Source organism: Mixophyes fleayi, chromosome 11, assembly GCF_038048845.1.
Source record: "Mixophyes fleayi isolate aMixFle1 chromosome 11, aMixFle1.hap1, whole genome shotgun sequence".
In the NCBI taxonomy this organism is placed as follows: Eukaryota; Metazoa; Chordata; class Amphibia; order Anura; family Limnodynastidae; genus Mixophyes; species Mixophyes fleayi.
The window spans coordinates 87,346,799-87,418,887 of NC_134412.1; the positions used below are offsets into that span (position 1 = coordinate 87,346,799).

Sequence of the window (72,089 nt, forward strand, 5' to 3'; positions counted from 1 at the left end):
GGTATGTTGTTGACTCTCGAGGTTTTCAATGAACTGTTTTGGCTTTAATTAAGAGGTTGAAGGGTATTATGAAACTGTTTTAATCAAATGATCTTCAGACACAAACCTATGGAAAACTATAAGCATTTTGAGATTCATCTTTCGCCAATTCCAGGAAAACTAGATTATTTTTAGGTACAGAGCCCATAATAAAATCTTACTGCTTCTGGGAAGAACTATAAAAGAAAAATATTGCATTCTTATTAATGGACTGGAATCCTTCAGCTGTCACCCCAGTTTATGGAAACTTACTTGTCAATACATACTGCAGTTTCACATTCCCTCTAGCACTGTCCTTCATCCCAACTCCGCATGGCTTTATTGCTGGGGTAAAAAAGAATATTTAGTTAAAGAATCAGTCTTATTTTTGGGAAATAATTCTACATTTGAAAAACACATACTATATGTTGTATGTTTTGCTTTTTTCTGAGTGAAACAAGTTTTTCAGTGATGACGTGCAGGATTTATCTGCAATCCTCAATCTCCTAATCTCTAAACAATGACCAACTAGAGGTGCAGTCTTAGCAAATCAGTGGTAGGGTACAGTGGTACGCTGTATGGGGTATAGTGATCCTTTACAGAGTGGTGCAGTAAGCAAATGGGTTCAACACAGAGTTACTGTTCAAGTCCAAACTGTAAACTTACATTTCTATAATTGGTAAACAAGATTGCTGGACACGTGGATGTGTTTTAGTGAGACTCCCAATCTTCTACCATCCAGGGGAATAATCTGTGCTCTAGTCTCCTTCAATAGGCAGAGCTAACACCTCGGATAAGCAGTGGGTAAGAGTCTGGCAATTGGGATTCATGCCCACCTGACCCGCACCTAGTATCTTGCCTTATTCCTGCAGATAACTACACTAGTGGAGGTCTGGTGTGCGAGGAGCTGATAGACGGAGGTCAGTTTATATTTATCCCCTGAAGGTGGTGATAATCCCTTTCCTTAGACTCTCTGACAACCAGCACACTCCAATGTGCAGCCCCCAGAGATTTGAATGTCATCTTTGGAGAGCAGACTTGTTATAGAGAGGGAGAGGAGGAGGGCCAGTCTATGCCCCAGGTTCCACTCTGTGGCCCCCAGCAGCCTCCACGATACAGCTGTTTGCAAGCACAGGCAGCTGACGGACGGCACTTAATTTCATTTAGAAGAATCCTGAGACCAATGGAGGTACAGAGCCTGTACAACTGTATCTATATGATGTCTAGATCACTTTTCATTTTAATACATGGTGAAATCTCTGGAGTAGTAAGATACCTGGGAAAGCGTTAGAGGATTTGTGATCAGAGTAGCAAAGCAGGGCCCTCAGAAGGGTGGTCTGGCACTATCGGGCCCCTCCCACCTCTGGGCCATGTCGCCGCCTCCCATCCTAGTTTTGCTACTGCCACATGCGGAGTTTTGCGTCAAGACGTTGGAAAGTCACTCTGGATAGGCCGTTTCAATGTTATTCTCGTTGCAGGTCCTAGCGGAGGAAGTAGTCGTCGCTCAACGTATTTTTTTTTAAAACCAATGAAATGCTGAGCTGCAAGAAAGAAGAGGTCCCCCCTACCCAGGATATGGGGAGCAATAAAACGGATGTGTGTTGGGGAGATTTTATCTGTAACTTAAATTAACGTGCATGTGTGTTTATTGTACTGTATTTAATTTGTTGTTTTGTTACAGGCGTACCACTGGTCCCAGCGGGTGCCGATATGCTCTGGCAGCCATGGCTATGCTGGTAGTTGTAGTTCTGCAAGCGCCAACATAGAGAAATGCAATCTTTCAAATGACGAAGAATTTATTTGTGTGATGTATCTGATATTTCTGATTAAGTGCCCCTGTGGTCTACTTTATTTTGGTAAGACCACTACGGTGCCTAAAAAAATCAATTTGCAGAACATACATCTATAATTGGTAAGAGGAAAGATCCTACTGTTATACAACATTGCTATCAACGTAAATGTACTTGTTCTTTGTATACTTGTCAATGGGATTGAGCAAGTGCTGCCTCTCTCTAGAGGGGGCAATTGTGATAAAAATTGACTTCAAAATGAAACATTTTGGATATGTACTGCACTTGTGATTAATTCTGCCGCTCCTTTCAGACTGAATGACCGTGTTATTTGTTTATGATTTGTTCCTTCTCTCCTCTTATATATGCTATTTTATTTTTTTAATATTTTTTTGTCTTTGTTTTCGAGTCCCTCTGCTCAGTGGTGTAACTCTGCAGCGGGTACCACCGCGGTGGGGCCAGTCAATTCTAGGCCACCGTGAGATTGCCAGGAACTGTAGTGGCGGTAGTCCTGGGACTGAGGAGGATGAAGATGGGGGCTTCTCTACACATGCAACGGACCAGTGCTGCTCAGAGTATAGCAGGTGCCCAGTGGCGTTGCCGGGCTGTCCCCCACATTTGGCTATGGTGCCGGGCGATGCAGTGTTCTGCCACTGAGTCTATCATGGTTTGGTTTTTTTTGTGTGACTTTTTTCTTATGTTGGCAGATTTGCCGTTTCTGCACTATAAATATCTAGCTTATTTCACACTTTTGTATCGTGACTTGATGAAGGTCATTTGAGTGAAACGTCACTTTTTGTACATTATGTACAAGGAGATTATTATTATTATTATTATCATCATTTACACAGATGTCTGTGTTTCTATTCTACGTCCTGATCTGATGCACAAACTTACTGCTCTCCGAAAAGGCACCGGTACCACCTGTCTGTTATAATCATCATTACCATATAACTTAACCTTGCCAAAACTGAGCTCAAAGTTTTTCCTCCCTCTCATACCTCATCCCCTTCTGACCTCTCTATCACTGTCGACAACTCCTCTATCTCCCCTGTCCCCTAAATTCGCTGCCTTGGTGTCATCCTTGACTCCTCTCTCTCCTTTGGCCCCCACATCCTCTCTCTTGCTAAATCCTGCCGCTTCCAGCTGCGCAACATCGCTCGCATCTGGCCCTTCCTCTACCAAGATGCCACCAAATGCCTTATCCACTCTCTGATCATCTCCCGCCTGGACTACTGCAACCTCCTCCTCACTGGCCTCCCCCACTCTCATCTCGCTCCCCTTCGATCTGTACTTAACGCTGCCGCTAGGCTTATCTTCCTTTCTCGCCGCTCCTCTTCTGTCTCCCCCCTCTACCTAGCCCTTCACTGGCTCCCATTCCCCTTCAGAATCCTCTTTAAGCTCCTCACACTCACCTACAAGGCCCTCGCCAACTCCACTGCGCCCTACATCTCCACCCTCCTCTCTATTCATGCTCCATCCCGTCCTCTCCGTTCTGCCTCTGACCGTCGCCTCTCTTCCCCCCTTATAACCTCCTCCCAAGCGCGTATCCAAGACTTCGCTCGCGCTGCCCCCCTCCACTGGAACAAGCTCCCTCCCTCCATCAGAACTTCCCCTAATCTTTCCAGTTTCAAACGGGCCCTAAAAATCCACCTTTTTCTTAAAGCCTTTCTGTCTCCCACTTAACTTCCTACCTTATCTTCTGCCTCCGTCCCCCTACTCTCCATCTCTCCCCTGCGTCTCTCTGTCTGTCCAACCCTCCCCTTAGATTGTACGCTCCTCTGAGCAGGGCCATCTCTCATCCTGTTTCCAGCACTTCTAACTCTGCTCTCCAGCTACTTAGCCCTCCTCCTCGAGGATCCACTCCACGTCCACTCTCGCTCCCTCCTCCCCCCTGGGGGTCTCCCTGTCTTCCGCGCCCTCCTTCTTGGGCCCCGTCATTTGCGGATCCTACCTCCCCCTTCCCCGCCCTCTCTAGCTGTGCATTGAGCTTATTGAGTTACTGTGCTTACTGTACTGTGTCTCCCATTGTATTGTAATTTGTTTGTCTCTGTACGGCGCTGCGGACGCCTTGTGGCGCCTTATAAATAAAAATTAATAATAATAATAATACCATATATTTATATAGTGCTGTACGATAGAAAAGACACTGATGCAGGTAGTTGGGTAAATGGGCAATGAGGGGACAATGAGGTAAACTGATACTTGGATAAATGTGCAGTGATAGAGGCACTGAGGTACGTGGGCAGTCATGGGAGACGCTGGGGCAAGTTGTCAGAGACGTATAACTAGCCACTGATGGGGGTGGAAGATGAATGGCCAGGCTCTGCAGTATGGGGGCAGTGATGGGGTAAGAGGGCAGTGATGGGGTAAGAGGGCAGTGATGGGGTAAGAGGTCAGTGATGGGGTAAGAGGTCAGTGACGGGGTAAGAGGGCAGTGACGGGGTAAGAGGTCAGTGATGGGGTAGGGGGGCAGTGATGGGGTAAGAGGTCAGTGATGGGGTAAGAGGGCAGTGATGGGGTAAGAGGTCAGTGATGGGGTAAGAGGTCAGTGACGGGGTAAGAGGGCAGTGACGGGGTAAGAGGTCAGTGATGGGGTAGGGGGGCAGTGATGGGGTAAGAGGTCAGTGATGGGGTAAGAGGGCAGTGATGGGGTAAGAGGTCAGTGATGGGGTAAGAGGGCAGTGATGGGGTAAGAGGTCAGTGACGGGGTAAGAGGGCAGTGATGGGGTAGGGAGGTCAGTGACGGGGTAAGAGGGCAGTGATGGGGTAGGGAGGTCAGTGACGGGGTAAGAGGGCAGTGATGGGGTAGGGGGGCAGTGATGGGGTAGGGGGGCAGTGATGGGGTAAGAGGGCAGTGACCGGGTAAGAGGGCAGTGACGGGGTAAGAGGTCAGTGATGGGGTAGGGGGGCAGTGATGGGGTAAGAGGTCAGTGACGGGGTAAGAGGGCAGTGATGGGGTAGGGAGGTCAGTGACGGGGTAAGAGGGCAGTGATGGGGTAGGGAGGTCAGTGACGGGGTAAGAGGGCAGTGATGGGGTAGGGAGGTCAGTGACGGGGTAAGAGGGCAGTGATGGTGTAGGGAGGGCAGTGATGGGGTACAGGGGTAAGAGGGCAGTGATGGGGTAGGGAGGGCAGTGATGGGGTACAGGGGTAAGAGATCAGTGATGGGGTAGGGGCCAGTGACGGGGGGCAGTGATGGGGTAAGAGGTCAGTGACGGGGTAAGAGGGCAGTGATGGGGTAGGGAGGTCAGTGACGGGGTAAGAGGGCAGTGATGGGGTAGGGGGGCAGTGATGGGGTAGGGGGGCAGTGATGGGGTAAGAGGGCAGTGACCGGGTAAGAGGGCAGTGACGGGGTAAGAGGTCAGTGATGGGGTAGGGGGGCAGTGATGGGGTAAGAGGTCAGTGACGGGGTAAGAGGGCAGTGATGGGGTAGGGAGGTCAGTGACGGGGTAAGAGGGCAGTGATGGGGTAGGGAGGTCAGTGACGGGGTAAGAGGGCAGTGATGGGGTAGGGAGGTCAGTGACGGGGTAAGAGGGCAGTGATGGGGTAGGGAGGTCAGTGACGGGGTAAGAGGGCAGTGATGGTGTAGGGAGGGCAGTGATGGGGTACAGGGGTAAGAGGGCAGTGATGGGGTAGGGAGGGCAGTGATGGGGTACAGGGGTAAGAGATCAGTGATGGGGTAGGGGCCAGTGACGGGGGGCAGTGATAGGGTAGGGAGGTCAGTGACGGGGTAAGAGGGCAGTGATGGGGTAGGGAGGTCAGTGACGGGGTAAGAGGGCAGTGATGGGGTAGGGAGGTCAGTGACGGGGTAAGAGGGCAGTGATGGGGTAGGGAGGTCAGTGACGGGGTAAGAGGGCAGTGATGGTGTAGGGAGGGCAGTGATGGGGTACAGGGGTAAGAGGGCAGTGATGGGGTAGGGAGGGCAGTGATGGGGTACAGGGGTAAGAGATCAGTGATGGGGTAGGGGCCAGTGACGGGGGGCAGTGATAGGGTAGGGGCCAGTGACGGGGGGCAGTGATGGGGTAGGGGCCAGTGACGGGGGGCAGTGATGGGGTAGGGGCCAGTGACGGGGGGCAGTGATAGGGTAGGGGCCAGTGACGGGGTAGGGGGGTAGTGACGGGGGGCAGTGATGGGGTAGGGGCCAGTGACGGGGGGCAGTGATGGGATAGGGGGGCAGTGATGGGGTAGGAGCCAGTGACGGGGGCAGGTGACTATTATCTGGCCGTTACACGCGGCTCAGCCGCAGTCACTATTCCGCTGACTACAACGTAAAGTCACTTCTCAGCCGTCACTCAGGCAGGCCGCGCCTATGTAGGCGGTATCTCCCCGCACGGAAGGCGTGTCCCCCTCTTCACCACGCCCCCTATAGTCACTTCTCAGCCGTCACTCAGGCAGACCGCGCCCATGTGGGCGGTATCTCCCCGCACGGAAGGCGTGTCCCCCTCTCTTCGCCACGCCCCCCTACAGCCAGCTCTCGGCTGATGCATAACGTGCCCGGACAGGTGACCGTCAGCCGTCTCCCGGAATTAGCACCAATGGTCGGATTTCACATATCCTCCTGGCCGCGCCTCAGCCAATCAGTCTGCGGCTGGGCGAACCACCCAGCCTATCGGAGCGCAGGGGGCGGGGTCCTGTCACGTTGCACGGGGAATGTGTGTTGTGTGAGTGTGTCCAGGCTGAGAACATGATGGGGAGATAGAGCGGAGAGTGACGGGGAGACCGGCAGCGTGTGCGGTGAGTGGAGGCTGAGCCTGAGTGTGGTGCTGCTGGGATGCACTATATATATATATATATATATATATATATATATATATATATATATCTCTATCTATCTCCTATGTATTGTACTGATGCTGCCTGTCTCTGTATAATGTATAAATACAATGCAATATATATATATATCTATATATATCTATATATATCTATATATAGATATATATATATATCTCTCAGTGCAATAATCAGTGGGTCCTCTCTGATCACTCTTCTCATGCATTCTGCATTTGGGACTCCAGGAGTTACCAGTAGATCACTATGGACACTGGAGCCCATTGGTATTATTGGTGCAGTTACTGTATGTGTGTGTACATGTCTCTGTGATACACTGATCTACTGTGTTATTACACCATTGCTGTGTGACCAGGGTCTGAGTCTCCTGAGCTTTGGAGCTGACTTCTGATTCCTGTTGCACAAATGTTTTTTTTTTTGTTTTTTTTTTAGCAAAGCCCATTTACTTGGGGGAGATGATGGCACCAGGTGCCCCCTGCACAGGGCACATCCAGACTGAGAATGGGTCATTGTATGAGCTGGATTATTTAGTTGTATTATCTGGACGTCAGAGGGGCTGCTGAGCTGTACCTGGGTCATGTGGATTATATGGATGGGACACATGACAATATACCTCAGTCTGTGCCTGGTGACTGAGCTGCTTAGCTGTGTCCCCAAAGCCTGGTGTAATAATAATGTAGTTTATTTTCTTTGCATCCAAATGCACCATCTGCAATGCAGGATAGTAAATATGTGTATTTTTGCAGTGATATCTGACATATTGATGATTGTTTTGCTATACAGTTTGTCAGTACAACGCTAGAGCTGTTGGATTGATGAGTTGTTTGGTTGTTCACAACATGTAAAAATTATAAATACACTCAGTGATATTGGCCAGTAATTATGGTCTGGTCTATTGATTGGAAAATGTTGATGTGTCAATCTGTGCAGCTCAAATATTAGTGGTGCCCCCACCCTGTGTGTGTTGTTTTGTTTGTGGTCATTGATGCAGTTAAAAATAAACATTTAATATATATATATATGTGTATGTATATGTGGTAGGTTATAATTTAGAATTGATCTATCTACATTTGGCTTTAAATTAGGATGAGAGATGGCTTTTCTGTTTCATGCTGAGGTTTGGCATCTGGGTGCTGTGGTGTTCTGTGCCAAACACATGCAGGAGGTTGGCACTCAGCGGAGAGCCAATGAGAGAGGCCGCACGCAGGCAGAGCTCTCTATTGGTTCTTCACTGATTGGAAAGTCTCAGGATTAGCAATTCACGTGAAGCAGACATGCTTTTCTGAGCCACCAGGCTATCTGCTCCGCACATGCTCCAACACCTCCCTTATAGCCCCCATCCCTCCTGTGGTCCTATGCTGCACCAGTAACTAAACGTCTTGTGGCAGAAAAATGTAGTTTGTGAACTTGAATTTATTCACTCTTGTTAAAATGTGTGTATAGAACAACAACAATGTATGTTATAGCAGACTTTGGCTCATGTACTTCTAAACAATTGGAGGAAGAATTTCCCATTTAGAATTTTCTTTACTCTCTTATATACAGGATGGGCCATTGCATCATGGCGGCATCTAGTCGCTTCTGTTCCGACCAGAGCCCTATGTGTGCGGAGTTTGTATGTTCTCCCCGTGTGCACGTGGGTTTCCTCCGTGTCTGCTTGTTTCCTACCACACGTCAAAGACATACTGGGGGGGTAATTGGATTCTGACAAAAATGGACCCTAGTGTGTGTGTGGTAGAGTAATTAATGCACAAGGACTGATGCGAGTTATTACATATCCAATGTACAGCGCTGTGTAACATGATTGGTCTAAAGTACGACTAATTGTCACTCCCATGCATGGCTCGCTGTGTGATCTGCAGCTCGTTAGATAATTAGTCATCTTATTCATTCTGTTCACTTCCCGTGTCAACACCCACCTCTGTTGGGAGTTCACTCCCTGTATCCACCTCCCCTTTAGTAACTTGTTTCATTTCCAGATATAACATGTTTATCTCGCTTATCTTTCAGTCATTGGTGCTTTTATTGTCATCGTAAGCTCTATGAACACTTTCTATCTCCAATTTTTAGTTTTTGTTTTGTAGACCTATATACATTTCTGTTTCTTTCGTCGTTTTGATTCGACGACCACGGGCAAATTGCCTTTACAGCTGATTAAATTGTGGTCTGAAATAATGGTTTAAAAGCAAAAACCCTACATAGAAGGCCTGGTGCATTTTATTGGCTGGCTGAGTTTTAAGTGTGTGACAATGAGTTATTGCTTGGCAGTCGTTCTCTAGGAGTAGAGATGAAAGCAATGTTCCTCGGTACCGGTAATAGTCATTATAATGAATACATCTCCTTTCTCGCACTGTATCTTGGTAAAATATTTGTAATGTTCATTAACCTGGGTGTTTTAAAACAAAACTAACTATCAGATGCAGAAGGGCCCGTCCTTCATTTAATGTGACTTGTACATAGAACCCTACTAGGTAATTACCCATCCAGAGGTAGGTCTCCCTTGATTGGCCATTGGCTATGGCACTACTAGTCCCAGTATGCCCTGATTGCCAGCTAGATGGCTCTATTTTCTCCTCATCTTTTATTTAAGGATCCTTTTCAGTTTCTATCCATATTTATGATCTGCAAAAGTTTGGACTGACCAATAACCTAGTTTATAAGTACAAAGCGCTCCGTGTTCAAGGATTACAGGAGAATTGTCTGTGTGATCTACATGTAAAGGGTTTAATTTCCATGTCATTTTCTCGGTAGCCCTAGATATAATTATTGTTCACACGGCGGAATAATCTGTGTCACCCAGTGGCCAAATTACCTTGAGGTGCACTATGATCCGGTGTGGGTGTGGTGTGGAATAGAGTTTCATAATCAAGTGAAGCTGTTCCAGGATTTCGTTCCATTCTCTGTCTGTTTTGAAGCATAGCTCATATTTTCTATGTATTTCCTCTGTTACCTTTGCGGAGTCACCAAAGATAAAGGTACCTTTAATGTAAATAAACAATTTAGATCCGATGTTCTTTTTGGGTTTTGTTTTTTTTTCACTGCAAACTGACCCTCAATCAGCTGCCGGGCGTCCTATTTGTTTCTTGGTGGGGGGGGGGGGACTGGTTTATATCCTAATTTTTAGGGCATCAATTGGGTAATAAAAATAATGCTTTGTTTACTTTTATTACCAAAGAAGTCACTAATATTAATTGCATTCTTGTTCAGCCCCTGCTATTTAAAACCACCTTATTCCCCCAGTTACCCCTTAGACAAGCCCCCCTCCCCCTTCTCAGCACCCCCGCTGTTATTGGAACCAGCCGGCGGTCGTACAGCGCTGACGGCCAGTACAGAAGAACCAGTTAAGCAGCGAGGATGCGGACTGGGCGCTAGTTACCATGTATTGTCATTGGACCAACGTCTGCTTCTGCATTCACTATATAGAATATAAGCGAGCGCGTTGATCTCCCTCCCAGCTTTCAGTGGATATTATATTTGTGTTGCACTGATTATTGGAGTGATTTAGGGAGAAGTGTTTTATAATAAAAAATTCCTGCATAGAATATCTGCATAAACAGGTCTGATGTCATCACTTAACATCTGCAGGTTTTATTAGGTCAAGTCACAGACTAGCGCCCCCTGCTGTTTGTTAGTGAAAGGTGCACTTTGAAGATTGCATAATATCCATTAACTAAATATTTGTTATTCTATTGGATTTTAATTCCCCTAAATAGCACAGAGTCAATATTATAAGGGGGAACCCAGCCTACATATATGTTTCCGTAACTAAAAAAAAAAATACTTGGCAGGTTGATTTAATAAGTTGGGTTCTTAATAGTCGTCCTTCTTCCAATGCTAAACTCAAGGATGTAACCTGATTTCTTGTGTGTTCCCGAAATACAGCATTTGATGGAGAGGGCTGAAGGAGAGATGTATTGGAAAGTCTTCATTGTATCATGCATAAAACCATAGGTCAGGCTCCTGATTTAATTTAACTATAACAGAATGGGGTCTTCTACGTACACATTTGTGAAAGTTACAAGATAACATTTAATTTTGAATCCGTTTGTATTTAGCATATTGTGCTTCGGGCCATTTAGCAGTTTTAGCAATATCTTCAGGCTTGGTGTTGGTATATATGTTAGTGACTTGCCTCTGAATCCGGTAGGCGTGTATCTCTGCTGTGTAAACCATAGACTTGCTGCCAACTTTGTGTTCTAACCGCTGGTTACGCAACGACACGATCGCTGTGTACACGTGAGGCATTGTACATTCTGTACTAATGTGTGTTCTCTGTTCCGTCCTCCTACAAATATTTCCTGTAGATATTACTCAGAGTAGAAAGCCAAGCATTTGAAAGGTTTTCATGGGGTACATATGGTTTTAATCATCCAGAGACATGGAAGATTCTGTTTTTTTTGGCCACCTTGTAAATTCAGACACTTGAGGGGAGATTTTGGGAAACTTTCAGAGCTTTTAAAGGTAATATTTTATAGTGTCTGTTTATTCTGTTGAGAGTATAGGTTCTACATATTAAGTATTATTATTTTTTTTTTATTATTTTTTTTTAGTGCTTTGTGATGTTTTTATTTATATTTTTACCATTATGATGTTATACCATATTTGCATAAGTAAGTGTTTAAGTGGGCAAAGCGTGACCGGAAACTATATTTCCCATTCACTACTTTACGTTGTCACGTGGGACTATCACAGAACTTCCGCCAGTCTGAACTCCTAATTTTTGGACCTAGCAGATTTCTGACAAAATTCTACATAGCTTTTAATTCTTCTGTGTGTGTGTATTATATTGTCTAATAATTTGATTTTTTTTAAAAGCCCAACCTGTTTTCCCAGCCATCTCTGAGTTGTAAGAACACTATTTTTTTTGTTCACAATTTGTACTCAATGACCGTACTTTGCCGGTGGGCAAATATTTTAGACAGGCTGGACCCTCTATAACGGACCCCTGTTGGGAAAAGGGGATGGTTGTGTTATTATTACTAAGTACACGCTACTATTTGTTTTGTGTTCTATGTCATTGAATCCGTGTACTTGTCCTGTTTATTGCCTAATGTTGGTTAACAGAAGTTGTCTAAATAATACTGTGCAATAACACGCTTCTGCCCTGTGGTTATTTGCAGAGCACAGTAAACTGTTTACTTTCTGGGGAATGTTATAGCTGTTAGGACATGTAAGAAAAATAAATAAAACAATGATACATTTATATTTTGGCTGAGATTAAGAGTGTTTTTGTTTTAAACTAAAATCCACAAATATTGAAAGTTTCATAGAAACCAGTTTTATGTACAGTTAATCTGCTATCTGGTTCCTAGTTAAATTGTGCACATTACACCATTTACTAAATAAGGTCCGGGGCAAAATGTTATTTATTACAGGGGAATTGAATTAGCCGTGAAGTGTCTCCGGAACGTCCGTGAGATACATCGCAACGTAGATTTCTAGACAATCTCAGCTAATTTTTACCGTAGTTGCCCGCAATGTGGGCAATTAAATTCTCCCCTTAGAATGTGGCATTTAATCCTGAAGAAACCTCCTGTCTAGTTTTGCAGACCGCCTGCGGGAATAGTTGCAGTAACCTGCTCAGTAATAAGGGCGGCGATACAGGCGTTGTAGGATGTTGCCGTGTTCTGAAAGGATTGCACGCTTCCATAGTGTGCGTGTACACGGAACGGGGTACACGGAACGTGTAATGTTGCGCTACCAGAGCAGTTTAATCCCCTCGGAACGCTGCAATTTCTTTGAGGTTCAAGTGGTTTCCATCTTCTATTTAGCGCTTTCCTATTGTGATGACCGCTTTGCCCTTTAACGGATGGTGCGTCGCCTTCATAGGGGTTCAGTCTACAAAATGAAGCCTGTACTGTAAGTTTGTACATCCATAAAGAGGTAGCCAAACACATTAATTTGTGTATACAGATTTTTTTTTTTTATTGTTTTTTAAACTGAAGTTTATGAGTTTTTTATCTTTTTTATGAAAGCAGCAAATGTGTTTTCCACCTTTATCCCCAGTACACTCTGACCCTCGCCTGTAGGTCTCAGTAACCGGCTCACGTGGCTCTCTGTGTGTTTGCGGTTCAGGCATTTGTACAGTATGTTCAGCCAGTGGGTGCGTCGTCCTGCAAAGAAATAGGAATTTATTGTTTTTCTGCTCATTCCAGCTTTGCTGGCTTACAGTACGAGCAGATAAAAATATCCTGGTAACAGTGGGGCAGGAGTGAGCCCTGATGTCATGATAATTACACTTTCTCTTTATCTCGCCAGATGCCTACAATGGCTCTGGAAATCGTTCATTTCTCTTTGTTTCTATCAATGATGTGTTTTTACATTTGCATAAAGTCCATTATTCCCGAGCAAGCCTGATAATTAAGTAGTTGCTTTTTCCACTCCCACCCGTTACACTTTGGTTTGTGTTTATTTTGGTAACACGCTGAGCGGTCATCACAACATATTTACAGGGGGGGTATAGAATGGTAATGGGGAGCCTAGTACGGAGTTAAAAATGACTGCAAATTGGTGCTTTCAGTTTGCTAAACAGAGGAGCTTTGAAAACCGGAAGGGTTCAGATTCCTATAGACTGTTTAACAGTCTATTTATAATCATATCTGTTTGAATCACCTCTAATTAACATTGTCACATGATCAATGTAAAAAAGGCAACATTCTACAATGTGTTGCAAAAAAATAAAAAGTTTTAACGCCATACTCAAATATCCAGTGATGCCCACACCTGGCTCCATTCATAATTCATTTCATTTTGTTTCCAAGGGATGGGGGGGAGGTAATACTATTAACTAGTCTATAATGATGGCCAAATCCCATTGATGCAAATTGTACATCTGTGTTTGCTGAATCACCGTAGCTCAGGGATTATTAATCTCTTCTTGCGCAGGTTCGCATTACTATAATTGGCCTATCCTAGCTTTCACTTACATAATAGCTGTGAGGAGAGAGGTGAGACGAGGATCTCCACTATGAGTGACTGTAAGCTGCTAAAACCTCATTTATCCCACAGTAAGGAAATATACACCCAGCATAAAAGAATTAGCAAATATCCTAATGTATGCACAGTTTTATACCAGTTTTTGTGACCACTTCATAGCTCTGGGGGTAAATGTATCAAGCTGAGAGTTTTCCGGTGGGTTTGAAAAACCAATCGGATTCTAGCTATCATTTATTTAGTACATTCTACAGAATGACAGCTAGAATCTGATTGGTTGCTATAGGCAACATCTCCACTTTTCAAACCCGCCGGAAAACTCTCAGCTTGATACATTTACCCCCAGGTCTTTGTATCCCTGCAAAAATACTTTGAATAATGCGTCACAATTCCGCTGTGCTTTTGGATAAAACTCTACACAGAGCAAGTTATGTCCTAACTAAAGGGTCACAAAATAAATACGTGTATGATTATTAAAGGCTTTGTTCAAAATAGAGAAGGAAGCAAGATAAATATTTGGCAACACTTGCAGAACTTCACTGTCACAAAGTACATTGTATTAATATTTCAATTTGTATTTTAAAACCACTAATATTTATTGTGTACGTTCAGACACTTATTCTAACTATTCTTTATTTTTAGGAAGTAATTAATTCTATGAACTCCACTTTTGCATCTGGATCTCTACAGAACCACAAATGCCACAAACGTCGGTGTCTCCATTGAACCGTTTTGCTCCACCCGCCTTTTATGAAAGGTTAGACGTGAATTTACAAACCTGAGCGGTATTCACCAATAGTAGGTCACACCGTACAACTTCCCCGTCGGGCTCTTCATCGGTGTTTAAGGCAATGGTAAGCTGGGTATCTAGCTTATAACACTTTACCGTTACCATGAGTGCTGAGGTACAGAGCGAGGGCTTGATGCGCAATGAGGACTGGTCTGCAGCCCCGAGAGCGGAGGAGGAAAGCCCTTCCCAAAAAATATTTAATTGTGAAACTCCCGAAGAGCAGAACTCTGAGCACCACGAAGACATGGAGATGAACTCGAACGGCAACGACTCCAGTGGCAACGACTGTAATGGCCATGAGTCCAGCGGAACAGATTCCCATGGTAATAAACCAAGCCGGAGATCCTCCTGTGCGTTCCGGAGGCCGAGCAAATCCACGGGCAGTAGCAATATCAGGTAATACTAAAAGAAAATGCCAAAACATGCTGATCATTGAGTGCTACTTACCATCCATGTGCAAGAGTGCGGTAGCCTGTAGCCATCATGACAGTGTTGTCTTCTCTTCTTCCTCCGAAGTGATCAAATGGAGAGGACTCGCTCTCACAAAGAGCTGATGAGTATGGTGCAGGAAATGAAACGGAGGCTCCCACCGGAGAAAATCAACCGCAGCAAGCCCAGCACGGTAGACGCGTTGAACTACGCCTTGAAGTGCGTCCGCCAGGTCCAAGGTGAGAAGCGTTTAAATGCTTAAATAACTGAGCTAGGCAAGTCTGGTCTGGTCTGGTTTACATCTACTTCTAGATGAGTAGTAGGTTAGTCGTTCTGCCTCCCATAACATCTTTCCATCGCTGCCTGTGATGACTTGAGACGGTGCACTATAATCTCACTTCTTCTCCTCCTTCAGCGAACAGTGCGTTTTTCCAAGTCCTCGGTGACAATGGTACCTCCAGGATGGATACAAACGTACATACCATTGAAGATCTGGAGACCATAACATCGGAACAGCCGCCAAAGAACACAGTAAGTCACAAGTCTTACAATCACCTACATAGTAGTACAGTTGCAGAGCTGACGGAAGAAGATTTAAATTAATATGTGTCCATCACGACCAAACCAGTAACTTTGCTGTAGTTTTACCATATTGTTATAATTATATTAATAAATGCCGCAGAGGTGAATGACCTGGATGTCTGCTCACCTTCCAGTCATAACAAAAATAAAGTTAGTGGTGAGCCGGCCAGATCTCATCCAAGTTGGCCACCTGTCGTCGCCAAATTAAATTTCTTCCTTTCCTCCCAACATACTGCTCATTAAGCATCAATTAAGTTATTCTAACATTGTACATTTTTTTTGTTTCTTAATCTTTTTATCACTTTGGCATTTGTGTGCTTTTAAATGTAAATTGAAAATGCATAGTGTAAATGATGATCTTCATTTATTTAGCGTATAACCCTGGGGCAGTCTGCTTCCATAGCTTTGTTTCTAAGTAACTCCTGCAAACAAAGTTATAATACTTTCAACCTCCATATGTACATTAAATACAATTAACATGCGTACCCAAACTTAAATGCTCGCATTACTGCGCTACTTGAATAGTACCATGCTGTAAATAAGATCTATTTATTTTTCCCTAACTGTGTATTTCCCCTTGAAGGACACGTTTGTGATTGTGTTCTCCCTGAGCTCCGGGAAGGTGGTCTACATCTCGGAGCAAGCGGCCTACATTCTGAACTGCAAGAAGAAACTGCTGGACTCCTCGCGGTTTGTGGAGCTCCTGGCCCCTCAGGATGTCAGCGTCTTCTACAAGCACACCACCCAATCCCACCTTCTGCCCTGGAACATCGGGACAGAGACAGGTACAGAGACATAACTAGCCGCTCGCAGTGTACTCTTACTGTACCCGGGACGGATCCTGGTGTTAGTGCTACTGTTACGTTGGACAGATCTGACCAGCCAGTGTACTCCTTCCCCACCACTGCTATGGTGCCAGGCCTTGTAAAAATCACATCTTGAAAATAATACATTCCGAGCTAAGCATGTTCTGGATCAGCTGATAACTTGTTAGTGTCCTCACACTCACCCATTGTGTGGGCGCTGGTCTTGCTCCTGAGTGTTGCAACTGCAGAGGTCTTTCAGAGCCTGATATTGTTGATGTATTCAGGAATAATACAGATAGGACATTAGATGTTTGAAGAGTATTCTATTATATTTATGTTCTTCCATCCAAAACAACTGCTATTTCTGTTCTTTGTGGTAGTTACTTTAGTTCGCTGGCAAACTTATGAGCAATCTGAGATGAGATGACTGGATAAATATTGGTATAATAATATCTATATATCATTTTATTTACACCTACAGCTTCCCTTTACGAATACACTCAAGTCAAGTCCTTTTTCTGCAGAATAAGGTAAGTTTGCATTTGTTTCACGTCGAAAATGTGAATTCTGGCAAAGCTGAAGCCTTAAATTAAAGGAAAAACTGTTGTAAACAGAGAATGTTTTGTCAGATTTAAGGCTTAGCCCAGTAAATGACGGAGTGCGGTGTGTGCCTGAGATTGTGTCTGCACTCTTCTGTCGTCTCTGGCCGGACTTTATTTCCCCCCCTAAGCAAATCTCACATCTCTAGCTAGGAAAATGCTTCAAGGCAATGTTAGATGTATCTAATGTCTCTCTCTGGGAGGAAGCGGGACCGGAGTGTTATCTAGAAACGTGTCTGATAACCTCTTTAGATCTGACATGCAGGACTGCCTCGGACTATAAATAAACTCCCACTCTCTAATTTTATGCTTTCTCCATCTTGGTTGCTTGTTGAGGTTCTAGTATATGACGTGCGTCGGTGTTTCAGATGTGTTGGTATAGATGTATCTACATGGTAGAGCTGCAATTCTCATTTCTGTAGCCTTCCTTAGTCAGAGGCCTGTCACTCTCCCTTTTCAGCACAGATAGGTGCATTATAGTCAGTGAGAGTCCATGACGGACATTTTGAATGAATTGAGCAAAAGATCACATCATGTGTATTTTTTTGGGGTTAATATTAATGAACATGGCTGTTGACACTATTCTGAAACTACAGGAGACGGTGTGGATTAGGCTACCTACCCTCCCTCCTTGCAGAGATTTTTATTCCTTGTGCCTGCGGACTCCACCATATACTACCATTAAGCAGGGTCATGCGGCAAGTGTGTGATTTGTCGGTTTATCGCAATGGCCCTTGTGCTTTGTGACAAGTTTCCATTCCTTCATTACAACCTCTGCTTCCTATTGGTAAATTGGTCTATTCTTGTTTCCCTGTCATTACAAAACGCCTCAGGCGTAGTGAGTCTGAGGCGTTTATAGAGTCACGGCGTATTGTACGGTGCCTCGTTATCACTCGTATTATGCACAATGAGGACCCGATAGATTCCAAGAACTGGGGCAGATTTGCTAATTAGTAGTTTCGATGGAGACGGAGAGTACTGAATGGTGCTCTTATCTGGATGTCAATATACATAGATTATTTTTTCTTCACACTTAATCCATGCATGACATTAATTAAATGCTGCTTATGATGATCATGCTCTGCAGAGTGTGACATTGTTGTGTAAGATCTTCTGCTAATCAATGTGTGCGCTTGTGTCATGGTGATGGGGAATCTTGTTATGTAATCTACAAGAACGTCATTATAAGTTACTGTATATAGCAGCGGTGTGATCATGTCAGGTGACTGGTCTCTGTCTCCAGGTCCTCTGTCTTTTTACTTATTTACCTCCAAAAAAAGTGTGACCCGACCCACCCCTCCTTAGTCCAGAACAGAGCTCGTAAATACAGCACACTCTTTGGTTACGATGCTCCCTGACGATGTGCATTATAGAGAGCTTCCTTTCAGCGCATGTGATTATGTAGCGTGAATGCTGGTACACTATTTGCCTTATGTTGAACAGATTAGAACAGCTGGTAGTCTAAGTACCAGTTAGTCAGTCGCATGGCTGCACATTGGCACAATGACGCTGGTTTTGTGATTGGTGTTTACCAAGAAGATGGGTAGCTCATTACAAATTATCCGCACATCGTACATACAGAGGGGGTAAGAGGCTTAATATTTCAGCGTAGGGGCGGTACGGTTTACCCAAAAAAAACAAAAGAAACTTGTAATTTAAAACTTGTTTTGTTTGGTAAGAATGGGAATTGAAGTGTTTAATGATTAGCAAACAATTTTCAATGAATTCCTATTCGTTCACTACTGGTGGTCGAATAGGAATTTATTTTGTGGTCTATTAGGATTTTGTTTTACCTAGTGTGACAAAGCATCATAGCTCTGATAATCCCGGAACACCTGCGGAATGACCACTACCCATATATTTAAATGAAAATATATTCAAAAAAAGTGGTTTCTTTTGAGAATTAATGGAACTTTCCACCTTCTGTAAAGACCCAGTGTAACTTTATTCCAATTGTTATTAATGTTACAGCCCTGTCCTAGCTATAGTGGGTTAGATATACTGTACTAGTGAGTGTATCTGACACTTAACTGAGATTCCAATGTTTACCATTTGCTTCAGGCTGGACCCCTCTGTCATATCAGCAGCTTTCAGATCTCCAGTGTCATTGTCAAAAATGACCTGTTGGCTATACTGGAGCTTTCTTATAACTATGTGTCTCTACAGTCCCAGAATTCTCATTTTGGGTCTGCAAGGGGGGTGCAAATGTAACCATTTATTTGCACACAGGGTGAATACTGCATGCTGTCCTCACAGCTATATCAGGGTGTACAGTTTACACCCCCTCCAGCAAGTCAGGTGGAAATGTTGCATCTAGTAGATATCAGCCCCTTTTTATCCTTTGATTCATCTACTTAATATTGTTTAAAAAAAATTGTTTTTACCAATCTCGCTATTCAGCCCGTTAAATATCCTTCATCATTACAGGCAGCGAAAATGACAACTAGTTCCTTGTGTTGGGTCTTGGTGACCTCTTTGGGAATGGAGTCATTAATAATGAATCTTCTTAGAAAAACTAAGTTATTTTACTTTCCGTAAACCTATCGCCTCTTCAAGCCAACACCTTATCAACCGGTGACAATTAGCTGTAATGCAGCCAATTTCACAGAACGGCACAGAATAACCCGACGACCTTCTCCTAACACATCTCCGTTACATAATCAAAGCCTGGAAAGTGGAAGGAACATGTTTCACAGTAACGCACTGTCTGATGTAATCATAATTACATGTATAACCTTCTGCTGAATGGAGGTGCGATCTGTAGTGTGTGACCTTGTGCTTACAGAGAAAGAGAATACAGGGAACTCGCTGAATGCGCTACGTCTCGGAGGCTAAACATCATTCTTACTACATAGACACCCACAGATTAAAAATAAATTAGGTCTCCAAATAATCTCATTATTGTCACCATCTTTACAATTTCTGCTGCTAAAAATAAATGTGATACCGGATCGAGACAGATATAACATAACTTGTATAGGGTAATGATTTAATACTTCATTTTGCTGTGAGTTTTAATTCTCTTATTCCAGGGGTGGTAAAGATCGGGATCACGAGGTCCGATACAGTCCCTATCGCATGACGCCGTATTCCGTCAAAGTGCGCACTTCTAATGTGGAGCCTGAAGCCTGCTGCCTGGCTCTGGTAGAGAAGATTCACTCGGGATACGAGGGTAAGACTGATAACGCTGCTTATTGTCTGCTTGTACGGCTGCCTCTCGGAGATAAGAACGCAAATCTCTAAATGGGGCATTTCCACAGCCTGGCTGCACAAACTCCTGTCCCTATTTCTCCGATCACCGGAGTATTACTCTGTACCGGAGAGAGATCAGAATTAGCTGATAAGAGCTGTAATATGCACTAAATATAACGACAAACGTCTCCAGTACGGTCAAGATATATGGTTCATATTGCTTTAGGTAAAGCAGGATTAGTTTAGTATTGTAGGGAACCTAAAGCTACATATAGATGATGCTGTTTAATAGCGGAGTCACTCCTTAGAAGCTTTTAGGGCCACTCGTCACTTTTATGTTTACTGTCGGGTTGTGGTGAGTTGTTTTGTTTTGTTTTTTAATGTTGTTTTTGCTGTCTTTTTTTTGTACATTCCAGCTCCCAGAATCCCCCTGGATAAACGGATATTCACCACAACGCACACGCCTGGCAGCGTTTTTCTTGAAGTGGACGACCGGTGAGTTGTTTTTGGTTTTACTCTAGTAATGTAAACCTGTGGGAAAGTAACTGGCCGGGTCCTTGTCGAGCTCGCCAGATCCGCGACCTCCCTTGTAGTTGTCTGTCCTGTTCAGTGGAGACTTCTTATCAAGGATCTTTATTTGGGGAATGGACAGAGGAAGTAATGTAGAACATGTACTATAGACCATGGGAGAGTTGATGGTTAAGGGGTATATTAAGTTTATTTATTTTGTGTTTATGTTTCTTTCCATTTCAGCGCTGTCCCATTACTGGGCTACTTGCCCCAGGACTTGGTTGGAACCTCTGTATTGATGTATTTGCATCCTGAGGACCGTCCTTTAATGTTGGCCATGCACAGGAAGAGTAAGTCAGGACCGTTGTGATTGCAATGTGTTCCCTCTATTTACAGCCCTTGTAGTAGTTGTTCAGAATCATGCAAAGAAGAGCGAAGAGCAGAGGTTACAGAACCAAAGGACCAATAAATTCCCTAAATTAGCAGGATGCTAAAATACATTGCTCAGTGGGGACTGGTCATTCCACAGTAGAGAATGTCCTAACTTAGATTTTTGACCCATATCAGATCCAAAGTTCAGCCATGCATCACTGGTTCTGCCTCTGTGTATCAATCTCCACAGTGTGCTTCTGCATAGGAAGTCTACAAGCCTGTCAGTCAGACTCTGCTGACTCAGATCATGAAGCAGTCCTAACATAGCAATCTGCTGAAAAGGAATGACCATATTTATGTGCAAACACTTCAACATGTATATTATTCTGCTCAGTAATCCACGGTTTTTATTGTATATTAATATCTGCATGTGAAATATAAGCCATACACTGTTGTTTTGTTACCTAGAAGGACACCTGAGACTTACAACATGGTTGTAATTTGTGCAACACAAACTAAGAACAGTTTCTAGCAAATGATGTGATGCTTTATTCTCTCTCTCCATTTCCTTTAGTCCTAAAATATGCCGGGCAGCCGCCATTTGAGCATTCCCCCATTAGGTTCTGCACACAGAATGGCGACTACATCACGTTGGATACCAGCTGGTCCAGCTTTGTCAACCCCTGGAGCCGAAAAGTGGCATTTATCATTGGTCGACATAAAGTCAGAACGTAAGTGCTGGTAGTGGATGGCGTTTCCTCTGAAATGCGTTGTGTGTTAGTGGTTGTAGATAAATACAAAGGGCTGACTCTACCCCACGCGTTTCATGTGTAACCAAAACTCCTCTGAAATAGCACCTGCATAATTTGATGCATTGAGCAGGACTGGGGCATCATTGGCTCATATGGTGGGTAGGATTTGGAGAACTTTCACCAAGCCTTAGAAACTTATTACAATGGCATTTAGGTACAGTCTGATGTGCTATGGAATTAAAAAAAAATATTAATGAATGATCTTTTACTGTTTGATTGGGAAGTACAAGTTTTGATAAGCGCTCAGCATTTCCTGTACATGCGATGCAATGTCCTGTAATATAAAGAGAGCGCATGTCTGTCGGTTTCAGGGGTCCCCTCAATGAAGACGTCTTTGCCGCCCGAAGCACAGAAATCAGCAATGTTGATAAGGAAATTAAAGAGCTGCAGGGACAGATCTACAAAGTGCTCTTACAGGTACCTCACTGAGAAATGTAGATCTATCGTTTCAGCAAGTGTTTTTGGACTGGTAATGCCGTGCTAAAATCTCGCATCTCATTTTATGACCTCACCACCGGGGGGCGCTCTTGCTGTCTTACGATAATTCATTTCACCTCGACAATTTAAGTGATGAAATATTGTAAAATATGGGACAAAGCTTATACAGCACTTTTAGTACTGCGCTACCACCTATGCAAAAGATTTTCCTAATATGCCTTTTCCTCTAAGTGGAGCTGCCGGGGGCTGCTACATGCATGTGTCTCTCTAAGAGCTCAGCCACTTCTACAAAGCAAATCCTGCATGATCCGTTTAGTTGTCACGTTTGACGCTCCCTCTCAATCCCCTCCCACTACGCCACCATTGCAATCGATAGGCGCAATTGCAGGGTGGTAAGGTCATGTTAATTACACACAAGCGGAGGAATACTAGTAGACCCATGCAAAATGAATATAATGGGAATTACTGCAGTAGTTATTATTGGAAACAATTTGCATTGGATCTATTAGTGCTGAAAATGGAGAAGACCTATTGTTGTCTAAGATGAATAAAATAACCCATTACTGCTTAAGCTATAAAGAGCTCAAACGTTTAGTAAAGTATGTATATCTTTCTACCTATACTTGATACAGCGTTAACATTTTGCAGTAATTTTGTGGTATTGCGATAATTGTGTAACACGATAAGGTTGACAAACAGGAGCAGTGACTACATGCAATGTTTGTCTGTCTCTCTCCCGCTCATATCCACCTGGTCAGTCTATGCCGGATGACATGAGACGTTCTGCAGGACGCAGTCATTCACAGCTATTTGTCTGTGACGTTTCCGGACAGTTGTTATGTAAAAAAAAAAAGAAATAAATGGAAAGAGTGATTTTTCTTATATTTTTTTTTTGGGGTGTATTTAGGCCACAGCAATTTTGCGAGGCAGTCAGTGAAAGGTCCTCCTTTGTTCCCTTCCACCACCGTCATTGTGGCAGATAATTTGCCGCCGCAGGAAAGAATAGGATATTACATCACTGTTCCGTAGCACAATGCAGCTGTAAAGCCCTGTCCTCTAACGCATGTCATAGAAATGCTGAGACCTGGTGGACCAACCGGAGGTGGTCGGCGCCCATCTGTGTCGTGATAGACATTCTTTTTGTTTTGTTATTTTTCTCAGTGAATTGTATTGTCTTCTGCATACAATAGGACATGTGTTGAGCCACATGCCAGCTCATGATTGGAAATAAATATTTTCTAAAGGATACTTTCAGGTGGCGAGAACTGCTCTTGCAGAATAGTTTTCATCTGTCTTAAAGGGGAAGCTCCCATTAAAAGCCTCCCCCATAGTCCTTATAGTTCATTAGTACTGCACTATAATATAGTGTGCTATCGTATTCAGCGCATAATAGAGGCGGGGGCAGGGTCTCGGAGACGTGTGTTCAGATCTGTCTAACGGTTGCGAGGCATAAAAGTGTCAAGAAATTCTGTGCTCTCCCTGTTTCATATCGCGTCTAGCGCTGAATCGGGTCAGTAGGGGGCGCAATTCTATTATAATGAACTGTGCAGACTATAGAAGTGTAATGTGTTATGTTTCCATACAGTAAATCTTTTCACTCTCCCAATGAATGACACATACATGAGAGAACTGATGATCTCTGCATCCCTCACTTTACAAAGTTTTCCTGATAATGAACAGCTTTTGGCATCATGATCAGGGATGAGTACGTATAAGCATAATGGGAAATGCAGCTTGGCGATTATATTACTGCTCATTGCTGCTCTCTGGTGTTAACGCTAGGTAAAAAAAATAAAGGTTTATATTGATAAGAGACATTTCTGTATTTCTGTCCAGTCTGGAAATGCATTCAGCGTAGTTATAACATTGCATTATGACTGTCACTCACAGTAATGTTTCTGCAGTGCAAGGAAGGTTATTAACATCAGGTCTGTAATGACGGCCTCTGGCTTTTTCAGTTCACTAGAAGCCAGTGATATACAAGAGACAAACCGAGAACTGATAGGTTGCATTGTAATGACTACCAGTACAAGCGATACAATGGCGCCTCTACTGACGTCACTGCTTCCTAGTGCGTTGATCGGCTTCCTTGAATATCATTTCAGCCTATAAATGGGTCTCGCTGTTCGTATTCACGCTACTACCAGTTCACCATACAACATTTGGGTTTTTTGCATCGACGTTATCGGTTGTCTTTAGTTCTTTCTTTATTTCTGTCGCATGTATTTTCGGTGGGTCTTCTGTACTAACATTGTTGTCCTCTCTCGCTTCCTACAGCCGGTTCATAACAATGGTTCTAGCGGATACGGCAGTCTGGGCAGCAACGGTTCTTACGAGCATTACATAAGCATCGCCTCGTCTAGTGATTCCAATGGAAACTGCGTGGACGAGACCCACAAAGAACCGGTAACCCATCATTATTATATGGCATCGATGTTTATTGAATTCCACTTAAAACCTAATATCTCAGAACATAAATACTATTTGGGACTATATCTGTCTCTGTTAAAGGAGCACCCATAATAACTTGCTGCCCTCACCCTGACCTATCATGTTTGCCAGTGTATGTCTGAATGGTACTATTTGTATGGGGTTAAATAGAAGGGAGTGGATCACGGAGACAAAGAGAAAGCAATTGAGTTTTGTAAAATACTGACTCCATTTTATTGGTTATTAACAAATAATGTTTGAAAGAAGAAAAATGAAGGAAGTGTTGAGGGCTTTGTAGCTTAGTCCTTTGAATTGGATTCTGGAGGAAGCGGGGAGCCAGTGTAGGGAGTTGCAGACTGGTGGTCAGGGAACAGTACTGCTGGGGCATTTAAGATGGACTGAAGCAGGGACAGGTGGGTGGCGGAAATTTCTGATAGATGGAGGTTGCAGTAGTCAAGGCGGGAGATGGCCTAGGGCAACAACAAAGTTTGCCTGATGGCATAAAGACAAAGCTGGAAGAATGGGAGGAAGGTAAAATAAAATGGCAGCATAGTTAGTAGAAGTGGCAGGAGGGTGTGAACAACCCAGTATGTTACCTGAAGGTGGAAAAGCTGTAAAGTATTTGCTACATGGCTGCTGGGAATCACATGTTTGGTCTTGAACGCCCGTTATCACCATCACTTTACACAACTGTTCTTTTCTCACAGATGACCTTAAAACAAGTCTGCACAGACATCAACCGCATCAAGAACCTCGGGCAGCAGGCCTACATAGATACAAGGAGCAAACCTCTGCCCAAGAAACGGGAGGTGCTGCAGAAAGAGGCTGAGAAAGGTGAGAACATCTCCGGTTCTGCTCCTGGTTGGCCCGTCGTTCCCATGTGCGGCCGTACCCGCAGAATGGGTTATACGCACATCATACACCCAATCAGAGGACACTGGAGTCATGGGGTATAGAGGAGCTAGCGGGAGCAGTCTGATCTCTTCCTCCTCTATACCCCCCTCTATAGCCGTCTAACCCCCACCCCACACAACCCCTCTTCCTACTTCAAACCTGATCCATTGGGGATGGGGGGGGCATTTAGCCAGGTTCCCCGTCCTAATTCCATGGAGGAGCCGGTTGTGTCTTCTCCCGTCCCCTCCGTACCATGGAGTAATGTTGTCACCCATTGTCACATCATATCACATAAATCAGGATTTGCATGTAGATAAGGATTTTATCAGACAGGAAAACGCTGGGGCCCCTTTATTGAAGCTAGGACACGTTCTGCATCATATTATCCACATTAATCCAATAATATTTACAATGGGAAAGATTCAAACTTCGAACTTAAAATAATGACCATGTTTTGGGCCTCTTCATATTGCCTGAGTCTGTGCCCACATGTTGGTGTGTTTGTTTTTAATGACTGAAGATTTAACCAACATTCTCTTGTACATATTATTTACTTATTTTTTTATTAAACAGTAAAACCAACTCCAAATACGTTCCTGCGACCTCACCAGGAAAACGTGGCGATGGACGCACAACTAGCGTCATCCTGTGACGCGTCCAGGAAAGAACAGCACATCCCCTCCTACCAGCAAATCAACTGCGTGGACAGTATTATTAGGTAAGTGCCGTACTCCTGCACCCGTCTTCTGTCCTCATCTTCAGTTTACACCGAGGTCATCTAGAATACCTGCGTAAATAGATGGCATGTAGCGACTGCATCGAGACCAGGTTAGCAGCTTTGTTTCCTGGACCAATATCTGACTTCAAGGTGTCTTACAATTTCTGCCATCATGTTTTCTCAACTCCTCCCACAATAGGAGGGGTCAGCACCAACGCCCAATCACAATGATTGTTGGTGTACGAGTGTGGAATGGCTTTAAATTGTGCAACTGCTGTTCAGATCATTTTGTGTCCAGTCTTGCAGTACTCCCCCTGCACCAATTTAAAACCAGTGTAGTTGTGAAGGTGTTTTGGTAACACGCACTAGAATTAATACATTTTTCATGACCTTTCCTGCAGTGAATATAGGTGTCAGAATGAAGGCTGACAGAAGGGTACACGCTGGGTGTTTAAACAGATTCTGTATATTTGGTTGGGTTAGAGGAGAGTCGAGAGGTTGTTTATTGACTACAATTAGGCATGAATGGCTCCTAATTAACAATAGCAAAACACACACACGGTCCGCCCAGCACACTCATTTTATTTGCTTATCTTAATTGGGACGAGCCCTCTTTTAGCACGACCTACCCTGTGGAGTTCGATATAACAGTGATTTGTGATACGGACGCTGGTGATGTAATAAGGTTATAATGGCAGATGTTTGCTGTGTACGGTTCACATATTAGATCCGATCGGTGGATTGTACTGATTTAACGACTGCTGTTCTCTCTGGGTCACTGAGCCTCCATGTGCATGTTACTGCCAGTTCTCCTAGCTCCGGAGGTCACAGTCTCTGCCCCGTGTCCTCTCTGCAGGTACCTGGAGAGCTATAACATCCCAGCGCTAAAGAGGAAGTGCCAGTCCTCCACCAACACCACCTCCTCCTCGGAGGACGACAAGCAGGGTCTCCCGGGACAGAACGACCTGGAGGGTTTGGAAGGTAAAAGATTAACGGTGTTGTATTCACAGGGTCGCTGCAACATTTGCAAATGTAATAAAATAACATGAATTGTAGTAACTGTGATGAACTTGTGTGTCGGGTGTAGTTCTGTGTAGACGAGTACTTGGGATGAGGAGGTTTCTAACCCTCTAGTTTATGAGGCCAATGCCAGAAAGTTGGATATTTGATAAAGAAGCCTGGACGGAGGTCAGGTCTGGGCAGTGAAGGGGGCCAGGAGGCGTTGGCACACTGAGGTGTGAGGCAGACAACAGGCCAGACGGTTTTTTGTTTTTTCTTTTTTTAAATATTCATCCTTTTATGTTATGTGCACTAAACACTTAGAATATAATAAAAAAAAAAACAACTAGCAGCAGACAGGAGCACTTTAAGCACCGGTAATGTTCATCTCGGAGTAGAACGGGGGAGAAGACCGTCTTTTCAGGACTCTCCTTCTGTGGGATCTGGAGGATTAGAATACAGGGCTCTCTAGGTGTGGCCTAGTGCTATCTATTTTGAGCTGAGAAAATAGTATATTATTATTGATGAATAATGGACGTTTGCACCAGTTAGACTTGGTGCTCTTGCAGTTATTAATCCTCGTTACAGTCTCACTTTTTGCTCTGCTGCCAACACTAGCAGGAGCCGCAGTATCTGTACTTAGTGGGATGGCGGTGGAATCGAGTGACTGTAGACTGATGGTATAAGTTAGACCTGACTACTGTTGGAGACTCTTGTAGAGACGTAGTGGGATCTGCACACAGCGATCCCACAGCAACACATATTAACTTTGATAAATATAAATATTTGTTTATGTTTTTTACACACTAACTACTTGACATTGCATTGTTGTTCCTGTAGGGAAACCGTCAAAACATTGTCTAATGCAGGCCTGGCCAACCTGTGGCTCTCCAGGTCTTGTGAAACTACAAGCCCCAGCATGCTTTGTCAGTAGATAGCCAGCCGATAGCTGGCAGGGCATTCTGAGATTTGTAGTTTTGCAGACCTGGAGAGCCACAGGTCGGCCAGACTTGGGCTAATGAAATACACGTGGAGAGGAGGAGTGTCTAATATATTTAACATTTGTGTTGGATTTCTCTTAAAGTGTTTTGTCTATGGTTAAAAGTAAAATTATTGAACTTGGGGAACTGTGTATACCACACACAACATATGTAGAAATTACATTAGTCCAGTGCCTTTGTGTAATCAACCTACCAGACTTTAGGTGTTTGGGGACTGTCTACCTATCCTTGTCAATATTTGACATACTCAGTGCACCAACGTAGTGTAAACCTTTTTAATACGCAATAGAACAATGACATTGTTTCCTCTTCTGCATGCCAAGAGCTGTATGTCCTTATCTGTCTTGCCTATTCTTATTTATCACCGTAATATGGTCCAGGCAAGTTTGTATGTTGGCATCGATTTGCTGAAACCGATAACAACCAATCAGGTGTTGGCTTGCGTCAGTCTGCCTTGCTCGAAGGTATTTCCTGATTGGTTGTTCTAGGTTCCGGCACATTTTATGCTATAATTAAACCCTGAAAAGTTTAATCCGATTTGTTTCTGTCCCTCATTATACTCAATATGACTGAGCTCCAAGATGTCACAATAAGGACCTTCTGCACATGTGATAAATTGTCCTTTCACGTTTTATAAAGTGTACCTGCCACCTCCACGCAGCCGGTTTATTAGCTGAAATAATATTTATGAGAACGCAACTGCGTCCATTGACTGGCAACCAGTGATTATATTGAGGCGTGAGGCACGGGTGTGAGGCATCTGGTACACTTTGATCACCTACATCCGCATTGTTTTTCTTTATACAAAGCTGAAAGTTTATCACTATGTGCTGGAGTAGAGGAAAATGGACAGATCTATAGATAAAGAAGCGTTTAATGGACCCCAGTCACCAAGCATTATGCTCTCATAGATGGGACTAGACAGTTGGGGGTCACTTCATCAAAGGTTTCCTATCTTTAGTGCAAGTTTACAAATAAACTTTCCCTAAGTTGGGCTATTTTGTTTGTTAAACTTGTTACATCTTGACCGCTTAGCAAACTTTTGATGAGAACCCATCCGGATTATCCAAAAAGTCAGGAAAAAGAACGTGTTATGTTCCTTCACACTCAAGTGTCCTCGACTTTGTCTTGTATCGTTGCAAGATGTTCCTGAGTTAACCGCGCCAGTCTCCACGAGCCAGTTATCCGCCGAATCGATGGTCACCACCGATGCTCAGACAACGGCCGCCGTGGTGGGAGCTCCTCTGACCGATCTTACCCTGTCCATCAAGGCAATGAGTGTGGTCTCGGTCACCAGCCAGTGTAGCTACAGCAGTACCATTGTACATGTTCCACAGCCCGAGTCAGGTACCTATCGTGGTTGCATATACTAGAGGGATTCATAACCACATTCTTTTTCTGCAGACTATACCATCTAGGTGCGTTTTTTGCCTTGGGAGAGGGCTGCCTATATCCGTTGGTCTGCCAGTATGTGCTCCGAAACACGAGCCACACTCCCCTAGTAGAATATATGAGGGTTACTGCAGACTGGTCTACTGGATACAAGGGCCACCTCTTACTACGAACTTGTTCATTTCATCAGGATATTCAGAAACCGTAATTTGGTTTCCAACATATTATGAGTCCAGATGAGACATTTACAGTATTATTGGTGTAAAATCATAAACGCCTAGAAATCAAGAGACAACGAACTCTGAATTCATGCTACAAAGCACGTTTGCATTTTTGGAGTCCAAAGTTGATTAATACCCAAACTTTTATTTTGTGATTAGATTTATAATTTTTTTTTTCTCCTCTGGCTAAATATTCTCAAATTTGTAATTGTTGTTTGCTTAGAAATTTAAATTCTAAAGCCAGATTTCCTAAAGTAATAAATATAATTATATAACAACTGTTATATAATGCATAGTGCTTTTTGTTAGGGGTTCATCACACAAAATATCTTGACAATATCATTTTGGATAATGGAGACGAAAAGCAACTTCTGAATTATTTTTCATGAACAAGTTTTACCCTTTTTTTCCCCGTTCCTGGATGGCTAAAAGTATTTTTTATTTTTACTTTGTATCCATCGCCATTTCTGTTCATTATGTTTGTCTGTTCGTTTTGGTTTTAGTCTTGTTTTAGTTTTACATTATTTTTGTCATTGGTGTAGTATGTAAATCCATTGCTCTCTTCTTTTGTTTGATCAGAGGTCACAGCCGTAGAAGATGCTACGGGTGAACAGATAGAGGCGAGTTCCTCTGTGGCCCCTGAGGAATTTAAGCTGGTGGGGTTAACAAAGCAGGTCCTGTCCGCTCACACCCAGAAGGAGGAGCAGAACTATGTGGACTGCTTCCGGCAGAGGATTCTGCAGTCTCCTTACAGCAGCTACCTACAGCAAGACAGCCGCAGCAAGGCCTGCTCCCACGAACAGGACATACAAGGTATTCCTCACTCTCTGGTGATGGTTTATTTGGTTTTTATAGGATCTGTGCTCATGGGTAGCCACCCGTGGCGCCTTGTCCTGTGCTGTGTTCACTACAAGGTGAACAGACGTTAGAGTAGTAATTAGTGGGTCACTATTAGTATAATGGGGCTGACCTCCTCCTAAGGGGTGTATTCTCGAGGTGTCAGCCCTGCACTGCAAAATAGTCAGTGGGCCCCTAAAATTCACCCATTGTACATTGAATATTTATGAATGGTCACACAACACACAGCGTAAATAGAGAAGTAAAATGTTTTGTTGTATTTGGTTTTCATTCTCCTGCCTATTGTCATAGACCACTTTAGTGATTAGTGTAGCTTTAATTTTGGCATTCTAATATCAGTAGTAGCTTGCGCGCATTCTAGAGCCCACTTCAGTTAAAAGGAAGTACTGCAATTTTATTTTTATTTTAAGATGTAACATGACTTGTGATTGTAAGAAGACAGTTTCCTAAATTTAAAATCCTAGAACAAAACGTTGAGTTTAGTGTCTCTTTAAAAACAGGAGACTGAAATGTTAATTGTTAATGGTAACACTTAATGGTAACACTTAATGGTAACACTTAATGGTAACACTTAATGGTAACACTTAATGGTAACACTTAATGGTAACACTGAATGGTAACACTGAATGGTAACACTTAATGGTAACACTTAATATCGTTAGCGTCCAGAGCTTTTCACTGATGGGTTTTATTTCCACAGGGGAACAGTCTTCTCCTCAAACTACGCCAGCAGCTTGTAAAAAAGGTAAAAAACAGGGCAAGCACAAGAGGCAGAAGCCCATGAAGTCATCGGACAGTAACGGATCTCGCCCCAATTTGCCTCCACGACCAAGAAGGCAGGGGCCTTTGCCGCAGTCTTGGCCGCCCTCCGAAGTATCCCATCCAAGTCCCTCACATATGGCCTTTGCTCCTCCGGTGATGATCCCGATTCAACCAGCCTACCCCATGGCTGGCTTCCCGCTCCCACCCATGACCCCCACGTTGGCAGGAGACTGTACCGCCTCGTCCATGGCTCCCGAGTCCGTACCGCAGTCCAACGTTTCCTACAACATGCAGCCGTTCCCAGCCTTCCCCTCTCCGTACGTGGGTCCACTCATGGCCGTTTTCCTCCCCAACTACAACGTGTATCCACCAATGAACCAGCAGATACCTCAGCCTTTCTTTCCCTCTCAGTACCCTTGTCCACCTCCTTACCCGTACACTGGAATGCCCGGCACTCCCCAAAACGTGCCGTCCCAAATCCCAACAGACTTTGTGGACCCAGCATCTCGAGCGTCTTCCCCCATGTCCGCAGAGGGACAACATGAAGTGCAAAGTGAAGATCCGCATCTTTTCAGCAACTCGAGAAGCAGCTCTCCGCTCCAGCTTGTCCTTCTTCAGGAGGAGATGCCCAAACCGGTAGAACCTCAGGAAGGAACCAAAATAGAAAGCCAAGCGGACATCAAATGTGTAAGTATTGCTTGTAATCTGGGGACACGTGGGAGCGCTACACTAGTACGGTGTTCCTGGTTGAGCTATTTAATGGAGGATTGTTGTCTGTAGGTGACAGTCCTGTGCAGCCCAGTTTCCTGTACTGTGATCTGTTTGGCCACACATCTGTTTTACAGTCTATGAGTCCACACATGAAATCCTAGTGTGTGTGTGTGTGTGTGTGTGTGTGTGTGGTTCGCTGTATAGTAATGTTCATTTTTTAGAAAGTGTAGCCTTGTTTCCTCACATAGGTAGTTTTATACCGTGTTTGAAGCGGCTGACCAAGTACTGTCCAAAAATGTACTAATGGAAACGGGAGGATTGTGCTTGAAGAACCATGAAAATCTGTCCAAACGTTGTACTTATGAAATGCACATGGTTCTTGTAGCCAGTGTGTGCGTTGAACCAGTTATCAATTGCAGCCAGGCCGTATAGTCAGCTAGGAATAGAGACAGTGATGTTATTCATGAATACAGCATTCTTATGAAATGAGGGGTAAATGTACTAAGCCAGATATGGTGGGAATAGTGGCAGATTTCCTCTCTCCTCCATATTTACCTTAGTACATAGACCCCAATGTCTGTGCGTCTTCACAAGTCTGTTCACCAGAGGGCGTTGTGGTGAAGCTGCGACGCGCACAGATGTTATAGGATTAAACATTGCCACGTGGAGAAGAGCACTTGGGCATGAATTTTGAAGACTGAACCAAAGTATTTATTTGTACGATGAACTTCCCAAAGCCAAAGTGACATGGTGTGATGTCATCTCATAGTAATGAGTCCTATTGTCTCTTCTTCCAGACGGACACCGCTGAGGACAGCGGGAACAACGACAGCCACTCCGCTTCCAGTGAACTCTTTGACCTCTTGCTGCAAGAGGACTCCCAGTCTGGTACTGGCTCCGCAGCGTCAGGGAGCGGATCCGCCAACTCCAGCTCCTTGGGGTCTGGATCGAACGGTTCTACCTCAAACGGGACCTCAGGAAGTGGCATAGGTATGAAGGGCTCAGAGGTTTAAGATGACGTAATTAGTAATGTAATGATTGTAAGTATCCATTATCCTAGTCTAACAATGCTCAAACAATGGACCCAACCACCGAGTGTAACTTGTAATGCACTGAGCTGTATACCAGGCTGGTTGGTATCGGTGAATAAACTGAATAGAGACGTCCGTTCTAGGTGGCGTCAGGGCTGGACAAAGCGCCTTAGTCACAATGACCACGTAGGGGTTTTATGGGTAAGTAAAAACCGGGACTGCCTCTCCTCCAGGCTATTCTGTATCTGTGTCAGTCCCTCTAACAAAACTAAAACTAACCAGTTTTCACCACCTTGAGTCTAGTCTTTTCCCTTTTTAAGATCCAGTCCTTTTTACATAACAAATTGAATGCCTTTTTTTTTTTTTTTATAATATATATCCAGTTATAACCATTGTTTGGGTATTTTGCTAAAGATAATGTTTGTAATATGTTTTACAGGTCACTTGTGTGTGTGCTTTCCTTCACATTCTCTTGCCAAGAGTGACCGTGACATTTTATTTGCCTATATCTTTTGTTTGGTTTATATTCACGTGAAGACGTTAATATCCAGACAACCCTAGGAAAGTGCAGACCACCCTCTGTGGGGTTAAGACGTTATCTGTTTGGGTTCGGTCACTCTATACAATGTCTCTGCTCGTTGCTTTGGTAGAATCTTGTGTTTTAAATGTAGAAGCTGTACGTGCCGTGCTTTGCCTGTTGTCTGTCTTCTGCTTAATGTAGGTAATATGAGTAGGCTTTTTATTTCTATATCTGTCAGTGGGTTTCTAATATAGTGTAGGTTATTCAGGGGTGTATGTGTGTATATATAATATATATATGTGTGTGTGTGTATATATAATATATATATGTGTGTGTGTGTGTATATATACGTATATATACATATATATATATATATATATATATATATATATATATATATATATATATATATATATATATATATATATATATATATATATATATATATACATATACATACAAAAAATGTCTTTCTTCCCTTTAGCGGTTTTTGCATTGAAACCACACTGTTTCTTTCGGGGTACACTGAAATAGGGATCATTGATCCCTATCATGAACAAGGTCCATTGTCCATTGAGAAGAGCAAGTGTGATTATAGCCATTGTCTGCTAGAAATTTGTTTATGCTTCAAAACTTCCCATCTGAAGTTCTAGCCCTGGACAGTGATCTATAGACCAATGTATTGTATTCATATTACATGTTCTTATTTTCTTCTGTTTCTCTTCTCTTAACAATTGAAGGAAGTAGTAACAGCAGCAACTATTTTGCTAGCAAATCCTCCGACACCTCCAAGAAGGGGCACAAACGCCAGGAGGCGGTGGAATCGGATTCTTTCCCGAAAGCTGCCGCCGACTCCATATGGACTATGATAGAGCGCACACCTACCCCAGTAATGATGACTTATCAGGTACCCGAGAGGTAAGAACTGAGCAAGGCGCAAAAAAAAAGCCGTTTTGTTTGTTTGTTTACATTCCCAAACCCCTTTAAACAAAAATAAAATAAAAATACAACCTTGAGTTTTAATAATAATAATAATAATAATAATAATAAATAATAATAGTAATAAAACATATTACATAAAAGGTAATAAATTTGTATTCAGATTACCTATATATTAAAAATGACCCCAGTACCATACAGGTGCTTCTTGAACAGTAATAGTAATCCTAATAAAGCTGTGTTTTGTTTTTAGGTTTTTTTTAACATAAAATTGGGAAGATATAGTAACAGGTGTAGTTTTAGTTATAAAATGTTTATTTTTGAAATGCAGCGGTCTTCTGCAGACTGTCTGTCCCTCTGACGTTGCTCAGGGCTAGGCTGCCTTCTTACACCTTGGTGTAGTACACGATGTAAGCCGCTCTCTGTACTGTGACCTGGCCTCATACCTTATTCCCACACGCTTCTTTTTCCTCCTTACAGGGATAGAGAGACAATATTGAAAAAAGATCTTGAAAAGCTGAACGCTATGCGTAGCAAGCAGCCGTGGTTTACAGAGGAGCAGAAGGAGGAGCTGGCTGAGGTCCACTCCTGGATCCGAAATCGCACAATCCCACAAGAAATAGACACTCAAGTACGTAGATAGTCATTGTGCACCCAGGAATGGGTGGTAGTTAAAATGAGCATTTTCTGTTTACCTGCATATCTTTTCATCATACAGAAAAGATGTAATTATTTAGATGGAGTTTGGCTCTAATGTTCCTGAAGTGTCTAATAATCAGGAAATATAATTGTAGAGTGTCGGGCGGCCGTTAATAACAAACTGCCTTTTCTTGATGACAATTTTTATCCCAAACTTTTATTCAAATTAATTTACTCTAGTACAGAAGTGTCCAAACCCAGAACTCAGCAGCTACCAACAGGTCATGTTTTCAGGATATCGCCCTGTAGAAACAGGCAGGATAATTACTGACCCAGGAAAATAGATTAACTCACCTGTACATGATTAAGTAAATCCTGAAAACATGGACTGTTGGTAGCTCCTGAGGACTGAGTTTGGACACCTCATTGTAACTATCCATCTACTATGGGGTTTGTTAATAAACTGAGATATATTATATGATATAGGATATTTGAGCCTATAAAAAGGCTTCCTCAGCTGCATAGACTACAGCAGGGTTTCCCAAACCCAGTCCTCAGGGCTCCCCAACAGTGCAGGTTTTCCGGATCACATGTGACATAATTAGGACCACCTGTGGATCTGTTACAATGTGTCAGTCAGTAATGAATACACCTGTGCTCCAGCAAGGAGATATGGAAAACCTGCACTGTTGGGGAGCCCTGAGGACTGGGTTTAGGAAACCCTGGACTACAGTGTACATTAATCAGATTGTGACTGAAGCCATCAGTAGGCAATGATACTGACACCTACAGGTCATAAGTAGGTAATGCAATACATCATTGAAATTCGTTTTTATTCATATCCTGCTTCAAGACCAGAGTAAATGTCCTTATGAGTTTAGGTGATCAAATTATGCTCTCCACATGACAAACATGTGAGAACTAAATGTTCATCCAAAGTAAATGTTTGCATAACCTTTTAGCACAGTAGAGGAAATTAAACTGCTGATGCAGCTATAGTCTCTCTCATGCCTCCGTTCTCTCTCTGCCCCCCTGACCACCACTACCACTTAAATGGTCCCCTCCTACTGCGCCACAGCGCTCGGGCAGGATGCACTTACTGAGACCAGTATAAGTGGAGAAGGGAAGGGGATTATTGACATCGCTGATTCCCAGTTACCAAGAATCGTCCCCTTTAAAGGGTTGCTCCAGGCAAAAAGGTTTCTTAATTAATGTAATTTGCAGATGAAGGTTATTTTTTGTCTTGCTTTGTTTGTGCTGGCTCCAGGCTGTAAGTGTACTGCAGTAATCTAAAGCAGTGCGATTGTTATTAGAGATGTTTTCTAGAATCTCATGTATCGTCTTTATAACCTCCAGGGATGCATCACCTGTGCGAAGGTCATCGCCGCCGCGAGCAACGAACCCAAAGAGGAAAGGGATAACGGCGCAGTAGATGACTCCACCAAAGTTACCATACAACCACCACCACAGACTTCTCCGTGCCTGAACAGTCTTTGCAATCCGGGAAAGACGATAGACTGAAGCCTTGACTTTCTTCTTTGTAAATAATTTATTTTATTTTTTCTATCAAGTTCTATTTAAGTCCGTTCACCGCCGCGCCAAGGAGCAGGAAGCTTTGCGTTCTTTCTAGAGTCTTTACAATCTGTGAAAGAAGCAAATAACTTTATTTTTGCTACGTTTGACGACCGACGTTGTGTCCAGACACTCTTCTGCCCACTTTTCAGCTGTACGTTGTTTTCAGCGACACAGCTGTTACATTTCATGGTGGACCTGCACAATATTATTTTAGGAAATAACGTCATATGTTCTCTGACCGTCAGGATCCTCCGGATGTTTTCCACAATCCCGGTCGCTTTCCTTGTGCACTTTACGGTTTAACTTTGTCCTCTCTGTAAATATCACCGACATTAAAGGAAGTGCTAGACGCGTGGTTAAAAGACGTTCTGTTCCTTTCAATTTGTAAATTACTATGTTGATTAAAATGACCTTTAGAAATAAATTTGTTTAACGTTGTGTTTTCTTATGTCCTCAAACTGTTGTTGACGGACAACATCCTTTTTTTCAGGTAAGCAAAATTGAAAAATGGGTATTTAATATTTTCTGTTAACCACAGAGGTGGAACAATAGGCGGCCAGCGTCGGACTGGCCCGCCTGCAGAGCTCAATTAATGGGGGCCACAGGGGTCTTGTGTCCTGGGCCCCTCTCTCTCATGGGGCCCCCCGCTGGTTGGATCACCTGGTAGTTGACGATCCGCTTCTTTTGTTTTTCCAGTTTGTCCGGCTGTGGGCCCCCCTGACGTGCAGTGGGTAAGGAAGGGGAGGGGGAAGGTGCATAGAGAGAGATTCATCCTTGGGTGGAGCGACGGAGACTGAGTGTGAGTGACAGTGAGCAAAGAGCATGAGAGTCAGCATGCAGCAGAGCGAGTCAGCATGCAGCAGAGCGAGTCAGCATGCAGCAGAGCGAGTCAGCATGCAGCCGAGAGAGTCAGCATGCAGCCGAGAGAGTCAGCGAGCAGCAGAGCGAGTCAGCGAGCAGCCGAGAGAGTCAGCGAGCAGCCGAGAGAGTCAGCGAGCAGCAGAGCGGGTCAGCATGCAGCCGAGAGGGTCAGCATGCAGCCGAGAGGGTCAGCGAGCAGCCGAGAGGGTCAGCGAGCAGCCGAGAGGGTCAGCGAGCAGCCGAGAGGGTCAGCGAGCAGCCGAGAGGGTCAGCGAGCAGCCGAGAGGGTCAGCGAGCAGCAGAGCGGATCAGCGAGCAGCAGAGCGGGTCAGCGAGCAGCAGAGCGGGTCAGCGAGCAGCAGAGGTAGCAGTAGAGAGTCAGCATGCAGCAGAGCGGGTCAGCGAGCAGCAGAGGTAGCAGTAGAGAGTCGGCATGCAGCAGAGACTGAAAGGGAGTACTGAAAATCATAATTTATAGAAGATTTTTGTATGAAACTGTTATTTTAAAATATAATTAAGAGCGCTCTCAGTTATGCACACACTGAGGTCTGCTAATTTCACAACCGTTGCCCACAAGACCATGTATTTTCCGGTAGATCATGGCCCTTCTCGATTGCCAAAAATCAGAAATGTTCTTTTAAAATTGAGACTGTTGGCACCATAGACAGAACTACAGGTGGCGGGGCCCCTGGACGGCACAAGTGCCTATGACATTAATGGGGGCTGCCGCCATCGCCGCTAGCGTCCGTTAAATAAAATAAAAGCAAATTGTTGCACCTGGGCCCATGAGTCGCTGGTTCTGACTCTCTGGTTTGCCACCATATCTTTTATCATGTAGGGAATGTCTAATTGTGTGTCTCACCTTCAAAATATTAAGGAAAAATATCCACTACCCAAACCAAATGCCTATACAGCCTAACAAGCTGTATATATACCGGTTCTCTGTAACTGTCTGATTGTCACGGTTTTGTTTTTATTTAGTAGGTGTAATATATACCTCCCAAACAGTTGTCTTCAGATAGCGATGTCTGTGGCGTTCTCAGAGGGGAGAGTCACTTTATTCATTCTGTTCTTCAAAGGACGCTTAACAATGTGTAGAATTTTACATTTGTTTAAACATACATGTAAATGTTTTTTTACACCGGTTGATAACTGTATTGTGCACGTCCTTCAGCTTTTTCCAAATATCTTGCATTGTTTTTCGGCCTCCCTTCTGCACTATTTCTCATAGGCGATTGCTGACCACACAAAACATGTATGGACAGCTCTGGAGCTGAGCTGTTCTGTGCGTCTGCTGCAAACCGGACATTAAGGTCACAGCAAACAAAGTTCTAACCTAGACGGCTGCAGGCAACATGACGTCATCACCGATGACCTGGAGAGCACCCGATGCGTTAGAGCGGCCCTTCACATGCTGTGATCGGACATGGATGTCAGGTGTATCTTGCATGTACACACTATAGAAATATAAAGGAATAAAGTGCGTTTTCTACTGGGAAAAAATAGCTAAATAAAAAAGCGGCCAAAATTCAGACAACACATTTAAGTTTAACAATTAAGTTTGTCCTATAAAGCATGTCAGAACATGGGCGGATCTAGACATTTTCTTAGGGGTTGTCACTTTGATGCCCCCTTAATGCAGCTAGTGGCCACACACCATGTGTCTAAAATGCAAACCAAACGAAAGTGTTGCTGTGGTATAATGCTACAATTGATTACTCTAGAAGGGTTGAGCCTCAGACAGAATAAATTATTTGCTGCGTGATGTACCTAATGTAAAGCTGCGTCATAACACTATCCAGAGAGCAGATTTGTGTTTTTCCTAGGGCTACAAATGAAACGATCTGATTATGTAAATATAGGAACAAAGGAAGCTAGACAAAAAGCTAGAAGCTTTATCTGCCATTGAAGGACACTGCAACAATGGGATATATTGGGTGTACTTTGAGCCAGGGCAATTTAAATCTTTAACTGTTGAAGGATAGTTCCTCCGCTCCCATCTGAAGCCATCTTCAGTTTTAGTTGAGTGCCCTTTGGTGTAGGGTGTCTTTATTTTTAACTTTCCTTTTTCACTTTTATTTTTTACGGAACAGGGATCCCTCCCAGGGAGTGACTAGCCTGTTGGCTTCTTTCACTCTGGGTCACTGATCCGGATTCAGTAGCCACTAGCCTTCCCTTTCTCCAGGTATTTGCTAGCTCCTCTTTCTCGCATTATAACAGCGCGATTCAGTTGATTATAGGTCACTACACTGCAATGAGGGAGCTCCAGAAGATAATGCACCATCCTGTCCGGATGGGGAGTCATCATGGCTTCCTTTTTGGTGCTGGTCCTACCAAGAGTCCCCATTGCTCATCAGTGTTCTGGAGTTAAGAGCGATCTACAGGTCGGAGGGTCCTAACTGGAAAGTTCCATTTGGACAGTGTAACAGCGGTAGCCTACCTGAACCATCAGTAGGAAGACGTAGTGCCAAGTTGAGGAGGCAGACGGCGTATATCATGTCCTGGATAGAACACCATGTTCCAGTGATATCAGCCACATTAATCCCAGGGATGCAGAACTGGGAGGCCGATTACCACAGCCCAAACAGGATCCGTCTGGTCCCTTCACACAACTGTTGCAGTGCTGGGGTCAGCCAGAGAATGGATCTCGTGGCATTACGTCTGACCTTCAAAGTTCCTCTGTTCTGCGCAAAATCCAGAGTTCCAAGCATGGGATACACTGATGCCATGATGATCCTGTGGAGTTTCGCCTGTAGTATCTGTTCCTGACGATTCCCATGGTAAATAAGATATAATGAGAATAGATGATCGCCATTCTGGTGGTTACGTATTGTCTGCGCAGGACATGGCACTCGGGGATAGTGTAAGTCCTGACTTTCTGGTTGTCTTTGTACAGATTTTCTGCTCCATAGTCCTCTTCAGTGCCATTGAGATTAATGGTAATGTGCGGCCCTTGTGAAGGTTAACGGGGCTAACATGCGACCTTTGAAGTGTATCAAGTTGCTCATCGCTCTCTTAGAACATCCATTATAAAGTGTCATGAGCTGATGGTGGTCAGTTGGCCAGAGATATTGAAGCAATGGAAAATGACCATAAAAATTGCACAACAAGGTAATTCTGTAACAAGGGGTTAATCCTGACTTCTAATCAGGAACTTTAAGAAAACCCTTAGACATGGAGGGTGCATATGGCCGCTCCACCTTCCTCCTGGTGTCTTCTGTCCCTGTCATGAGGTAGGTAGGTAGCGGTCTCTTATTATCTAGCTGTGGGACTTTCCTTTGGATATGGTAGCTACTAACCAGGAGAAAGCGAGGTTCTTTCCCGAATCTCCTGGCAGCATACATCAGTACTTGTGGAGAGGAGGCTGGTGGCTGTCATGCGTTGCATGTGCGTTGGTGGGATATATTAGCCAGTCACTGTAATCCCAGCAGCTTGGAGGAGAAGAGGTCCCAGTGCACCCTACGCGGTAAGCCCCCAGGGACGAGGTCTTAGGGGCATATTTAACAAATCACGGTAGTGCACTATTGTGCACTTACCGTGGAATTAAAGTCCCGATGTGCCCTCCGCAAATTTATTAAAGGTGCATCGCAGCAGATATCATGGATATCTGCTGCTTTGCACTCCTGATCGTTTTTGCGAGCAGTCACCATTCAACAGAATGGTGACTGCTCTGGCCGCAATCTAACAAGTCCCGAAAAAAAATTTTTTTCGGGAACTTGTCTTGATAATGTACGCAAGCTGAAGCTGGCGTACACAGGCCCAGCGCTCCCATTAGGCAAGGTTAGGCACTTGCCTAGGGCGCCGGGCTCTGGAGGGCGCCACAGAATTCTAAAAGACTTTAAAACTGTGCGGCGACCACTGACCATATCTGTCATGGCCGCCGCACAGCATTCAGATGCACGGGGAGGGGGGGGAAGAGGCTATTTTGTCACCACCGCCGCCTCTCTGCTCCGTCTCCTCCCCTCCACTTACTAGTGTCAGTGAGTGGAGGGGAGGAGACGGAGCAGAGAGGCGGCGGTGGTGAGACAAGGTAAGGAGAGGAGGGCGGCGATTTTTGCACGGGAAGGGGGGCGCCGCTTTTTTAAAAATGCCTAGGGCGCCGTGGACCCTAGCACCGGCCCTGGGCCTACATCATCCGAATTGAAGACATCCACTGCTGTCAGCTCTGCTACGAAGAGCAGAGCTGGACAGCGCATGTGTGGAGGGATCACATGATCCCTCCCTGTCACTCAGCGCTCACTCTGCAACGATAGTTGCAAAGACAGAGTGGGGACTTTGTGCGCATGTGCACTGCACATGCGCAATTGAAGGAAGAAGAGGAGATCCCGAGACAGCGCATCCGAAGAGGGGGGTAAGTGTGATTTTTTTCTATCACAGAAACAGCAGTTTTTCGGAACTGCTGTTTCTGTGTTCCCTTTTTAATAAATGTGAGAAATAGTTCAATCCTTATCCTTGCGATAAGGTTTGATAATTATTTCTCACTTTTGCCGATTAATGATAAATGTGCCCCTTAGCCCTCTAAAGGATTTCGGAGAGGCCACAGAAGACCATTTAATGCATCGACCTCAGAACTGTTTACAGCAAGGAGGCCTAAGGTATTCTCTTCCGGATTAATGCCTGAGGTGTGCATCTTATTGGAGACTTAACGGTGGAAGGCAGGCTCACCAAATTTTTAGAAGAACAAAAACCACATGGGTCTTTGAAACCAGTATGTGGCGGTATTTGTTGGAATTGGTGAAATATTCGCTGGACAACATGGTTCAAATATCCCCAACTCCAAAGACTCCACCAGGATGATCTTCCATGTTGGACAGTCAGCAGTTATTAAAGCAAAAAGTGATTATCGTAGTCCCCGTCCGCCGGAGAATCACCGGTTTCTATTAGAGATTTTCATTGTCGAAAAACATAGCAGAGGATGTTGTGCAACTTGTAGATTTACAAAACCTCAACAAACTAAGTACCAGGAAAGTCAAAGTGGAGACCCTGTGCTCTATCCTGAATACCGTGGGGGTCCTCGTCCCCTGACCACCTCAAAGACACCGCCAGAAAGACGGCACCTGCACAGAAGAAAGTAATGAACTTTAACAACTAGAAAACGCCTGTGGGCAGCGCCATCTCTGCTGTACGTCTCTGTCCCCGTCCTCTGCTGGCCTCTATTCTCCTCCCGGCCTCCTCCATTGCACAGAACCTGAAAGAAGGTGGATGCAAATGTGAGTCGCTTCCCCCTCTCCTCCCCTGCCCACCTCTGATGCCATTTCCCCCTATGTTTTGTCTCAAAAACTGTTTGTGTTTTGCAGCTTTCTGTCTCCCTTTCTCCCCCTATCCCACTCTCCGTCTTCTGCCATCTCCCAGCTGCTGGTCAGAAGTGACGTGGTGGAACAGAATCATAACGTGCCTAACGCCAATTGAAGCGAAGGATGGCAGGTAAGCACAATTTTCTGATTTTAAGAATTTTTGCTGTGTATCTCAGAAGTAAACTCATGGTCAAACCCCCATCAGTGCACGTGCTAACGCGTCATTTTCTTACTTGAAAGGGTTAGAGATATTGCTGCTATCACCAGGGATAACCCCTGTCGGCAGAAGTTCCCCCACAATATCTTCTCTGTTATTGCCATCTCAGCACATTTGTAGCTCGGGCTAACTGTGCTTACTCCGCCTACTTTGTGTTGGCCCCGCCTACTTGAAGCCACTTTCAGAATTTCTTTTCTAGGGTCACTGTAAATTCCCAATCCATCCTTGCCTATTACCAAGCCCAAGGGCTAGATTTACTAAGCTGCGGGTTTGAAAAAGTGGGGATGTTGCCTATAGCAACCAATCAGATTCTAGCTGTCATTTTGTAGAATGTACTAAATAAATGAAAGCTAGAATCTGATTGGTTGCTATAGGCAACATCCCCACTTTTTCAAACCCGCAGCTTAGTAAATATAGCCCCAAGTGTCTGAAGGAAGACAATAGTCACATTCAACCAGAGCAGGCCTGGCCAACCTGTGGCTCTCCAGGTGTTAAGAAACTACAAGTCCCAGGATACTTTGCTAGCAGCTGACTACTGGCAAAGCATGCTGGGGCTTTTAGTTTCCCAATACCTGGAGAATCACAGGTTGGCCAGCCCTAGGTACTAGAGCAATAGCAGCCTCATGGGTAAATAAAGCTCCCTCTTACATTGAGGAACAGAGCCGGATGGTCTTCCGCACACTTGTTCCAAACTCGGCCTTTTACTATGCCTATATCTCCTATTGCACGTCGTGTAACCTTGCTGCTTACAGTGCACTCTTGCATCTTGGTTTGTTTGTATTGGTATTAAGTAGCATGGCTTACAAACAATATCCGGCTATTGTTCAAGATGTTCCTATCCGGCACATGAGATGTATACAAGTAGATATAAAATTGAAAAACAAATAATGTTTCTAAGCCGACATCATTACTTATTTTCTACAGTTACTCGTGTAATATAAACCTGTAGCTTATCCATTTGTTGCACTTTGTCATCTGTCAGCAACGATGATTTACAGCAGAGTAATGAATGACAAGGTGAGTCCTGTACCCGGGAGGAGATCTATTGATCTGGGCATTTAAACACACTGGATGTAATGTTTCCGAGCCGTTGTCAGACTGTGAGGGGTAGCGTTAGCTGGGGGGGCACCATTGTGAGGGGTAGCGTTAGCTGGGGGGGGGGGGGGGGGCACAGACTTGGTAACACCAGCATTGTTCACTTCCCTCAGTAATACAGAAAGTACATGTGAAACATTTACACCTTGACCACTGATTTCCACCAGTTGGTACAATTGTATTTGGCGACACTGGAGGGGATGTGTCGCATGTGTTTAGTCTACTTTTACATTGAAAATGTTGCATTTTTTTTGTATTTTGCCGTAATGTTTAATAAGTGGTGTTTTTAGAATGCTGACACCAGGATTATGATACAGCAGGATTTTATTATGAGGGCAGATAAGAACGATACTGCAATAGACCCATGATCTAAAGCAGGGGGCGGCGACCACAGGCACACGTGCAGATGTGGCACGTGGACCACTTCTGTCTGGGATGCGCAGCAGCTTTGTTTGTCATCTTTGACTTATTTAGTGAAGTAGCTGCGGTGGTACAGAAGATCTAAGGTAAGTATGAGGGGTAGCGTTAGCTGGGGGCACAGCTGTGAGGGGTAGTGTTAGCTGGGGGCACAGCTGTGAGGGGTGGTGTTAGCTGGGGGCACAGCTGTGAGGGGTGGCGTTAGCTGGGTTGCACAGCTGTGAGGGGTAGCGTTAGCTGGGGGCACAGCTGTGAGGGGTAGCGTTAGTTGGGGGCACAGCTGTGAGGGGTAGCGTTAGCTGGGGGGCACAGCTGTGAGGGGTAGCGTTAGCTGGGGGGCACAGCTGTGAGGGGTAGCGTTAGCTGGGGGGCACAGCTGTGAGGGGTAGCGTTAGCTGGGGGGCACAGCTGTGAGGGGTAGCGTTAGCTGGGGGGCACAGCTGTGGGCTAGCGTTAGCTGGGGGGCACAGCTGTGGGCTAGCGTTAGCTGGGGGGCACAGCTGTGAGGGGTAGCGTTAGCTGGGGGGCACCACTGTGAGGGGTAGCGTTAGCTGGGGGGCACCACTGTGAGGGGTAGCGTTAGCTGGGGGGCACCACTGTGAGGGGTAGCGTTAGCTGGGGGGCACAGCTGTATGGGCTAGCGTTAGCTGGGGGGCACAGCTGTGAGGGGTAGCGTTAGCTGGGGGGACATCACTGTGAGGGGTAGCGTTAGCTGGGGGGGACAGCTGTGAGGGGTAGCGTTAGCTGGGAGGACATCACTGTGAGGGGTAGCGTTAGCTGGGGGCACAGCTGTGAGGGGTAGCGTTAGCTGGGGGGACATCACTGTGAGGGGTAGCGTTAGCTGGGGGGGGGGACAGCTGTGAGGGGTAGCGTTAGCTGGGGGGGGCACAGCTGTGAGGGGTAGCGTTAGCTGGGGGGGGGCACCACTGTGAGGGGTAGCGTTAGCTGGGGGGACAGCTGTGAGGGGTAGCGTTAGCTGGGGGGGGCGGCACAGACCTGGTAACACCAGCATTGTTCACTTCCCTCAGTAATACAGAAAGTACATGTGAAACATTTACACCTTGACCACTGATTTCCACCAGTTGGTACAATTGTATTTGGCGACACTGGAGGGGATGTGTCGCATGTGTTTAGTCTACTTTTACATTGAAAATGTTGCATTTTTTTTGTATTTTGCCGTAATGTTTAATAAGTGGTGTTTTTAGAATGCTGACACCAGGATTATGATACAGCAGGATTTTATTATGAGGGCAGATAAGAACGATACTGCAATAGACCCATGATCTAAAGCAGGGGGCGGCGACCACAGGCACACGTGCAGATGTGGCACGTGGACCACTTCTGTCTGGGATGCGCAGCAGCTTTGTTTGTCATCTTTGACTTATTTAGTGAAGTAGCTGCGGTGGTACAGAAGATCTAAGGTAAGTATGAGGGGTAGCATTAACTGGGGGCACAGCTGTGAGGGGTAGTGTTAGCTGGGGGCACAGCTGTGAGGGGTAGTGTTAGCTGGGTTGCACAGCTGTGAGGGGTAGCGTTAGCTGGGGGCACAGCTGTGAGGGGTAGCGTTAGTTGGGGGCACAGCTGTGAGGGGTAGCGTTAGCTGGGGGGCACAGCTGTGAGGGGTAGCGTTAGCTGGGGGGCACCACTGTGAGGGGTAGCGTTAGCTGGGGGGCACAGCTGTGAGGGGTAGCGTTAGCTGGGGGGCACAGCTGTGGGCTAGCGTTAGCTGGGGGGCACAGCTGTGGGCTAGCGTTAGCTGGGGGGCACAGCTGTATGGGCTAGCGTTAGCTGGGGGGCACCGCTGTGAGGGGTAGCGTTAGCTGGGGGGCACCACTGTGAGGGGTAGCGTTAGCTGGGGGGCACCACTGTGAGGGGTAGCGTTAGCTGGGGGGCACAGCTGTATGGGCTAGCGTTAGCTGGGGGGCACAGCTGTGAGGGGTAGCGTTAGCTGGGGGGACATCACTGTGAGGGGTAGCGTTAGCTGGGGGGGACAGCTGTGAGGGGTAGCGTTAGCTGGGAGGACATCACTGTGAGGGGTAGCGTTAGCTGGGGGCACAGCTGTGAGGGGTAGCGTTAGCTGGGGGGACATCACTGTGAGGGGTAGCGTTAGCTGGGGGGGGGGACAGCTGTGAGGGGTAGCGTTAGCTGGGGGGGGCACAGCTGTGAGGGGTAGCGTTAGCTGGGGGGGGCACCACTGTGAGGGGTAGCGTTAGCTGGGGGGACAGCTGTGAGGGGTAGCGTTAGCTGGGGGGGGCACCACTGTGAGGGCTAGCGTTAGCTGGGGGGCACAGCTGTGAGGGGTAGCGTTAGCTGGAGGGGCACCACTGTGAGGGGTAGCGTTAGCTGGGGGCACAGCTGTGAGGGGTAGCGTTAGCTGGGGGCACAGCTGTGAGGGGTAGCGTTAGCTGGGGGGCACCACTGTGAGGGGTAGCGTTAGCTGGGGGGCACCACTGTGAGGGGTAGCGTTAGCTGGGGGGCACAGCTGTGAGGGGTAGCGTTAGCTGGGGGGGCATCACTGTGAGGGGTAGCGTTAGCTGGGGGGGCACCACTTTGAGGGGTAGTGTTAGCTGGAGGGCACCACTGTGAGGGGTAATGTTAGCTGGAGGGCACCACTGTGAGGGGTAGCGTTAGCTGGGGGGCACCGCTGTGAGGGGTAGCGTTAGCTGGGGGGCACAGCTGTGAGGGGTAGCGTTAGCTGGGGGGCACAGCTGTGAGGGGTAGCGTTAGCTGGGGGGCACAGCTGTGAGGGGTAGCGTTAGCTGGGGGGGCATCGCTGTGAGGGGTAGCGTTAGCTGGGGGGGCATCACTGTGAGGGGTAGCGTTAGCTGGGGGGGCATCACTGTGAGGGGTAGCGTTAGCTGGGGGGGCACCACTTTGAGGGGTAGCGCTAGCTGGAGGGCACCACTGTGAGGGGTAGCGTTAGCTGGAGGGGACAGCTGTGAGGGGTAGCGTTAGCTGGGGGGGACAGCTGTGAGGGGTAGCGTTAGCTGGGGGGGCACCACTGTGAGGGGTAGCGTTAGCTGGAGGGCACTACTGTGAGGGGTAGCGTTAGCTGGGGGGGCACCACTGTGAGGGGTAGCGCTAGCTGGAGGGCACCACTGTGAGGGGTAGCGTTAGCTGGGGGCACAACTGTGAGGCATAAAACTGGGGGGCAAAGGTTTGAGGCATAATATGATCTGGGGCACAACTCTGTGGGATAACATGAACGTTTATTTGTTGACACTATTAATGTTATAATGATATTACGTGATAAAATAAGACGCAGGCAGTAGCTACAGCCCACTCCTGACACGAAGCTTGAGATATCTTTAAACTCTTTAGTTCCTGTATAAAGGATTAGTCCAGTACTGTGAGACACCGTTAATCAGTCATTGTGACCAAACAAGACAGTCCATGGTTTCATATATGATCCACAGGGTTAAGATCCACGATTAAGGAGCCGATTATGCAGAACTAGTTGGAACATTTGTCTCTGTTTCTGTCAGTCCTGCAGACCGCTGCCTCCGACCCGGGGAACAAGATTTATATGATAATGGGTCTGTAGTTTAGTACCGATGTCAGAGACTGATGAGGGATGTCCCAGGAATCAATAAACCTTCTCTATAACATGTAAGTAAGGCCTTGATGCACAATTAAGGAAAAACATGTCTAATATCCCCTGTGGACCTGTTTATAATACGGCCGATCATCTTTCTGCCGATAATGAAGTTGTTTATTGTAACAATTTCCGACGTCTCCTGCATATGACTTTCATGGCAGCCTTTATATAGCGTTCTGATCAGTTGCTGTGTAAGTAGGGTCCATCTGCCCATAATTTACTTTTTAATATTCAGAGAAAAATAAAAAGTTATGAAAAATTAAAGATTTTTTTTTTTTGCTTTACCAATATAACTTAATTATTAGATTATCTTTGAGGCAAAACATAGCTCTTGTTTTCTGAAGTTAAAAGAAATAATATTATTTTTAAAATAAGTAGCAGTCTATTCAATCTACCTATAGAATTACAATAATAATAAAAAAGGAAAGAAAAAGAAAAGTTTGTGCTAAATATGCAAAGGCCCCATATCACAGCCGGGGGCTGGACCATAGTGATACAATCATCATCATCATCATCAGTCATTTATATAGCGCCACTAATTCCGCAGCGCTGTACCGAGAACTCGCTCACTTCAGTCCCTGCCCCATTGGAGCTTACAGTCTAAGTTCCTTAATATAGACACACACAGACACACAGACAGACAGACACACACACACAGACTAGGGTCAATTTTGATAGCAGCCAATTAACCTACCAGTATGTTTTTGGAGTGTGGGAGGAAACCGGAGCACCCGGAGGAAACCCACGCAAACACGGGGAGAACATACAAACTCCACACAGATAAGGCCATGGTTGGGAATTGAACTCATGACCCCAGTGCTGTGAGGCAGAAGCGCTTACCACTAAGCCACCATGCTGCCCCTCCCCCATTCTTGAACCGCTCACCCGCTAGAGGTCAGAGGGTGCACACAATGTGACTGCTCCCCTATATATACACATAGTGGCCACGTGCTGCCTGTGTATGGAAATAGACTGAGCAGCTTACGTCCAATTGTGGAAAGAAGGGAGTCCAGCTGGTGCCCCTGAAGAGCGCCATTCTAGACTGCCGGTAAGGTTGGGACTATTGTACGTTCTCCGTGTTTGTGTGGTTTTCCTCCCGGGTGCTCTGGTTTCATCTCGCAGTCCAAAAATGTTCTGGTAAGTTGATTGGCTGCTGAGTAGAATGGATCCTGGTCCATCTGTGTGCGCGTGTTAGTGAATTTAGACTGTAAGCTCCTATGGAGCAGCGACTTATGTGCATGACAAATATACTCTGTACAGCGCTGCATAATATGGTGGTGATATATAAGTAAATAATATGAGAGTGATGAGCAGAGCGGTCTGAGCGTTGCTGATTGGCAGATGTCATTCCGGGATCTCCCAGACAGACGTGTGTTGTGCTAGATACAGGATTTGTTGTGTTCAGGTTCTGACCTACAATTTAAACCTGCACCCTCCAGAGGGTCATATCTCTTATTTAGGCATTAATAACTGCAGATTATCAACTAAAAGACCTCTGTAGAAGTCTAAGGAACATTGTCTTGCATAGGCAAACCGAGAGAGTGGTTTCCTAGTGCCTGGAAACCCCCCTCCAAGCCTAGGGCAACTGTATAATTGAGGTGGCTGGACCCTGCTCCCGCTTCACACGGCTCTGCTTGAAAAGGGAGAGCTGTGTGCACCTAACAGTAGTACACGCAGCATTGCCCATGTGTATTATGGCGATAGGAAGAGTTGGAGAGCAGCCAAGCACTGTCTAATATTATAACCACGCCTCCATGCATGATGGTCACGCCCATTGGCGGCGTGGTGTGGAAACCCCCCCTATACAAATCCTGCATTTGCCCCTACTTTGTTATAATTATCATGTGTTTAAGAGAAGATTAAGTAAGTCAGTTCCATTTTAATGATCTTTTCTTTCCAGTTTAAATATTCAGAAATATTCGTTCAAAAGAAGAGTATTGTACACACACCCAGTACGATAGTTGCTTTTATTAAATAGCTGTTTTGGAAGAAAAGAAAACAATTGTACCAAATATCGGCAAAACATAAAATATTTATTCATCTTGACATGAAAAATAACCTATTTTTACATAGTCCGGACTTTACGTTCACATCCATTGTTCATTATTCTGTAGCGGGTTGGAATGAGTCTTCAGTGTATATACAAGGAGTAGTGACACTTGTAAAAAATAAGCAGAAATCATATATATAGTCGTGTTGTTGACCTTCAGACGCAGTATTTCCAGAAACATTCGGACAGATTCCCTGCCCGCTTCTTGTGTTGTTTCCGTTCTTTGGATTGTAGGTGATTCAGCAGTGATATCCGTGGATGTTTGTCAAAGAATTCCTAAATGACAAGAAATGTTTATTATTATAATTACCGTTTATTATTCGCTGACCTATTGCACAGCGCTGTACATTGATGGGATCGTAACACAAATAGTAGACAATGACATGAAACAGGCAGTAAAGATGGTAATATCCGAATGAGTTTACAATATAAGGTGTGGTCAACCGATAGTGGTGTCTATAGCTCAGAGAGTCTGTAACAGACCTATTAAAGTATAATTTCAGCATAAAATCACTAGCCGAACTGTGTGGGTCCCACTCCACAACCACCCGCAGATCGGGGGAGGACTCAACACTGCCAGCGCTCCGATTCCTGTTCCAAGGTTGACCATTAGGAACAGTGTAAAGTTCAAAGTGTTATTTCCACTGCACTGATTGTTTCTAGGACTACACCTGTAGCTAAGGAAACTCAGTTATTCAGTTATCTGACAAATTGAAGCAACAGTGTGTTTCTGAGGGTACAACAGTCAATTTCAGGCAGATGTTCTACTTAAGTTATCGGGTTATTTCAGTAAGCTTTGGTATAATGATTTTAATTAAACAAAAAAAAATTGTCATTTTTGAAGGTGTCACACTTTAAAGAATGGACATGGTCACATGACTGGGTACTGGGAGGTGTCATAGACAATGGGTGCTGATTATCAAAGATGAGGAATGTCCGTCCTCAGCTGCTCCCACAATTCCACATGTATTGTAAATATTAATATAACATTAAGTTTGTCAGTCAGTTTCATTTACTGATTGACAAATCTCTATTTTGACTCAGATGACTTAAAGATAACACGACAAACAGATTTAGTCGACTTGGCCATTAAATGCATGTGGTAATGTTGATGTCCTATAAGTGAAAAGACTATTACTGGATATAAGAAGAGGAAGCAAATGTCAAAGTGAGCAGGTTTTATATGCAGGGGGGCTTTCCTGTCACCTGCCGTTCCCCTATACACAAGTCTAATACCCATCTCGGAGTAAAAAAGAAAACATTTTCTTAAATATGTTGAAAAAATAAATATTTTTAACTAATGAAGTCGGCAATTTAAGAAAATAACTAATAAATAGTTACATAGAACTAATTTGACGCAAACAAGCCAATAACATATAAAGCATATAGCGTTCTAACAATGTAGACATTATAGTCCAAGAACCGAAAAAATAATCATAATATAAATAGTTTATAATTTGGAACTTGGAAAAATAACTGTCTAAGGAGCCCCCGTGAACAGGACGATGAAGGAAAAATGTATTTCTAATTAAAATCGGTGTAACTCACCTCTTTCATGCTGTCCTCAATATTATAGTTTCCTAGACTGAGTCCTAAGAAACACAAATAAATATATACATATATTAAGATCAATGTACCATTGTACTAGCAATACAAACACCTTCTATTATGTATCTTTATATTCATTTATCTGCTCCAGGAATTGGTCTGTGCAGTGTTCTATCATTACTTTGATATTGAATGATTACAGCAATCATCACCGGAATCACTCTGCCTAACATTGTGTATGTGTGTGTGTGTGTGTGTGTGTGTATAGAACATACCTGGTCCTTGTGTAACACAAACAACAAGACTGCAAAAGTAAAATTGTTTCCTATTAATCAATAAGTGCGGACATATATGTGTGTACCCTCCGCCCATCCCCCCTGACTGATCAAAATTTCATTTAACCCAACTGGATTTTGATTGGTTGTTATGTCTTGTCAATTTGGTTGATGCAATCTACATATATGTGTGGTCACCTTACAGGGCAAGGTTCAACATGCCAGTTGTAGCTTAAATGGGATGACCGCAGATGTACGATAAGCAAATCCAACCCTGAGAGAATGTCAGCTCTTGTGTCCAGAGCTGTAGTGGTAATAACACCCCTACAAACAGCCCCTTGGCCCAAGCAGTGGGGTACAGATAAAAGATGCTGTCGCCTGTAAAAGAAATTCAGCTGTTGGTTTTCGTTCTAAAACAAATGGGTCAGATTAACTGGTTGCTATGGGAGGCAGCACTTCCTGTGCACCAGTATAACTGTCCCCACCATGTCCAAGTGTGTTACTGTTCACTTATACCCCTCCACGGTGCATGTTTTCCAACCTTCTGTCAGAAGCACAATCGTATTACTGAGGCACTGACTCATTCTAAAAGATCTCTATGTGCTACTTATAATGTCAGCTGGGATTCTCTGAGGAGATCTGGAAAACATGTACTGTTAAGGATGTCTGTTGCAGGGTAGGAACCTAGTGATGATCATTCCAGCTTAAAAAGTAACAGGAGGCATTTATGAACACTATTTCACAGTTAACTTAGAAGTAAATAAGATGTAACCCTTAGCATCCAATCAGATGGTTTTTTTATTTAACTTGTACCAAAACAATTTGGGTGTATGAACTTCGTATTATATAGAGGCATTTGAAACCACAATATCCTTAGGTCAGATTACCAGTATCCTGATATTACTACTCTGTGCTGCTGGAGGTCCCTGCTCCTTCCACTATATAACTCTCAGTCTGTGGCTTCCTGCTGCCTCCATTCCCCTCCTCACATCATGTCACTGCCCCGGTCACATGCAGCCCTGTCCTCACTAACACATAACTCATCTCCTGATATACTCTGTGCTGCTGGGGACCCTGCTCCTTCCACTATATAACTTTCAGTCTGTGGCTTCCTGCTGCCTCCATTCCCCTCCTCACATCATGTCACTGCCCTTGTCACATGCAGCCCTGTCCTCACTGACACAATCGCACATATGATAACTGTGAATGTAACCGTGATTACAATAGACTTTTTGGATTTTATAATGTACTTCATTATTTTATTTGTATGGTAACCACATGAATGTCAGGGTTCTTAACCCTTATAAATAATACTTACAATGTTATAATAACTGTATTGCTTGACATTTACATTTTTTTATGTAATAGCAAAAGTCATACCAGTGTGAATACAGCGGCATCTAGACGAGGACAAGGATTGGGGATGGTAAGAGAGAGATTTACAAACCTACAGTATTTTCTAATTATGTTTGGCATCCATGATGAGTGTGGTCTTGTTTATGGATGAAAGGTCCATCTTAAACTGAGTATTTAAATGTACCTTCTTTGCTGTAGATGTCATCTGTATCAATGTTCAGATCTCGGCCGCGGTTTAGAAATACCGGAAGGTTCTGCAATAAATGAGTGTTGTCCCATCTGCTCAGTTCTCCAAACTCCATCTTTGAGTCTGTGAGGAAATGTAAGAACAGGTAACAGTTAAATGTCTGGCTACAACCCAATACCTTAATACGCCACCTCCAATAACGTTATTAATATCCCTTGCTACTAGGCTGCAGCCCAATTCATTGCCACACCTCAATAATGACAGGAGACCTCTCGGAGTAGCTGAAGTGATTCCGGAGGAAGATAAAGGAAACAATGGAACTGTACTAAATAGTGAGCTCAGCAAACAGGCTGACTCGCAGCATCATAAAAACTAGGTAATGTCCTGTAACAAGAATCATTTATACAGCTCACTATTTAGTTCCATTGTTTGCTTCCTTGTCCCCATAATCATTTTGTCTCTTCGCAGAGCTTGCTAACCAGTGCAATTGAGGTGTGATTATTCTGTTAAAATACAATAGCTTGGGGGAGGGGGGGGGAATGGTCTAATGGCAGTGGATATGTGTCACATTACTGGGGGCATGACAAGGTCCAAAATATGAGAGTGAGCAAGCAAAGAGGTAGCAGGAAGACATTACGCCCCCACTTTGATCATCACCTGAGTGATCGTATAAAAATGTCTAGTACGTATGTCTAACGCGCACGATTAGGCACAGATCGTTTTTGAGGTTATTGATCCTTTAATTACTCCTATTCTTAAAGAGATTAGTTATTTAGTACACTCTTATCCTAAAATGGTTTTTCCCAATTAGAGAACGATGTTGGAAATTCTTCCCTATTTACAATAAAAAAAAGCAGACTTCCGACCATCCGATTTAAAAGACCCTAATCCTAAAATGCAAAGTTGCTTTATATAAAAGTGCTACTGATAATGATTATAAATACATGTGTAAAAGTTTCTGAAACTTAGATATGAAGATATTAGATAGAACACTATGATTATGGGGATTCAATTTTGCTGAAACACTCAAGACTTCCTGTTAGATAAAGCTGTGAGTATGGGGGGGGGGGGGGGTACATTCCTCTGCATATCAGATATACTGTCAGTAATTCCATTGTCGGACACTACAGTCAGCTGACTTTTATCTAAATTAGCTGATATAAGAGAGAATCAGTTTACAGTAACAAATATAAATACAGTGACAAGCATTAATCCCTGTCAAACTGGTATGTTATATATTTCATTATCAGTAGCTCTCTTACATAGAACAACTATTTTATGTTGTGCGGTTTATTTTTTAACTGCACATATATTACTTTCCTGCACAGCTGTGTTGCAAAAATACTACTAGTTATTAGTACAGTTGCAATTTTAAGGATAGAACTGAGCACAAAATGAAACAAGCAAGAGACATTGTAAACTATTTTTAAAGACGTAGATATCCTTATGACAAATGTTAAAGCCAAATAATAAGGGTCCTAACGTAAAAATATGTAATATCTGTGGAAGTGGGACTGGAGCTGTACAATATTTAAAGCATAATAAACACTTTTGCTGCGTTAGTTATTTAATGTATTATTTATTTTTATTACAGTGTTTGTTTGTTTTTATATTTATAATATGATAAATAATTTACCTGTTTCATGTACTGTCATACACACTGGATTCTATTTTTAAACTATTTAACATAAATAACGTGTTGTATTATTTTCAAATAGATCGTGAAATATACTTTAGAATTCTATAAATGTTATAGATCACACACAAAAAAAACCCAACATTATACATATTGCAAAACATTGAATCACCCACTGGGGGGGGAAATCACATTATTTTGTTTTCATGTTAAACTCCATGTGAGTAATGGAAATAAATAAATAAAGAACAATACAAATAAATTGTAAATGTTACAATACATGATATATTGTACTGTACTAAAAAAAGGCATTATGATTAAATTGAAAACCGGTACTTTTATAAATGCTATTATGCAGCAAGCTGTAATTCATTTTAAAATGGAAAGGAAAAAAGGTCATTAATTAAACAAAATTGAAGGTGACTGGATATTTAGTGAAAAGTGTTTGTTATTCTGAGCTCTAAGTAGGTTATAGTCCACATAAGAATCAGTATATTATAATTCTGCAATATGATTTTAGCAGAAGTCTTTTCCTTAGTCGAACGGTACATGACATGAATATTATTCTGAATAGCGCAGCTAATGGATAGGTTAAATGGAGACATTTAATTTTGTGCTTTAATGCAACTTTGTTTCCGCATTTAGAATCTACTTGACCCCTTCCTTACAATCACTCATCTTCGGTTCTGTCATTAGAAATTGGCTGTAAAAGTCTTTTAGTAATTTTAACCTTGAAGTCAAAGAGAGTTTAATATTTGAAGTAAAGGACGATGCAATAAAAATAAAAATTAAATTGTTACCTGGTAAGCGAAAGGAATCTTCGTTTGGGTCAATGATCGGAAGCGACGAGAGAGGACCAAAGAAACAGGCGAGAATCACACAGCAAAAATGAAGCTTCTGCATGCCTGCTGGGAGTGATCTATGAAGCTGGCTCTCTGTCTGGTACGCCAGGATCTTCTTAATTATCAGTCACATCACTTAGGTGTCAACCCTTATATACCGTGCCGTGACGCAATACACAACATCACTCTCCCAAGCACCGTCCAAAAAGACGAATGATGAGCCAAGGGTTCCATCGCCGCTGAATTCTAAATGCGAGGCACTTTGCATTGATGTCACTCTTGAAGGTTCACAGACAATAAATTTACTGTCTCGTAGGCCCTTTGCTACAAACTGTTGCAGCAAATGTGCCGTAGCCAATCTGCCTTCAATGGGAGAAGGAAAAAAAAAAGAAGTAACTTATAAATCATAAGTTAAGAAAGGGTCAGGTCTTGGTGGAGATGACCGGGCCAACGAGACAGGAGATTTATAGACTCTTACCTGGATTGACGTAAGAGACCAGGCTTTGAAAAGTGGATTTTTTTTTTTAGAGAGGTGGATGGATGAGGTGTCAGGTTCTGTTTTGGGGGCATCTGTCGATACATTTAGAAGATGAATTGTCTGTTAATTGCATTGGTGTTTTCAATTAACTTGTATTGTGAGATCGCATTTTAATTTAAAGCATATATCTTATGTGAGCAGGTTAAAGCAGAGGTGGTAACAGTAAAGATTGAGGCAGTAGCCTTCACTGCTGGGACTAACTCTGACCCCTATATGCTGTGCGGACTGAGGGCAGGCGTGGGGCAATAGACAAAGTAGAAGGTGTACACATGAATGTGGGGGGCATACAAATATCAAGGCGAGACGGGGAGGCAGATTGGTCCCAGGAATGCACAGGATAGAGAAGATACCAGTAATGCAGGGGGCGGGCAGAGAAGATACCAGGAAGACACATGAATGCGGGGAGCAGAGAAGATACCAGGAAGACACAGTAATGCAGGGGAGCAGAGAAGATACCAGGAAGATACAGGAATGCGGGGAGCAGAGAAGATACCAGGAAGACACAGGAATGCGGAGAGCAGAGAACATATGAGGAAGACACAGGAATGCGGGGAGCAGAGAAGATACCAGGAAGACACAAGTATGTGGGGAGCAGAGAAGATACCAGGAAGACACAGGAATGTGGGGAGCAGAGAAGATACCAGGAAGACACAGGAATGTGGGGAGCTGAGAAGATACCAGGAAGACACAGGAATGTAGGGGGCAGAGAAGATACCAGGAAGATACAGTAATGCTGGTAGCAGAGAAGATACCAAGAAGACACAGGAATGCGGGGAGCAGAGAAGATACCAAGAAGACACAGGAATGTAGGGGGCAGGTGAGATGTAAGGAAGACGCTACTCTGCTGTGTGTGTGCACGGCAATGCAGGGGCACAGATAGGGAGGGGCGGGAGTTTGGTCATGACCTTGCAGTTCAGAAGAATTAGGCCCACCCTCGGGGGACACGGAACACCCAAAATGTGACATGATTCTGTCCCCATATCGGATTCCCTGATTCTCAAACATAGAAGGTTGGGGGGTATACGTTTGTTGTGCTGCCCCACCAACTTATCGCTGCAGAGCTCCAATGCTCCACTCCACCATATGCCATAGTCTGAATAAACAAAATAAATCTATTCTGCACGCTGATTTGATTTTATGTAAACTATTGTTTATTAAAATCGCTAAAAATCAAATGCAACAAGAAAATAAAATTATTCACATATATATAAAACGTATAATTTTTTTTCTATGCAAAAAACAGTAAAAAAAAAAAAAAAAAGGGGGGGGTGGGTGGAATAGCAAGAAAGAGGAGAGAGGGGGTGCTATGCTCCTGCTATGGGAAAAAGAACAAACACGGTAGACTGTATCCACCGGCTGCGCTAAGGAGCACCAAAGATCTAGATATAATGACCTCTGTATCCGATTCCTCAAAGGTCGACTAACTGAGCCAAAGTGCGTTGAACTCTGAACTCTGCATTTCTACCCAATTCAGCCAAAGTGACATCTTCTGTTCACCCGTAGAAATCCAATCTATAAAACCAGCCTCTAACTGAGGGAGGCTGTTGCTGCCTTTGCTGCATTATTGAAATGTTTTAGGAGGGATTTCTTATAAGAAATTGGGGCGTTCATCATATTTATAATACAGAAGTCGGGTCCCTCTGGCACCCCTTCTCCTAAAATCTCTTTGGACCTTTTTTATCGCCTCTATTCAAAATGGTCGGAGCCTCTGGCACTTCTACCACATGTCTACACGCTAATTAAATTATAATTATTTTTGTTTAAGCTGGTAATCGTACATTATGAAACAAGTCAGTAGAAAATAAGGGGCGGCTGCCATTCTGCCACCTTAGGCCAGGTCCGTGGGACTGTCCCACATATCCAGGTCTGACTAACAGAATTGCCCTGAAACCACTCTGACGGCGGCCATCTTCCTTTTAAAGTTACTGGAATGCTGTTTGTTTTGTATTCTCTTCCTTCCCTCCCATACTAGAGTCACTGGCATCAGGCAGAAAATGTCAAATTGGAAGATCTGTCGGAAATTACGTATACCTCCCAATAGTCACAATACGCCTGCCCCCTTATACCTCCTCCTTTTATCTATTTATTATAACAAAACTCACAGTCCCAAAGAAGGACCATCTTTAAAGTGTTCTTTGGACAAATCTTTGGACCTTATATGAAATTATCTTAGAGGGAAATTCAAGTGGCTGGGACGAAGGTGTACATTTTATGTAGAAGTCAACTGGATTGGCTACAGCTCCTGACCAATCAGCTGCCACATACAGTACATACCCACTAAGTCAGGAGTTGGACTCTCCCACCCTAGCTATGCTTGGTCCCCTGCAAACTGCCATCAGAAGATGAATAGAGGTAAAGTTTGGGGCTCTGAGTGAATAAGCCTCACAGGACTGCATGAAAAAGACCTTTAAAAATATCAGGAGTTGTCCAAAAGCGGATTGCACTTTCATTGACTTAAAACTATTAAATATATGAGAATAATTATCAATATAATGTGTAGAGCTATCTATTAATATAACTGTAGAGTTAGCTGTCCTTCTCAGTACTGCTATATTGTGCAACACGCCATTATCTGGGGATGAAGATGAGTGAATGACCGGGTCCCTTGTTGCTTAGTTTCTGTCACAAGGCTGGATAACGGGCAACAGAGAAGATGGAAAGTGACAATCCATCAAATCCTTCCAGTCAAGCCGAGTAAAGATTGTTCCATTTTGGGCCGTGTCAGGAGCCACAATTTATCAAGTCCAGCAAAACAATTTGTACAAGAAATTGTCATCCTCTGTCGGCTGATGCACTGTGAACGTTTGCTAGATTTGCAGCAAATTTAGAGTAGTTTTTAGTTTTCCGAAGGACTTTGGGAAAAAAACGAACATGATATTGTAAGGAATCCAGAGAAACAAAATGCGGGTCTTGTAATTAATGAACAGGACAAAAGTGTTCATAATTGTGCCGGTGAAGAAGCAGAAGTTTTAAATTTTTTTTTATATAAATATATATATATTTGTGTGCGTATGTATGTATGTATGTATGTATGTACGTACGTACGTACGTACGTACGTACGTACGTACGTACGTACGTACACATGGGAGGCAGCCATTTTGTGTGGTTAGTTAATATCTGTGAATACATCATTTCACTTGGAGCTGGTGACCATTTATACCTCATGTTTCAGTTATATCACTAGTAACTTATGAATTTGTAGGGTGCAACTTTGTGAATATTGGTTCAACTGACAAAATAGCTCCCTCCGCGGTGCGTAGATGATTCAATTAATTTTTTTTGCATTATTATTATATTTAGTGTTTTGTTCTAAGGCTCAGTTTCGTGAGAATTGCGCTGTCTTTGGAGAAAATTTAGGGACAGACTAAAGATCCTCATTACCAACAGATACAATGTATCTGTTGTGTACTCATCATCATCATTTATATAGCGCCACTACCGGTAATTCTGCAGCTTTTTCTAGAGAACTCACTCACATCAGTCCCTGCCCCATTGGGACTTACAGTCTAAATTCCCTGACACAGACACAGACAGACAGAGACACACACACAGACTAGGGTCAATTTTAGATAGCAGCCAATTAACCTACCAGTATGTTTTCGGAGTGTGGGAGGAAACCGGAGCACCCGGAGGAAACCCACGCAAACACGGGTAGAACATACAAACTCCTCACAGATAAGGCCATGGTTGAGAATTGAACTCATGACCCCAGTGCTGTAAGGCAGAAGTGCTAACCACTGTGCCACCGTGCTGCCCGATTCATTTAAGACTTAACTATGAGATGCTAGTTTCTAATCAGGTACATATAAAATGGTTAGAGATCATCCGTACTATTCTATGGTGAGTGTATTTCTTAACTCTACCGTAATTCCGGCGTAACGCCCCCCTCCTGTTGCCCGTACCTAATCATCGCCCTATCCATAAGCCTGTCCGTACTGTTTTACCACTGTTATTTTTCTCCACAGTTTTCCAACATATCGCCCTTCTCACCACTAATCTTATTCCTAGCTCTGTCCTGTGATAACCAGAGGGACACCGACTCTGCCTCTACATTGCCACTAATCCTTCGATAGAACCTCAACATGCCAAACAAATCTCTAAATATTATCCTTTTATTCTAACCTATCTGGAGGACACCGTGAGGATAGAGTCTGTATACACTAGCCCCGACAAGCTAAGCTCATAAGTACCATCTGATAGCTTGAAATAGCTCCAATTTTTGTATTAGGCAAATTACAATCCGATACTAGATATGCGATTAGTAGTAAAGTTCATTATGACTGATGACAAAAATCATACATTTACTATTTTATAACACTGGTAAAAACATGATAATGGGTATATGATTGGACCTATAGGTTCCACTGACCCTATACACGTTTGCGCCTGCGATTGGCAGTGCTGGCTAAAACTCCATGGCAAGTTCAACTGCGTTTCCTGAATGCCGGTGGGTAACCAGCCTGTTTTGTAATTATGAAAGGGGGATAATATAATACAACATACTTTAATAACAAATTTAAAACAAAATTAGTTAAAATATTGAAATGAGACAATGGGCGAGTTACGGCTGTCAGTAATTAAACTAACGAGGAGGACATGAAATCCATTAGAAGCAAATAAATTAGAACCTGTTATCGCCAGTTGGATGGACGCAGCATTTATTATTATTATTATTATTTATTTATTATTATTATCCTTTATTTGTTAGGCGCCACAAGAGTTCCGCAGCGCCGTACAATGCACAAACAATAGACAGTACAGGGTAAAACATTACTGAGCAGTAAACAAAAATACCAACACTTCAGAAACTCCAGGCAGGCTAATGTAGAAAAGACGGAGCAGAAGAGTAGGTATGGACACAAGAGGGAAGAGGGCCCTGCTCAACTGAGCTTACATCCTAAGGGAGGGTGAACAAACTCGGGTACAAACGGGGGCCAGTTGATAAAGAGGAGAGAAGAGGGGACGGGAGGGGGGGCGGGTTAGGAGGAAGGATGGTAGGCTTTAAGGAACAGGTGGGTTTTTAGTGCCCGTTTGAAGGAGCTTAGAGTGGGAGAGAGACGGATGGAGTGAGGGAGGTCATTCCAGTGAAGGGGGGCTGCACGAGGTAAGTCTTGGATTCTGGAGTGGGAAGAGGTAATCAGAGTGGAGGAGAGGCGACGGTCATTGGCTGAGAGCAGGGAGCGGGCAGGAGTGTGAATGGGGAGAGGAGGTTGGAGATGTAGGGGGCAGTAGACTGGGAGACTGCCTTGTATGTGGTGGTCAGGAGTTTGACTTTCAACCCTTAATGCCAGTTTCTCCACAAAACAAATACATTAAAGTGGTTCATAAACCATTTATGGCCACTTCCCGTGTCGCAGAATGATTTCCCTAGTGACTGGAATAAGCTGCGATTTCTGTGGTGAGATGGTGAACGCCAGGAATTGCCAAAAAAGTGCTGTAATCAGGGTCTACGCCCACGTACGGCTCGGAAGGGACCCACTTCTCATGGAGGTAGGTAGGTCATTTCTTATCTTTGAATCTATTTATTATATTATTACAATACCCGTCTTGTATAGTATACATTTATATGACTTAAAAGGAACTAAACAAAAGAGTAAATATATTATATACACATTAGAATAAAACTATGCAGGTTTCTCTAATAAAATGCATTACAAAACCTTATTATATTATATTTCATATATATATATATATATATATATATATATATATATATATATATATATATATATATATATATAATTATAGAGAGAGAGATATGTATATGATATTATTAATATTTTTACTTTTTACCAGGATTCTTATTTCAGAAAGGTTTAAAGTGATTTCTGTATTTTGTGACTCTCTGTTGTTTTCATTTAAATGCAAATCCTCCAACGTTTTCTTGCAACTGGTTTTGTAGAAATTATATTATACAAGATTGTATCATTTTCTCCTCTCTCCCCTCGGAGCAGCAATACAACACACCATAATTTATTTTATTATTTTTCCCCTACACAAAACATCTTGCCACAAAGAGTCTCTTTCAACCAACCTTTCACTTCTCCGTCCCGCTTCTTCGTCCTACTAATGGTGCACGAAATCTCCCAGTTTCACGGATCACCGGCCTTTGGCTGCGGAATATGTGACATCTGGCTCTGCAGCCAAGATAAGCTGTTTGTATGTAGACTTTGCTATCTACTCCATGGTGGAAAACCGAGCGGACTATTAGAGAGACGCTGTGTGCGTCCCTTGTTCTGTTCAACTAGAGCCTGTCAACCTGGCTCGTTATTTCATTACTAATCACGGCGTTGATTAGTAAAAGGTTTGGACCTAAATGTCTTCTGTATATCTTGTTTATGTTCATTATGAGAGAAAGTCAATTTGGCATGGCCAGAACGTAGAGCCCACATGCACCAAACACTGGGTTGCAATTCTTACAAGGTGTGGTGCTAAGGGTCCTATGACAAGGTCAGGTTAGAACACATACTGAGAGCTGGCAGATTTGTAAGCGATAAATGCTCTTTCCGTTGGTCTCACCATATGTCCAAAAATATAAATCATTGTGCAGGTCCCAGTGCCAAAGGTTTAGAGCAGTGTGTCCCGTTCTGTAGTGTATGTGTATATCTACATAAGTATGAGTATGGGTGGGTGTGTGTGTGTATGTATGTATGTATGTATATATATATATATATATAACAAGTTAACCCGTGCATGATACTCATGCATTTTTTTGTCAAATAATGTCAGTATACCAAATTTCTGGTCATTCGGATGAGCCCTTTCTGAGATAATAGTTTTTTCCACTGACACACACACACTAACACACGCCGCTACACATGCAGGGGCGCATCTAGAAAATCTTTGTTCCCCGGGGGGGGTGCCAGGACGGGGCCATTTAGGCCCCGCCCCCTTTCCGACTTCTGAGGCTGCCGGGGGCTGCACAGTATGTGCAGGTCCGCTCGGCAGTGACAGGCAGGGACAGTGTGTTTACACAATTAGAGCAGCCGGGCAGCTCACTGCCAAACGGACCTGCACATACTGTGCAGCCGTCGGCAGCAAACCCCTAGGGGGGGGGGGGGGGGGGGGGCGATTGCCCCGATCGCACCCCCCTGGATCCGCCACTGTACACAAGTGTGTTCATGAGGTAAAATTACCTCACGAAAATGAGTTTGACCCCTCAACTCGTCAATAATGTCAGTATAACAAATTTCAGCCCTTTTTGAGGTTTTTTTCCCACACACACTAAGAATTTAGTAGGTCAGGTAACCCCGTGCATGATACTCATGCATTCTAGTCAAATCAAGCTACTTAAGGTGTTAAAAACTCCCCACTGTCACCCCCGGCAACCACCAACCACTCCCAACTGTCACTTCTCCTTCAAGAAATATATAGGTCAGTGTATAACTCTGCCCAGCAGGTGGCACTGCAGCTTGTTTGTTTTTTTTTCCACACACAGACAGATTAACACACGCCACTAGACATTTATATTATAGATCCTTTTATTGATAAAGTCCTGACACATGCATTGAGAGGGATCATGACACAAGCAAGTTACATCTAATAACCTAGTACAGAAGGTAAAGATGGCCCTGTCCAGGGGCAAATGCAGGATTTAGAAGGGGGGTTTCTACAGCAGCCGCGGCGCTGTCAAGAAGCATCCGCGGCAGTGCTGTATTATACTACAATACAGTACTGCCGCAGACGCTTCTTTGACAGCGCCGCGGCTGCTGTACAGTACTGTTGGTTCCCGGAGGGGGGAGGGGTTTCTGGAGAACCAGAAACCCCCCCCTGCGTGCGCCACTGCTGTCTATAGGAGTTTACCATCTAAAACAGGCCTGTCCAACCTGCGGCCCTCCAGGTGTTGTGAAACTACAAGCCCCAGCATGCTTTGCCAGTAGACAACCAGTTGATAGCTGGAAGGGCATGCTGAGACTTGTAGTTTCACAACATCTGGAGGGCTGCAGGTTGGACAGGCCTGATCTAAAAGGTGCAGGGAACACATGATAGATATGGTAGCAGAATAACAATTGTAATTGGTGGTGTGGAAAGTGGGTGTGGCTAATGTAAGGCAGAAGCATTATCGTCCACCAAGTGACATCTTTGTGCCGCTACCGGTGGTGCGGTAAGTTTAATACAAGGAGAGACAGTGTAAGGTAGAGATGTATGTATGTACGTATTTAAGTCTCTAACAAGGATGCATCAGCAAGGTACTTAAATTTATTATATTCATCTTAAAATAATTTTCGACGATATGTTTTTCTGCTCGACTGTTTTTCTTTGCACTGTTATCTACCTACGTCTGTTTTTGCAATGCACTAATTGTTGATCGCTGTCTGTATGCCAGTACTATTTTTCAAAATAATTAGTTAAAAAATAATTAAAAAAATAATAATTTTCAATGTTAGTAAATCATATCAGAGTTGTTAACATTTACAAACCTAATGAGAGAAATGTGGTAACATTTGCAGACTAAGAGCTTGCAATGTAAGGAAACCATTGTGGGACCCTAATATATTTCTCCCGGCAATCATTGTGTTATGACGCCCTGACCATGTACAGTACTATGTGGCTGGTCAAGTATAACATGCTGCATATTACTAAATATAATCGAATTTACCGGTTTATTTAATTAGAAATATGAATATTTTTTTTTGTTTGCTTGTTGTGTTACTGTGTTTTTTTGTTTTCTTTTAGCCTTTTCTTTTAAACTAGGTTTTACTTATAGACAGAAAGCTGAGAGTTCCGATCGGAATGTAAGTGATTGTTGGCGGAAGGGACCAGCTAAATAGCAGTTGTTGGAATGCGACTGACCCCTGTACTTAAAATAAAAATAACAGCAGTGAAACAAACGTACAACTTTGCCGATGTAAGGATTGGTAGGAGTGAGAGTCTTATAAAAGCTGCTTACAGGAGAGGTCTCTTAGGGCTAGATTTACTAAGCTGCGGGTTTGAAAAAGTGGGGATGTTGCCTATAGCAACCAATCAGATTCTAGCTGTCATTTTGTAGAAAGTATTAAATAAATGAAAGCTAGAATCTGATTGGTTGCTATAGGCAACATCCCCACTTTTTCAAACCCGCAGCTTAGTAAATATACCCCTTAGTCTTAATTGACATGACCTTTATTAAAGTGCTGATTGCAGTAAGTGAGAAGTTGTCAGTGTTGGTGGTGGACCGCCACCTGTCACCTATAGCTGGTATTGTGGCAGATCCTTAAAGTGTCCCCTCTCCCTTTAGGAGCCAACATCAGATTCCACCCTCTAGGCTTGGCATAAAGCAGGCTGAATAAATTGGTGAACAGAACAGGTGCGTTGACATCAGTTGACTTACTCCAAGAGCGGTCCTCGAGGCTGAAGCCCTTCCAGTGCAGCAGGTACTGCAAGTCACTATGGGTCTGTGGGAGTCAATAATGTATTCCTGGTGAACCTCTACTTCAAGAAGAAGAACCATCTTTTGTCTTTTAAATGGGTCATTTACCAATGGCTTTAGAAGGAAGAGGTCTAACACTGGGTGGATCCAGAAGGAAGGTGGTTTCCGTAACCTGTCCCCTACCAGACTTCTCTTCCCAATGATTTGGTATGGAACAATGAACTTAGGCTCCAGTTTGAATGAGGGCATCTTCAGGGTGATGTTGCGTGTGGAGAGCCACAATTTATCACTCGCTGACATCACCGCCTATCCTTACTCCTCTGGTCCTTGAGGACTCTGGCCACGCAAGCAATTGGCACCAGTCATGCTGAGCATTCGAGACACAGTACCATACAAACTGCTAGAGGGATTGTTTAGAACTTTCTGTCTAACGTTCGACTGGGGGTAGCGGGATGATAGTCCCAGTCCCTCGCAAAAGGCCCTCCAAAACTTAGTCTTCGTTTGAGGCGTCTAGTTTGTAATTATGTCCAAACGAAATCTGTGCAGCCAGAAAGAAGATATGCGAGAGTTGGAGAGCCTATGGCTGTTTCTGGTTCCATGGTGAAATACATGAAGACATGGGACTTTGCCCTCTGTGGAATTGACAGGAGACACAAACAATTGTTTTCCTGATACTGGGATGCCCTGCAAATCACAAATCATGTCCCCATTGTAAGACCGCCAGCATGCAGCCAGGAGGAACAAACCTCTTGCCTTGGGCAACTTGGTGAGTGCTGCCGATCCTGTCTAGCAACTCCGAAGTGATGGACAGAGAATCAAGACTGGTGGTATAATGGCTGCACCCTCCACGATGAGTAGTTCGTGAGAGAACTGCAGGGAGAGAGCCTTGGTGTTGTCGTTGCTGGGCTAGGGTTGTGGAATTTGTATGATCTCCCTGGGTTTCCTCCGGGTGCTCCGGTTTCCTCCCGCTCTCCAAAAACATAATGGTAGGTTTATTGGCTGCTAACAAATTGACCCTAGTCTGTGTGTGTGTCTGTGTGTGTGTATGTTAGGGAATTTAGACTGTAAGCCCCAATGGGGCAGGGACTGATGTGAGTTCTCTATACAGCGCTGCGGAATTAGTGGCGCTATATAAATAAATGATGATGATGGATACAGTTCGGCATGTGATGAAGTCAAACCTGGTCTTGATAAAATGTATCCATGAACTCCAGATTCTGCCTATAATTAATCTAGTACAGAGAATGATAGCTAGAATCTGATTGGTTATTAGGGGCAACGCCTCCACTTAATCTACCCATTAGTACAGATCAGAAAGTCGTTTTACAATGCCCAGTCCCAAATCTCCTGTATGTGGTTCACCCGTTACCTACACAAAATGCCTATTTTGTGGGCTGAATAAATATTCATGAGAATTCGGAACTACCAAGTCACGAGTCACTAGTGACGTCAGTGAGGCATGAGGCACAGCACAAATTGATGGGTTGGATGCAATTGACCCAAAAAATGTCCATCTTCACTTTGTGTGGGCAACTGATATACTGTAGAATATTGAGGAGGGGGATTATAGAGGAGAGAAAAATGATAAGAGTAAGCTAGGAAGGGGTTAAGTAAAGTGGAGGCATGACTGGACTGAAAGGAAGATACAGTGGAGGAGATGAAGGGGAATGAGCGAGGGGAACCAGATGAATCAGCTTATAATTGGTACAATTTGATACAATAACTTTGAAGTAAATGATATTCTGTCATTAGAGTGTGTCTTTGGCAGTCAGTCCATGCCACCTACCTTTAAATGAGTCACTCTACTACAATCATTTCCTACACTAGTGGAATCCTAAGTGCAAACATTAATATACTCAACAGGTCTTTCCGGCAAGATTTATAAGTCAAATTTTGCATTTTTATGGCCGAATGACATCATGTTTAGTGAATGAAGGCTTCCGTATAGGCTTGTGAAAGACGTCTTTGGCTCGTAAGTCTAGATAATTGCCATTGAACAAATATAATTTCTGAAATTATTAAGCAAGGACAATGTAATTACAGCATCTAAGCATATTAGCTCTCAAAACTGGATAGTGTCTTTTATTTCTAAGAGATACTTATTTTGTACAAGAAATTCATTTCCGGAGTGAGTAAAGATGCATAGGGATATATTTACTAAACTGAGGGTTTGAAAAAGTGTAGTTGTCTACACCAACCAATCAGATTCTAGCTGTCATTTGATAACTAGAATCTGATTGGTTGCCATAGGCAACATATACACTTTTTTAAACCCACAGTTTAGTAAATATACCCCATAGACATTTACATGGAGATAGATGTATATACAGTGTATTTACTTGCATATTGTAGTGTATTTTGTATACATGTAGTAATGTTACTTGTGTTATTATGATTTGATGTTTGCAGATATCACAGCAATATGAACTGGCAACGTTACTTGTGTCTATTTAAGAAAAAGAAAAAAAAAAAAAAGTAACACGTCACCTCCTGTTTGTTATAAGGATATTTGAGGTCACCTTGAAAGCCTGTGACTTCTAATAACTTTATTATCCACAATACTGGGCACAGATAAGCAATATTGTAATGGAATGTCATGCGAATCAATGGCATGGTGGAAGAGGCTGTTTTGCAGAAGTGTGAAGTACCGGGGATATAATCATTGAGGTCTGATTTTGCTTTGGCATTCCAAGGATAGAGCGTTGTGCACTGTGTTTTGTAAAGTGTTTTTAGCTGAATTTATAGGTTATGAATATAGCTGGGAGGAGAACCGCAAATTCATTCTGTTTACAGGCAATGTGTGTACCAATGTCTGTTAGCCTAGAGAACTCAGCACTGATTCCCTCTGTCGGCAGCGTCCACTGCACGTGTGTCAGAAACCGTTACCTAGTCTAATAGACATCTTACTGGGTCCCCTAGTGTCTCTGTATCCTGTAGCTATCTAGGTTTTGTTTGTTTATATGTCTATGTGTAATTCATTTCAAGGTAATACTGCCTCTATAGAGTTTCTTTTTTGAGATCTACTTATTTACCAGTTTTCATAAGAGATTACACAGACTACAGTATCAATTAACAGTAACAAATCAAATCATATTCTCTCCAAAGGCGAGGCATAGAATCTATCTCATCATTATCATTATTATTTATTAATAGGGCACCACAAGGTTTCCGCAGCGCCGTACAAAAAACAGACAGTGAACCATACAGGGTAAAACAGTACAGAACGATAAATAAACAATACCAGGAATGCAAAGCTCCAAATATAACTTGCACAGTCAAGTTGGAGCAGAAGAATAGGTAGAGACAGGATGGAAGAGGACCCTGCTCGTAAGAGCTTTCATTCTAAAGGGAGGGCAAACAGACAGGAGGCGCAATGGGATCAATCTCAAGAGGTGCGAGTTGCGGGACAGGGGGAGATCGAGCATGGAGAGAAGGTTAGGGGGGTGGCTGGTAGGCTTTGAGGAACAGATGCGTTTTAAGTGCCCGTTTAAAGGTGTACAAATTACGGGACAGTCTCTATCTCTATCCTGTCCATAGATTGTTAGCTTGTGGACCTTCTTACCTCTCTATCTGTATTTTATTACTATTACTACTTTTTATTATTTTGTTCCCAGTTGTATTTATAAATAAGTGATAATGAATTTCCCTAACACAGACAGACTAGGATCAATTTGATAACAGCCATTTAACCTACTACTCTTTTTTTGGAGTTTGGGAGGAAACCGGAGCACCCGGAGGAAAACCCACGCAAACACGGGGTAAACATACAAACTCCTCCCAGATAAGGCCATGATCGGGAATTGAACTCATGACCCCAGTACTGTGAAGCAGAAGTGCTAACCACTGAACCACCGTGCTGCTCCTCTGCAAATACCGCATATAGTCACTGCAAGTGCTTGTGCAGAGGTAGAAATGGATGTGCCACAGTTTTGCATCAAGTTTTCTTCATTAACCAATCGATTTGCCAATGGGCGAAAAGCCATGTTCCTGGCGAATATGGAAGATTGTGAGATGCTAAGAGTGGGAGAGGCTCCTTGCAGGGTACATTAGGTTTATTTAAATAAACATGTCTTTCACCACCTCACCAGAATTGTGTGTTTGTGTATTTATTGTAGGGTATCCGCAACTTAGTCCCAGTTATTACTTAGACTGATTACTAGAAGGAACTGCAAGTTAGTAATGTACCAGGGAAGATGGGTTCCAATTTACCTTGATTATCCAATTAGTGGATGTTATGATAAGGTAGTTGGAGCCAGTGATGTATTTTTGAGTTCTTAGTTTGCAAATTACAAATATATTACTTATTAACGCATGTGAGGGATCTGTTTGTGTTCATTTGTCTTCTAAAACCGATCTCGGCTTCCGAATGGATAATAAAATGTGTACGAAAGTTTTAACTTTCATGAAAGTGACCTTGCGGGTCTGAGTGTGATCCTCATTTACAATACATTCCTTGTGATCTGCAGTCAGCCTAATGAAATCTCATCTCAGAATGTACTGCCTGCCTGGAGATAGTGTTTAATCATCTCTGCCGTTTGGAAGCATTAGAATAAACAGAATTGTCCCGGCATTTAATTGTAGATAGAAAAACTTTAATGTTTTATTATAGAAGCAATAAATATATTAAATGTTGTACACCACAGTGCAGAGCCCGGAGCTGACGCTGATGGCCTTTGGCTGCAGGCTTCCAATCAATAAGGTCTCTGATGAAAGTATAGATTGACTGCTGACGTCAAGGCTTGGGAAACCGCGCCAGGATTAATGGCAGGCTGTGCTTTTTTTGTTGAAGTGTACAAAGTGAAGTTTCATTATGATGACTCTGATATACTCGGAGGGATATAATATGTTTTTTTAGTAGAAAGTGAATTCGGTAAAGGTAGATCAAGTTATTTTATTTTGTAAAAAGAAAATTGACTGTTTTTTTTGTTTGTTTTTTTAAAAGGCATCTTTCCTAAATGTGGAATTGTCCTTTGAACACTTTGTTTTGGTTGTTTGCCATCAATATTACAAAATCCTAATACAGATAATGATACTAGTCCAATTAGTGTGGCCCAATAATAAATGTGTTTACAATGTATTCAATGTCTTATTAGGAATGGTATCAATAGTATTAAATTACACAGTTGGAGTAACGATCCAGAAAACTAATCAGATTTCCATGCTTGGGATCAGGAATGAATATTCCCCCATTTGTGGTTCAATTAGTGGGCGACTTACTGAGGGGGGGGGGGGAGGGGGGGTTTGCCTTTGTCTGATAAACAGAGAGAATTTTGATGAGGCTGAACTTGGACTTATCTCAGTAAACTCCGATGGAACCTTATGCAATGATCGCTCCCTGAAATGTATCATCTTGCTTCACTCTTTCCCTTAATCATGCACAAATATTACCCATGCAAGATGAATGTTTTAGATGTCCCTCTGTAAACAGATCTATAGGGACATGATGCTTGTTTGCTGCAGAGCAACTTGGAGGTGCAAAATGTCCCATAAAAATATAGAATGTGACCAGATATCCAGCGGCTCCGAGCTGGTACTTGCAATGACCACCCTCACTCCGTCCAACTCCCACCAACGGCTGGGGCAACTTTTCTTGTCCTATAAGGCTCTCTTTACCTAGTGGAGTTCCAGGGACTTCGTGTATTCCAAGTGGGCATCTGAGTACAGCAGGACTCCTCCTGAAGGGAGCGGTAACTGCTAGAGGTTCCAGAACCAAGTCCCCTGTTTGGTTGTTAAGTATTTCCTCTGTCCAAGTCCTAAGCTAGTCACGTTATAGCCAGTGTTGTTTCTTAAAGCCTTTATTGCTTGTACCTGTCTGTTGCTTATCTCCAGGTCTGGCTTTCTCTGACTACCTTCTTTCCTTCCCTGACAACTACCTCCTGTTTGACTGTCTGTTCCAGCTCTCCAATCTCGGCTTGTTTCCTTCAGATGAATCATTGCCTGCTTTAGCCCAGCATCTGTTATCCCTTACTCTACTGCTATCGACTCCCACAATGTCTTCCTTGAGTATTAGTCCTTGGGGTTGTATTACATGACTAGTCATTAGGAACTAAGGCATGTCTAAGGGTTTGTGTGTG

The 72,089-nt window shown here is 43.7% G+C and overlaps 2 protein-coding genes across 4 annotated transcripts; one reads left to right on the top strand and one right to left on the bottom strand.

Annotated features, from left to right (window-relative positions):
* The first annotated feature begins 6,443 nt into the window (after positions 1-6,443).
* On the top strand, positions 6,444-37,175 carry PER3 (period circadian regulator 3). 3 transcript variants are annotated; one of them, XM_075190143.1, is made up of 22 exons: positions 6,444-6,544; positions 14,174-14,717; positions 14,838-14,989; positions 15,166-15,281; positions 15,916-16,117; positions 16,620-16,668; positions 19,770-19,909; positions 20,346-20,424; positions 20,683-20,789; positions 21,386-21,542; positions 21,935-22,040; positions 24,339-24,467; positions 25,199-25,325; positions 25,959-26,103; positions 26,960-27,084; positions 29,247-29,450; positions 30,296-30,529; positions 31,275-32,023; positions 32,845-33,037; positions 34,339-34,516; positions 35,018-35,168; positions 36,533-37,175. In XM_075190143.1, the coding sequence occupies exons 2-22, from the start codon at positions 14,425-14,427 to the stop codon at positions 36,695-36,697; spliced, it is 3,801 nt and encodes a 1,266-aa protein (XP_075046244.1). In that variant the 5' UTR covers positions 6,444-6,544; positions 14,174-14,424; the 3' UTR covers positions 36,698-37,175. The 3 variants fall into 3 exon arrangements, with proteins under 3 accessions (XP_075046244.1, XP_075046246.1, XP_075046245.1); XM_075190144.1 differs by lacking the exon at positions 6,444-6,544 and adding an exon at positions 10,918-11,059; XM_075190145.1 differs by lacking the exon at positions 29,247-29,450.
* Positions 37,176-50,203: 13,028 nt separating this feature from the next.
* On the bottom strand, positions 50,204-56,296 carry UTS2 (urotensin 2). The gene is made up of 4 exons (XM_075191333.1): positions 56,086-56,296; positions 53,647-53,772; positions 51,832-51,875; positions 50,204-50,559 (listed from the first exon to the last, which is right to left on the bottom strand). The coding sequence occupies exons 1-4, from the start codon at positions 56,186-56,188 to the stop codon at positions 50,440-50,442; spliced, it is 393 nt and encodes a 130-aa protein (XP_075047434.1). The 5' UTR covers positions 56,189-56,296; the 3' UTR covers positions 50,204-50,439.
* Between the last annotated feature and the right edge of the window lie 15,793 nt (positions 56,297-72,089).

Excerpts from the sequence above, each read along its gene's own strand:
- PER3 (XM_075190143.1), top strand. The coding sequence starts at position 14,425 with ATGAGTGCTGAGGTACAGAGCGAGGGCTTGATGCGCAATGAGGACTGG. Across the intron at positions 14,718-14,837 it reads ACGGGCAGTAGCAATATCAG|TGATCAAATGGAGAGGACTC; the intron begins GTAATACTAAAA and ends CTTCCTCCGAAG. Across the intron at positions 32,024-32,844 it reads GCCAAGCGGACATCAAATGT|ACGGACACCGCTGAGGACAG; the intron begins GTAAGTATTGCT and ends CTCTTCTTCCAG.
- UTS2 (XM_075191333.1), bottom strand. The coding sequence starts at position 56,188 with ATGCAGAAGCTTCATTTTTGCTGTGTGATTCTCGCCTGTTTCTTTGGT. Across the intron at positions 53,773-56,085 it reads AGATTCCTTTCGCTTACCAG|ACTCAAAGATGGAGTTTGGA; the intron begins GTAACAATTTAA and ends ATTTCCTCACAG. Across the intron at positions 50,560-51,831 it reads TTGAGGACAGCATGAAAGAG|GAATTCTTTGACAAACATCC; the intron begins GTGAGTTACACC and ends CTTGTCATTTAG.